At 39.3% G+C, this 72089-nt stretch overlaps 1 protein-coding gene across 1 annotated transcript; it reads left to right on the top strand.

Moving 5' to 3' along the window:
• The first annotated feature begins 30805 nt into the window (after positions 1-30805).
• Positions 30806-37329, top strand: LOC131679851 (uncharacterized). Its single transcript, XM_058960601.1, has 3 exons — positions 30806-31447; positions 31512-32171; positions 37177-37329. Exons 1-3 carry the CDS (start codon positions 30806-30808, stop codon positions 37327-37329), a joined length of 1455 nt encoding a protein of 484 aa, XP_058816584.1.
• The last annotated feature ends 34760 nt before the right edge of the window (positions 37330-72089 follow it).

Here is a 72089-nt window from a genome sequence, read left to right as displayed (position 1 = left end):
GGGGATCAGGGATCACCTTCCACCTGCAATCTAACTGTAGCGATGTCGAGCATAGCGATAAATCCAACGCGCTTGCGCGTGCTGGTGGTGTAGGAATCCGCGTCATTTCTCCCGTGTTTAAGATGGTCATGTTGAAATTATCGCAAAGATCTTGGATTAATGTTGATCTATTATCATCATGAAGACAGCCCCATACCGTACCGTGCGAGTTAGTCTCCCAGAACTAGCCGCGGTGCCGGTAAGGATTCCGTGATATTACAAAGCGTTCAGTGCCCTACCGAGGCTCTAGGAGGAATGTAGATGGAAGCAATGCAAAGGTCTTTACCTTTGATTAAAACTTGACAAGCGACAATTTCAATGCCTGGTGTCGAAGGGAGGTTAATTCGGTTGAAAGAATAGCACTTTTTGATTCCCAAAAGTACTCCTCCATAGGGGTTTTCTCGATCCAGACGAATTATATTAAAGTCGTGGAAGTTGAGATTTATATCGGAAGTTAACCAAGTTTCACATAATGCGAAATCATCACATTTTAAACTATTTAGTAAAAATTTAAAGGAATCGATTTTCGGGAGGATACTTCTGCTGTTCCACTGTAGAAAAGTGATCGAATCGGTGACCTCGTTCGATGACTTAGCCATCGAAGGATACGATCGCTGCAAGGAGGGGCCATTTAGTAGTCAACTGCTTCAAAAATGTTTGCACTATAGAGAGAAAACGTATCAGAAGGCTTTTGAGAGGATCAGTAACATTGAAAGCTGTGAAAATTAAGTCCACTATGTCAGAAAATTTCATTAGTCCGCTACTGGACTGAGTATCTTTTTGAAAAAAGTGGACACTTGGGGTTTTTGGTGTCCCTGGAAGTGGTGGGTACTCCTTGTTAGAATTAATATTTCCAAGTCCTGGAGCAAATTGCTTCGGCTTTTGTGCATCACTTCCGTTGGATTTATTGATTGTAGTTGGCGCACTCTGAATGGACGACACCTTGACACCCTTACGATTCAATCTAGGGGAGGCTAGATTTCTCCTCTTCCTGGATTCCCCTGGGTTAAGCAATGATGTTCCCTCTTGTGGGTCGTCAGATTCTTGCTCAACGTTAGCCAAACCAGCATAGGGATTTTCGGACAGGACAGATGGCGAAGCATTCTTTAGCATTTCTGCATAAGAACGCCTTGAGCGTTCCTTAAGGGAGCGCTTAATTTTATCCCCGCGCTGCTTGTACGCAGGGCATGATTTAAGAGCATGTGAAGGGCCCCCGCAGCAAATACACTTTTCAGTTTCCTTGTCGCAAGAGTCATCTTCATGCTCTCCTTCGCATTTGCCGCATCGTTTCTTATTTCCACAATATGTGGCTGTGTGGCCCAACTGCTTGCAATTGCTGCAGCTCATGACCCGCGGTACAAACAGGCGAACTGGTAGGCGAACCCTGTCAAGGAGGATGTAGTTGGGAAGAGAGGACCCGGCGAATGTCACCCGAAGCGAGCCTGATAGAGAGTAGGTAGTCTTACCTCCCTCGGTGTTTGCGGTATACAATTGTTTGCATTCCAAGATCTTAATCTGTTCAAGTGAGGGGTCCTTAAAGCAGCCAACCCCGTGCTCCAACAGTTCTTCGCATTTCAGGCCCGGTTCGGACACTACCCCATCGATTTCACAGGCCACACAAGGCACGTACGCTTTAAATTCCCGCGTAAAGCGCTCACAGCAAGCAATCGCGTTTGCCTGGCCGAGATCATTCACTAGAACACGTATCTTGTTTGCCCGAACACGTGTTATCTGAGTTACGGCCGGGTAATTAGCAGTCATATCTCGAGACAGTTTTAATATATTAACCGGTTTCTCTCTGGTCCGAAAATATACCACCCATGGCCCAGAGGAACCTTCTGGGTACTGCTTTATACGGGGAGCAATGTGAGTATTAGGGGGATCAGGAACTTCCATGATTACATCAGATGGTATTTCGCCCTCGGCCATTTAAGCACGAGGGCAGAGCGTTATATAAACGGGAACGTGTCTTATTATTTGATTACAAGGTAGAGTTAAAGTAGGGAAAAGGAAAGAAAGCAAACGAGGAAAAAAATAAAGCAAAACTTATCTGCAAACAACGTCGATTGTTCCGCACCAGCGAAAACAATGTACTGGATTTACTGCCGGCACCAGCAGAACGGCAGCTAACGAACGAACAAAGGATGACCTTCACTCACTGAAATTTACACACCGAACACCACTGTGAAATATAACGATCCGTTCCGTTCAAAGGTTGAGAGACGTATGATCAATGGATTATTACTATATTGAACAATAAATAGGCGACAAAGAGTAATCCACAAGCAACAAGCCATAACTTTTAAAGTATTTAAAATAGATATTTGAAGTCTTCAGTAAAGTTATTCGCAAAAGTAAGAGCTCCAAATTTGCTGAAGGCATCATTTCGATATAATCACTTCCAAGAAAATTTGTGAAAATATCTCACTCATAGGGGGATTAATCAGCAACAGCATAATACCAAAAGAAAGGGCATATTGCCTCCATTAAATTCTCCGAAGATACTATTGACCTAAAATAAGCCGTTTTGGCGTTAATAATAGATTACATGTTTTTGGTCATATTTCTGGCAATGGGAAATGATAAAAATCTTTCGTCCGCATTTAATGTTAAATCTCTTTTGGTAATTGTCCGATTTCAACAATCTATAGCTTGTTCGAAAGGTAAGGTAAAGCTGTCTAAAAACATATAAATTGTTAATCAAAAAAAAAACTGCAAAAAATGCCATTTTTACGCATTCAAACATTCATATCTTTGAAACTAAACATCAGAATCAAAAATAAATTAATAGCGTTCATACTGTTTTTTAGTTCTTTCATTTAAAATTGGTTTGGATAAGATCGGTTCAGCCATTGCTGAGAAACACGAATGAGAATTTGTCCGTTACATACACACACAGACATTGTTCCAAATCGTCGAGCTGAGTCGATTGGTATATAAGACTCGGCCCTCCGGGCCTCGGAAAAAATCTTGAAAGTTTGAGCGAATTCTATACATTTCTTTTATAAGAAATGTAAAAGATGCAAAATTGAAATCGACCTTAACGGAATTGAACCAAATTTGGAGGAATTGTTCATCTAGGACCAATATATAGAAACCCAAATTTTTGTGTTAATTGAACCACCCCTCGGGTCATGGGAGCACCCCCCGTTTTGGAAAATTGCAAAATCCTTGATTTTCTTTTGATCATATTTCCGGTTCTGTTTACTCTAGAATCAAACCGCAAGATGGTTTTTGAAGAAAATGGTTCAAGGAGTCTAGAAAAAATATTAAGTTTTTGGCGACAGTGATGCCAACCATGCGATTTTTTCAGTTAAATATTAAAAGTTAATTTTTCTCTCAATACATATATTTTAATTTTGAAAATTCTAAAGCCATCGCGTTTACATAAAAAACACCTATCATCTCAATATAATATGAGCGCATCCTGAGATATACCGTTTTGAAGGGAAAAACTCGCATTTTCTCATATAATCCATTTTTATTGGCCAAAATTGAGAAAATCTTCAAACGCTCATAAAAATCGACCCTGATATGCTAGAAGTAAACTAAAAACGTAGTTTTCCATTATTTCTCGTCTACTTCACGAAAAATTATGTTTGATCTCAGAATACTCAAGTTGGCTTTTTAGTGTTGTGCATTTGCGATTTTATATGGGAAATTGCGATTTTTTCTTTTCAAAACGGTGTATCTCAGGATCCGCTCAAATTATATTGAGATTATAAGTGTTTTTTATGTAAAAATGTCTGAGGAACACGATGGCATTAGATTTTTCAAAATTAAAATATATGTATTGAGAGAAAATTAACCTTTTAATATTTAACTGAAAAAATCGCATAGTTGGCAGCACTGCTGCCAAAAATTAATATTTTTTTTAAATTCCTTGAAATTGTCTCACAGCTTTAATACGTTACTATGATAATTTTGAGATGGTTTTCGCAATGTTGTTTTTAAACAACATTGCGCATTTAAGGGTTAATCGACAAAGATGCATACGGATCAGGCGCCCAGAAATGCGGGTGTACCAATTTGTCCACCAAATGGTATTTTTTTTCAAAGTCAATTACTTAAAGTTGATGAATGAAACTAATCCGACAGCACTGCAATAATTCAATTCTAGGATAATAAATCTTGCCAGCAAACGCATACAATTCCGTCCTGCCGTCGCTTAATCTGCATGTAGCGGTTCGTTGTATTGGTTAGCTATGACTCTTCTCAATGGGGACCGGTAGAATGGCTCCGAGGGTCACCGTATCAAAGTTGCCAGCTCACTAGCAGCATGTGTACATACCGTTCCCGTGAAATCCATCGCTAGTCTGTGCTAGTCATCATCGTCTAGCCAGCAGCACCAGGAGCTGAATGAGCGAGTGAGTGGTTTTATTATTTGAAACAAATTTGCATAAACAGCAGCAAACTAACGAGTTGCGGCGTGAATTGGTTTGAAGTTGTTGAAAATTTGGTAACTAGATCCCGAGAGGATCCAGCCTGCTTGTCAGCTGGTGCCAGTTTGTACCTCAGGATGCATATGCCTGTTCGGATGGCTCTAGGCGGAACATTCGTTTGTCGGTGGAATTTTATATGCTGCAATTTGTCAAGCTGGGCATTAGTTTTGCACTATTGTTTTCTGAAATTTATGTAGGTACGCTGGGTGGCTACTACCTACGGAGGCTTTTGCTTCGGAATGTTCTCGGTTATAATGGAGCTCATGATTAATTTCTGCAATGTTCTAGTAGATGGATTTAATTGCTTTTTCATTAAGTCAGTGTCGGTGACAGAGGAAGCTCAACAAGCATGTTGTTTTGCAGAACATTTAGGGAATCAAACCCCGTCGCTTCTGGACCTAACCTATGGGGCTCATCTCAAATTTCTACGTAAAGGAGTAGATATTGAGTGCTCATTAATAGTTCTGTTTTCGACTTTCTCGCTGAACTACTGGATGAACTATGCCTCTAGTTCTATAATCAAACTACTGCGACCAATCAGCTACATGCTGTGGATCCCACCATTATGAATCACACCATCTTCGGTCAGCTGCAACCTAACATTCCACAAACGAGGACATGTTTGACTAAAGAAACCCTGCGGCAGCCTAGACCGCCTAGACCCACATCAAATGCTTCGACAGTGGAAATAGCGTGTTATTCTGCCCATCCTTACATCCTAGCTATAGGATAGTTCACATAAATTACCATTGTATCGGTTGCCTTGGGTGAGATGAAAGCCAGCAAGCCAGCACTGTCAGATGTTGTGGTTGTATATTCTAATGAAAGATCACCCATCGGCGGCGGAACTACATAGGCAAGAAACAGCACGCAATTGGATCAGGAAAATGCAAAATTGAAAATCAAATTCCTAAATCAATGCCGCCCCATTTGGCATTATGCAGGAACACATCAGGGGCCGTTTCGGACAAGGAAGACAAATTATTTAACAAATGTTTTGAAATAAAGTGTTAGTGAACCTTTTAAATTTGTTCAATTAATAATTATTTTCAATAGTTCATTATTGTAATTCTACACTGTAGAAAAGTTATTTTTTATTCGAGGTGCTTAAAAGTGTTGTTTCAGGTAAGCGCGTATTGCCACCAGCCAGCGACTGGTTTGTGTGGAAAATTTACCTATAACTCATTTTCTTTCTGTTCTGGCCCATTGAACAGAAATCCTTCTCCGATCACAGGGCTTTTCACAATGCTGTGGATGTTTTAGACTTGGTAGAGCACGTAGACCATACAGAGAACAGGCCGCCTTCGTTCGATAAGTGTACTTACTGAACGTGATTGTAAACGAGAAGAGTGCAAGAGTCAACAGTCATACTTTCATAGAAAGCAATCAAACATCAATAAATTTTAGTTCGTGTATCTACTGGAAATGCTTGGTCGTGCTTTCCGAGATGTAGAGAGAAGTGCGAACGATGGCACTGTGCTTCAGAGTATCGTTCATACAAGCGAATGATGGTGTCATAATGTTTACGGATCTCCCTGAATGGTTACCCATGAGGTGGTAGTCTATTGAGGACTCACATGACAATGGTTGTCAACTGGTATTATTAATGAGCTGTGATTGATAAGTTTGCAAATAGAGATTTCATCCTGGGCTTTCTGAGTGGATAATTTGATATATTTTCCAGTACTTTTGAATTAGGTGGTGAATGGCTATAAATCGATAACAATGGTTTATTGTATTGCATAAACACTCATTGTATAGTTTAGTTTTTTTTTCTCATTTGTATCTCAATGTAGTGCGCAAGCAATTGCTTTTGATATCCGATCACAGCAGTGAGGAAATTTGTAATTCTCCCGCAGGTTGCGTTGCGTTGCGTTGTGACGATGATTTTGGCGGATTGCACACTGACTTCATCATGTTTGACTGCTGTTTATCTAATAAGAGTTGCTTAGGAAGTGGTAAGTAGGAATTTATAACAATCCGACCCATAGTAAAACTTCAACAGCATGATAGCCATCATTATCGGCCGCCCTCATCTCCATCGTTCACGTAGGAGGATAAAGGATAAGGTAGACGGAAAGTGTTGATGCTTCACCTACTTAACGAAAGGTAGACGACTCATCAGACTCTTCCATAGGTTTCGCGGAGTTGGTGGTTTGGAAGGGTATAAGGTCTGGGATTCGCTCCAAGCAAGCGATGCGACCTGTAAAGCATGGTTTATTAGGTAGTAGTTTAGTTGGTTTTCGAGTGCACGATCACTCTAAAAAGAAAATATATTGTTTAGTTTTTGGTTCTTTTTTAACCTTGGGTTGCCGGTTACAGAGAGTGTCCTATTTTTTTCTAAACAAAAACAATTTGAACTCAACACAGCCGACCGTGGGAGTATTGACTAGAAAAGCTAATCTTATCTGCATAATGATCCGGATCACTATTTATTGCGACAGCATTCAGACAAATTTCGCTTTTTCTTTTCTACGATATACTACAGAGTGATAATGTGTTGTACAGACAAAGAGTGTTACCTATCTTCCATACCGGATTATTTGTGAAATACACATATACGAACGATAATATCGAACATTGAAGGGAAATAAAAAGGATTGTTAACCTGATGCACGGGTTTATTAGCAAAAACGTAAATTGAAATTAGATTCATAAAAACAGACGCGGCGAATTTTCAGTATGATCATCGATACTAGTGAGAATAAGGTTTTTCGGGGATAATTTCTGAACAACTATTTATTGAGATAAATTTTTCATTGAGGCTTCTATACAAACCGAACCGAAAGATTCACTCTGCAAGACGCAAGCAGTTTCACGCGCGCGTCGTTTGTTCCCCTTCCCTGTCAGGATACAACCACAGATCCTAGCCGATCTTCACTAATGCCACTCCCGTTTGAAACGATACTGAGACAGACTCCAATCCGTCAACCTGTCGAAGTGAACGAACTTACAGCGGTTGGGGATAGAACCCGACCCAGTCCCGAGTTTGGCCTGTACCCCGGTTGGCACCGCGGGGAGGTAAGGGATAGGAGTTCTGTATCAGAGGTGAATGGCGACATCGATTGTCTTCATGTTGCACGATACCAACCTGTAATTCTCCCGTAGGTGTATAAAAACTGCAAAATCGCGTAACGATGATTTTAGATAACTAACTGATTTTAGTTAAGGGGCCCCAAACACTGACCAGGTGTAAATAGAGGTACAGTAGCAGGGTTCTCCCTATCACTCTAAGACTCTTCCACATTTGAGCCAACTAAGTTTGTATGAAAAAAAAACATCAAAATATTCGGAGAAAATACATGGTTATAAATTCCACCACCAGGTGATACATGCAAGATGATCTGAGGTGATCTGAAAATTTATTGGCAAGTATCTCTATCGTACGCAGTGTCGTGACTTGAGGGTTTTGGGAGACTACCGCATCACGATGCTGTCACGAGGCGCGCAGAACTCGCGAACAAGGGTGGAAATTGTTCATCAAGAATTTTGTTTTCTTTTCCACAAAGTCAAAGAGCATGTTTTTCTGAACTGCTCGTCCTGAAATTAGCCTAAAAACTGATATATTTCAACTTCCAAATTTGTTCAACGGTTACTAAGATTTGTTTTATCCTTGCTGTTTCATGTCTGTTTGCATATTTAGCGATTTGGCCTGATTATTTCTATATTATCTACATGCAGGATTTCCAAAAGAAGCAAAATTCTGGACACTCTAAGGTAGAGCAGCATATCACAGAAGCTCGTGTTTCAAACCAAGCTTTCCAAAAAGAGACATATTTTTATGGCTATTGGAAAGAAAACAAAACATTTGAGAGCGAGAAATACAAGATATTAAATATTCAACCCTAGAAAGTTGCACTGGGGTACAAAGATGAGAATTCGGCATTTACCGACCTGGGACCCTAACCATAATACAATAGAGTTCATAATAAGAGTAGGAAAAGGTGGTAAAGCCAGATTGATTGTGGCCTTCGTGGAAGCAGAAGTTCGTTCTCATTTACGCTGACTTTTACTTTCTTATTTTCCATTTTTATAGCTTATTAAAATAATGGCTTGCAAGTATAATTTGCGCACAGTAACTGCTATAACAGTCGCGTTGCGCAGTACCGTCTTTTAGGACTTTTAGGGGCCCCCAACTTAGGATGATTATAGAATCATTCTGAAGGCCATGTTCCAAAAATAGTAGCACTCAATTGTTTATAGCTCTTTAGCGTGTTGGTAGTAATAGATCAGTTGCTCGTATTCGCACATTGCACCTTAACCCATGTGACGTTTTAAGAGCATCAGACAATCAGGCGGAGTGATGGTAGCGGTAGGAAACGAGGCACAACATGACCAGGATGGTATTGGACCAATTCAAATGTCAATCCAACATTTTGTTTGAAGTTTCAATTCATTTTGAGCAAAAACAATGAAAATGTTCTCCAACAGGTATGGTGAGTTTGAAAGGCACCAAGCAGGAGCGATAACCACCAAGGTGGCAACATTTGCACATGGAAGCTGTACAGAAAGTGGAAGCGATCCGCGCATATTGCAAATTTTCATTTCTCCATCACATCAGAGATTGTGAATGCACAAAACCTACATGAAAACCTCTAAAACTAAACATGGACTACTTGAGGTTTCACGATACTTTCGCGGCCAGATTAGGCATTTTCCACAATGCCGTCGCACAGTGGCGGGTCTTCAAACAAAAGTCGGATAAAACCTCAAATGTTACCTAATTTGTCTGAAAATCACAATTTAAGCTAATTTTGAGGTGCTGAGCTCATTTTTGATGTCAAAAGTCGAAAAATATTAAATGCATTTTTTCCACACAGTGTCATTGAACCTTTCTTATAACTATGATCCCGTTTTCATGATAGATTTTCCGTTACTGTTCACCAATGTCAGCAATATCATAAAAAATAAAGAACACTACTTTAAATCCATTTTATAACGTGTTGGTTTACTATAGATTGTCTATTTTTCACAAAACACCATGCGTCTCCATATCAGCAACAAAGATTCAAAATCGCCTTAAACCTTTTCGCGCACCTAGGCACAGAACGAGACCATGATAATCGAAAAGTAGAGTTTATTTCCCATAGAATTTGTACTATGTGACCGTTCCGAAATGATTCCGAAATTTGTACAGACTACATTAGTGAAAAAAGTAATCTTGATCTGACCACCTCAAACATATTTGAACTAAAAAGTCATAGTCTCAAGCAAATTTACCAAATGTATTTTATTCACTAACCAAGTTCTTTTGTTCCTCTACACAATGAAATAGATTGTGCTAAAATCGGACCAAAATCAAAAGAGCAACATGTATTTGAAGTGAACAGAGCAGTGGTGGTTTCGGAAATGAAAATCATTAAAAAGTCCGGACTTTGATACGTTTAAACCCATGTTAAAAATCGTGTTCTTATCTAATGATCATAAAATTTTGAATATTTATCATTCAATACATGAGAAATTCAGGAAAAATATAAAATATTTCAAAAATAAATTTTTGAGGTTTTGGCCAGCCTCCAGCTACTGTCGTAGTCTGGTACAGTACCAATAATGTTATTTTTGCACGACACTCCGCCTTATCAAAAATATTTTAGGCCGTCAGAATCAGGAATCAGAATATACTGGCTCAAATGGCACATATCTCGTAGGTAGTCGAGGATTTATGCCTCACGGCAGCGTGCATTCGAAATGTTTCTTATTTCGACCGTTTTACATGATTGGTATTGCAATAAATTTTTTTTAACTTAAAGTTTTATTCATTTATGTTTGAGTTTGTATAATATGGCAGTCTAAGTGATATAGCATTTGCTTTTCGTCTTTGATGAGCTTCGTTGGTAGATGGTTGCATTTCTGTAAATTTATCTTTAAGGCTGATTATGAATGAACTCCTAAAAGTTGTGGTAGTGCATTATTGAAATGAATTGTGTTGCTTATATTATTAGGTTCGCGCAATTTCGATGTGTCGCTATGTTTATTTGTTTACGTAACAATGAAGGTATTGAACATTTGTACTTTCGAAAGGTGAAAAGGCTAAATATTATTATTAATTTTTTTCCTTCGGTTTCTTTCACCGACAACAGAAAGGCAACTCTACCATCAAAACTCTAGACTTGCCACTTAACTACCATCGCCGTCTTTGAGATACTAATTCGTTGAATATGAATATATTAATATGTATTACTTATAATTTACTTGTTTGCTATCTTCACCACTCAGAACCGTTCACTATCAAAGAAAGCACAACACTTCTGTCAGAATATATAACAAAAATCTACCTCACCAACAATTTGTGCATGAAGAGACACTATTTTAAAGAACCGTTCCATTCCTGCAACGAAAAATGCGAATATCTAAAATGAATGAACCTCGAATCGAACACTTAGATTATCGATCGATTTCATTGGCTGCAATATTCAATATTGTCATTTATAAATGTAGTTCAATATAGCTTTTATGTAAAACTGGTAATTGACTTTTTCCAGCTGCAGCATATTAGGAACACTAAGAAATTCAGAACCATATTGTGCGAATCAATGTAACTTTCGTAAATCACGTAGTCGTCATCTATTAACAAGTTGAATTTTATTGGTATATTAAATTATTGAATGAATCGTCGACATTGTAGTGTTGACTTTTAACCCGCCTTACTCCATCATTTCTCATTGTTGACGAAGGCAGTCTTTAGCCTCAAACAACGTCTTACAACTATGAAGGTCAGATTATAGCGTATGGGGAGGGAATAGCGCAGCTTGTAAGTCGTCCAATACATTGTACCCAGCTCACCTGAGTTCGAACTCCTACAACCGCATATAGTGTGTTACGCTCTTTGCCACTTTCGATTATATCTGTTTACGATCTATCAAAATCATCTCCCGTTTTTCGACGGTACCTGGACTTTCACAATGCCACCTATTGTGATGGGAATTTAAAGATCATCCTACTCTATAGCAGTTTATACCTGTTCAATTATAGGGGCCTCTCAGCACAGTTGTGCCCAGGGGCCCCGAGTGGTAATAAGATGGCTCTGGCGTTGCGTGTTACCAATGTATTACTGGCCAGAAAGAATTTTTTCATTTGAATTTTCACCATATTTCGTGGTATTTTCCAAAACCCGATTATTCAACTTTCACTCTTCCAAATAATTGTACTTTTTAAAAAATTTCGAAATTCCGTTTCTTACCGTTTCTAAATCATTATTTCAACTTTTAGAATCCTTTGTTTTTTTTTTTTTTCAAATTCGTTGAAAATTTGTAAAGGTATAGTATTTTTGTAAAAAAAAGTAAGAACCGCGATTTTTTTCACTTTTTTGTTCAATTTACTTATCATTGATTCAATATGTTTGGGTGTTGTAACGACTGGATACGGGAATTTCAACAGGTGTTTACGACTTTCTCAGTCGGTAATATTTAGGCAAACGATGGGTTTTATAAATTGCCCGACGTTGTGGCCGTTTTTGATGGCCTTTTTCAAGGGAAACTGGAATTTTTATTATGTCAGAGAGTTAAAAAATAAAATGCAAATACACAAGACAACAAAATACAAAAGAAGATATGAAAACATAAAACATGTAGCGCATTGGGAACTCACTTTAACTTAATCGTTTTTGTTTTAATCGTTGATTGCCAACGGTCGGATGTCGGGTGGTATTGCACGGATTTCTGTGGCTGAATGGTGATTTTGTGCGAGAAAAACCATTTAGTAGCACAACGGGTCATGGAGCTCTTCAATAACCAACTTGCTTAAAACGGATTATCCAAATGTAAAAATAACACCTAAGTCTTTCAATGCAATATCGGGGCTACTACAAAGCCTGAAGGATCCTATAGATCCTCTACTGCACTCGAACATTATCTACAGACTGCCTTGTGACTCCTGCCCGATGTGCTATATTGGTATGACCCGCAATCAGTTGAAAACACGGCTGTATGGCCACAAAACCAATATCAACCAATACCAACGACTGAAAGAGGATGGTGCGACAAACAGTGATGAGCGGATGATCAGCCTTGGAGAGAAAACTGCTCTCATCGAACACATGGTCAAACACAACCACACGTTCGATCTCACGAGAGCAAAAATCGTAGACAGAACCTATCGACCGATGGCTCTACCTATTCTTGAAATGTGCCACATCACAAACACAGCTAACACTGTGAACCATCGCACCGACGTAGACGGACTCAACACGATTTACGCAGGCATTCTACACACTCTCAAAACGACCAACACTCGCAGAAACAGAACCCAACACCTAGACTCAAAAATTGACACTTCTTTTGGCTCACGATGAATATCCAATACACACACCGCTACTGTTGGCTCATCATCAACAAACCAAACGCTAAATTCGAATCGTGTAGATCCAGAGCTCCATGACCCGTTGTGCTACTAAATGGTTTTTCTCGCACAAAATCACCATTCAGCCACAGAAATCCGTGCAATACCACCCGACATCCGACCGTTGGCAATCAACGATTACAACAAAAACGATTAAGTTAAAGTGAGTTCCCAATGCGCTACATGTTTTATGTTTTCATATCTTCTTTTGTATTTTGTTGTCTTGTGTATTTGCATTTTATTTTTTAACTCTCTGACATAATAAAAAATCCAGTTTCACTTGAAAAAGGCCATCAAAAACGGCCGAAACGTCGGGCAATTTATAAAACCAATCGTTTGCCTAAATATTACCGACTGAGAAAGCCGTAAACACCTGTTGAAATTGATTCAATAAATTCCGTACTTTCACCTGCATAGCTGATTTTCCATTTCAAAAACGAAGAAAATGACATACTATACATGTCTTTTGTTTGCAGTTTTACTTGCGAAAATTGCGATCAAAGCGTGGGGTACGTTTGTACTCCAGTGCAACGTTCTAAGGTTAGAAAAGTAAGTGTAACGTTCTAGGGTTAATAGTAATTGCATAAAGCCCTATTCCGACGACATATCAGCTTCCGTCAACGGAAAAATAACATCAACGGTATGCCCCCGTTCCGTCAGGATAAGTTAAATGCGTTTCTCGTGTGCCTGTTCACACGTGCCGTCCGTTCCGTGCCGTTTATGTTGTGTGCAAAAGTCTGCGTTTAATTATATGTAACTGATTTTTACGTTCCGATGACATTCTGTACCGGAAGCGTGACGTATCGTTTGAATGTAGCAGTAGCCTGACAGAATGAGCATTAGGGTGGGGTAAAATGAGCGTTTTTTAGCACAGCACGTTGATTGAACAGCATCGAAAAGAGCATCCTATCATTATGCGTATTAAATTGAAATGTAATCAATGCTATCCTCTGACATATCAAACCGACATCAACTGATTTAGTCTGCAACTTTATTTCTATTGATATAAGTCAATGCAGAGGGATACAGTATGTTTCGTTTCATCGTTACTATTATGCATAGGACATAGCGCAAATGTTTTAAAATAATTTATCTGAAGATTCCAACTTGACAATATTTCAGTTATTTCAGTTTGAATTTCTATATATTAAAGACCACCCCCACCCCTCACTACGCCCTATTGCTCAACTACCTACGCCGATGAAATTGAGCTAATGCTTTTGAATAATGCATCCAAACATACCAATGTGGTAAATCTAAAATACGACGATAGCCGAAAACAAGCCTAACTTCTTTTGCTTTTCAAGTAGAATTCCGTGGTCAACTCTATCGAAAGCAGACTTGCCAATTCCTGTACCCTATGGCAACTTGCAAACTTCGGGATGGTATATGCGATAGTGTTTAAAGCTGTAGATTTGCAATGAGCATTGTGAGATACTATGGACAATTTATCTATTTAGGATGAATAGGACTGTGGTCCACCAGGATGTTGATAACAGTCTATTGTCTTTCTCCGGATGACATCAGCTTTAAGATCGTGTGGCATTCGGTGGGTTACGACAGTTCAGCCAAGAATCGGTCTTGGCTGAACTGTCGCAACCCACCCCCTTCTATGTCGTAAGAGGCGACATAAACAAGAGTCCTTACGTTAAGTTGAATCTTCGTGTCGAGAACTGAATGGTTGGCGTGACTAAAAAGTCGTCCACGGAGTATCATTAGACTTACCCTCGCTATGTCGAGAGAATCTCTGACACAGTGGACTTTTATTTCTTCGCAGTTCGTAGGTTCAAATTATGGTCATGTCGCTAATAGCCATTTCTGGGCTATTAGTTTCTGTTGATGAAATGTGCAGTGTTCTGATCGGCAGCGATTAGAAAAGCACAAGTTAATTTGCAGCTTAAACGTATAGCAACTATGAATATATCCCGCCTTGGGTAGGAAGGAAAAGCTTCCACAATTTGGGTTCAAGAACCATATATCAATAAAGGAAACTTCTGCGTTGAAAAGCAACATAACCCCATCTTCATAATTTTCAACCAAAATGGCATGACGCATCCACGTGAAATGCCTCGCGCATGTGTATTTTTGAACAGCGCATGCAAAATATCCGACTTCACCACTCGCGGTATTTGTGATGTCACAGTTAATTTGACTGTTGATAACATAACTAGAAAACACGTCCATTATTCGGCATATTTGCCAAATCATCTTCAGATAATTGTATAAGAGCTGTATCATACTACGGTCGAAATGGGCATTACTCATAATCTACAGTGATGCAAAAGCCCATCACATAATTTGGGGCAGCTCGGATATCAAAAGGAAAGGGATTGAATTGATGAAATTTTTAGGCAGTCAAATCTGCGTGTACTCGAAAAGGGAAATCGTTCAACATTTGGCTGTCTGACGGGGAAAATTTGTTAGACGTAACTCTCTGCTCTGACTGTATTGCACATGAGTTGGTAAACTGGCTCGTTCGAACTGTCATACTTTCATTGATCATAAGTGATCATACTTGGTGGTGCAGTAATGTAATATTCAGATTTTTGCTTCTCCAAACATAGATAAACCTTTGTACGGGGAGCTAATACTCAAGGATATTGTTTCTAGCGCAGTATGGTAAGGAGCTATAGGCTTTGATTTGACAGTATGGTAAGGAGAATAGGTTTGATTCGTTGCTGCATGTTCGCTTCGTACACTAATCGGAGACGAATGAAAATCTGCATGGATGAACAGGCAGTTTGTTCGTTTGCTGTTTTCATTTGCGTCACTGAATATTGAAAATGAATGCGGATGAATATGATCAATATTCATTCAATGAATTTGAATATTTGAAACTCTACTTTTGTCACTGTGTTTCCTGTACACTAGGGCAATTTACAGAATTCGGGATGGTCTCTACTACAGTCAGTTGAGCGACATCTCAAACTCAGTTGTCTATTTCTGCTTGAATTTATCGGAACCAATATTCAGCTTCAACGCCTCCATGATTCATCCACTTCCAAACAGACTGAAGTTTCACACAGAATAGAAAATATAAACTCAATCTCCAACCAAAGCATAGATTTGTTATATGAGCTTGAGCTTGTGCGACCACCCTTGGCTGCTACTCCGTTATCGATTTGGACTAGTTGAAGTTGCACAGGAAATCAGTAGATAATTAAGCTTGGGAGTAGCAAAACATCTTTCAATTTGCAACTCCTTGTAATCCTAAAGTGTTTATTGATCAATACCGGCGCCAGCCAGGCCCGAACGTAGATCGCGGAAGGAAAGAGAAGGAATGTTAGTCCGATACTTGCTTTTGCTAGGGACCGCGCACTCCATAAGTATCACGGGAGGAGGATATTTGTTGGTAAGCCTATACCGCTACGAAACCAAAGACCGACATCAGAGAGGTGACTTCACTATCTGGACTAGATATCGACCCATCAACTCATGGACCAGGGACCAACGGCTTTACTCCCCTTTCGAAGGAAGACGTAACCCCAGAACCCAGACCAACTGGGATGGATGGCGGTCACGCCTACCACTCAATAACCGGTGAAAATTCTTTGATTCTTTTCATGCAGGTTAGGTTTTTTGCTTTTCATTCAAATGTTTTCCTTAGGATATATGCACAAATGTTTTCCAAAAGATAATGAAATGAACTAAACATGTAGCCAATTTGTTTATTTATTTGTGACACCCGTTAGTACTAAAGAAAAAGCGTCCGGAAAGCCGTCGACTATTAATTTCCGTCGAATTTTGTATTTTCAAGTTAATACAACACATGAATCATATCTAATTATGATAAATATTCGAATTTATAATTATTAAATCAAACACATAGGATTCGATGATTTTCTGAATTTTGTAATTGGTATTGGTTAGGTTTTCGAATTTTTTGATACTTTTACGAAATGAAAGAATTTGGGAATCAATAGTGTTTGGGAAATTTTAAACAATTGCAGAGCTATTTTTAGCTAACGCTTTGAATATTCAATGTCTCTTAGGTGAAACAAAACTCAATCTAAAACATTGAAAATTAGTTAATTAGAAGGCGTTTCTCAATATTAAATAACTCTTCTTCAATTTCAGTCAAATACTGCATTTCCACTTCGCTCAATATTAACGCAACCTTTCTTTTGTTGATACGCAAAGCAAAGCCTCACCGCATCACATTCTCACAAATTATCAGGACCGATATTATTCAAATTATGTGTACCAACAAGCAAAAAAATTTAATGTAAGCTGTTTCCTTGCAGCAACTGTGTGCACCCTTTTTTATTCGCAGAGACATTTCCTGTCACAGCTGGTCCCTGGTCCTCCATAATGGTCTAATATTACAGCTCAGCTTCACCGCATAAATTATGCTAATGATCTAATAAAATTCAATCGAACGTCCCGTACATCAAACATCACGTGAATTTTCTTCGGTTTTTCGCCATCGCATATTGGGTTCAACCGTTTGCTTAGAATGTGGCACCGGAAAAAAAAGTATCCACCGGTTTGCCGATCTGTTCGCATTTGGCTGAGCAGGGAGGCAGGCACGGTACCAACGTGTCATCGTTGCAAACTGATCCCTTTCGTGACGGGATTTCGGAAAATCCCCATGTCGCCGATATGGGGACGAACTCGAAGCGTTAAGATGGAAAAGGAATAAGTTATAGAATTGCTATGGTTTTTTCACGCCCGAACCATTCAGAACATGAAGAAGGGTATGCATTTTTTCGCAAACGATGGACGCAATTGGCCTACCAGCCTGTGAAGGATGAAATGCGATACTATCTCGATCAGAATGCAATACCACAATTATAACAGAATGCGATTTTCGAAGTAAGCAGTGTTTGGTCTCGTTAGTAGTTAAAATAACTGTAAATTATAACAAGTAACATCGCTAGATAAAGCTTTGAAATATTTTTGTAATGTTTTTCTGATCGGGTTTGCATACTATACGGGAGCTAAAATCGCAATCGCTATCCAGGCTTCGGAGAATTCGTCATGTGAAATTATTTTGCTCCGCTTTTTTAGCTTTTTTAGCCTAATCTCTGTGTGTCTCCTTGGTGGGTTTATACTCAGGCCACGCTTAGTACGTATGAAAAACAGTTTACAACGTGCCGAAGTAGGACGATATAAAAAAGCCGAATATTGATATTTGCGATGAAGCTATTGGGTATGGCACTTCGATGTCTCCGGAAAGGTTTCTTTATTTTTCGAGTACTCTAATATAATAGTGGCAAATTTTGATTTAGGGAGTATATATATATATATATATAGATAAAAAAATGTCTTTCTTATTTGTTGTTTAAATGGTTAGGCGTCTATTAAAAGTTTGTAGAGGAACTTTGTCTAAAAAATGTCCATCTCTTAATTAAAATAGTTATAAAGTTATAAAGTGAAACGCACATATCGAGATATCCCCTTGAAAAGAGTTACTGTATTTATATAGTACTATATATTTCAACTTGCTATCTCATCTATTTAAGGATTTGTGTCTGTTTTTTAGATTTTATTCTAAATCAGGTATGTGTAGCTAATTTTTACAAAGTTGTTGAAAAAAAACCAAACAAACATTTTGCAATCAAAAAATCAATCGGATCTAATAAGGATTTTACCTACGCCATTTTTCATTGTTTTTTTTTCAAACAATAAATTGTTGTAAGATTATTGTGCATGTTACTTGGAAAAAAGCTTAATGATGCATTATTAATGAACATACCCTCAATGTGAGGGTTCATTTTTCTTAATCTTCATACGCTAATTTATCGGAGACACTGAATTTAAAAAGAAAAACTATTTTTCTGACACAAACATTGGATTTGACGCTTCTGACAGCTATACAGTCGGTAATAATACAGCGGTTCACAGATCCGTCTGTGGTGAACTGACATCATTATATGGTGCAATGGAAAGGTAAATGATATAAAAAAATGGCCAGTTTTTCGGGCTTTTTACCACTGTGCGTGCTAATTCTTTATCCATTATGTATTTGCCGAAGGGCTTTAATCACTACGTATTTGCGAAGTATATAATATTGAGTCTGTCAGCAGAGATTGAACAGTTAGAATATGAGAAGAAATTTAAGGGTTTATATACACAGTAGTTTGCAAAGGAAAGCTAAGTTAGAGATATTTTCAGGGCAATAGAAAATTTGTTGGTAGCGCTTGGATATTCTAAACAAGTGTCCAAAACTGTCTAGCATACTAGTTTTAGGAAAACAGTATTCCACAACTTTTTTTGTTCAGAAGTTATTACTGTAACTACCTCAACCAGGAGCGGATCCAGAAAAAAATTTCGGAGGGGGTCCAAAATTTCGACTTTGAAATGTTCATTGTACTATACGTAATATGTAATAGGGTTCGTCGCGGTGCGGATGTGGGCGGTAAATGGATTGTCCGCACCGCAACCGCAAAAAAATAATAAAACCGCACCGCTTACCGCAACCGCACTTTATTTACCGCACCGCACCGCGCGGTAATGCGGTAAATGCGGTAAAATTTTTATATTTTTAAAAAATAGTGTTGGAAAATTGTTCATTTGTGTAACAGTATATTATAAAATGTTATTTTTATTCACACGAAATTTAACTTTAAGAGACTCCTCAGAATGTATTGTTCATGAAAAAATCAACTTTTTCATTTTCTATTAATAAAATTCCGTTCATTTTAAGGCAAACATTATACATTCAAAAACGTTCTACTGCAGTAATAGGAAAACTTTTATTTTAGCAACCCTTCAGTTAATTGAAAAAGGGGAATAAAAATGTAATAAGAAATGAAGTTGCATATTTTTTTCTTTAAATTTTCATATTTTCAATGTTTTTGACATATGAAAATAAAATGTATGATTTTCGCATTTACGTAGTAAAACCACCTTTCATTCTTAAAGTAATTTCACCAACAAAAATTTAAAGTCGAAATACCAGTACTTCTATATAGTAGCGCATATATTCCAATACAGTGAAATAAAAACATATTGTATTTCATCAATAAGAACGGCGCCATATTTGATGAAAAAATTGCTCTATACATTACATCTAATCAGGTGTCCGGTCTCAACCGGTACAGAATTATTGAACATTAGAAAAACTGCAAAAAATGTATGATTTGTAGCATACAGCAGAAATGATTTTTAAAAATAGGGGGTTTTACGGACAATATATCTCAAAACTCCAACTTCCGCATTCTTCAAGAAACAGATGTATTCTCATCCAACAACTAAGATTGCTCCCTTTGAAAATGTATGAAGTGTAATTTTCCTAAGGCTAGTTCGAAAGTTCTAGCATTTAATGTACTTTCCTCTAATATTTTGCCAATAAGCCAAAGGCAAAAACTTCAATTGCAGTGAACGGGAGTCAAACCATGTGGTATTTGGCAAAAAAAAGCTTCAAAAAAGCTACAAAATAGTCTTAACTGAAAAATTTTAGGACTTAATTTGGTAGAAAATTATAGTAAATTTGAATGGAAGTACGCGAAAAAAAGTTATGTAGCATACTTTTTCAGAAAGAGTCCATTAAAATTGACTGTAGAATTTTTTTTTTTTTTTTCGAGAGTTGTCCTACTGGAGCTGTAGAGCTAGGTTCTCGGAAGGGCTCCCCGTCAGAATCACATACTACAATTTGCAGACGAGACAGGCAATGTCGCCCAATAAAACACTGCAATAGGCCAATTGTAGCGGGCCGTGATTCTGAATGTGATATTCATTATAAGGTTCAGGCATGTGCGGGCGTAGGGAATCGCGTGTATCATCGCGAAGGGCTCGAACATTTGTACGTTAATGTGCTCGATCGCGTGTGCGTTTGTATGTCGCGTGTGCTAACGTGTAACTTCGCGTGCATAAATTCTATTTCATAACCGTGTGCCTTTCGCATATTCGCGTGTGTTCTAGAATAATCGCGCGCGGACCGTGAATCTGATACTTAATTTTTTGTGTACGGTTCAGATTCCAGAAGGAAGTGGGTTCTTCCATATCATTAGAGTTCCCAATCATGTCGTCGTAGAACGCGTGGTCTAGTGGATATGAGCTTTATTATTTATTTTTTTGATTGGTCCAACTGAATGTATAGACCTAAATTGCTAGAATGAAGGTTAAAGATTTCCGGACGTGACCGATTCATGATCGCGCATTTGCCGGTTGGCGTTTGAGATCGCGTTTGTAACTTCGTAAGTACTAAAACGTTCACACAATTGCCGCAGTGTTATCAAGTTTACGCGATCGCGGGCATAGGTGTGCGTAGATGATCGCGAAGGGCTTAAGCGTTCGTATGTTGACGTGTTTGTCGCGTGTATGTGACTTCGCATGTATAAATTCGATTTTGAAACCCTGCGGCGATTCATATATTCGCGGACCGTCATTCTGATCTTTAGTTTTCGGTGTACGGATCACATTCTGACAGGGAGAGAGTTACCCCATATCACTAGAGTTTCCGGTCATGTCGCCATGGAACGTTTTGTCTAGTGGATATGGTAGTTATTTTTCAATTTTATTATTTTTTTAATAATTAACAAGGACCTAGATTGTTTGTACCGAGGATAGATACTTCCGGACGATCCCGATTCATGATGGCGCGAGCGCGGGAGTTGGTAGGTTGACACTTGAGATCGTGTTGGTAAGTTTATGAGTGCTGAGATTTTCACCTTATCACCGGGGTGTAATCATGTTTGCGAGTTCGTATGTTGCTTGGAAAATCGCGAGGGGCTCTAACGTTTGTGCGCTGACGTGATTTTGTAACGTATGTTCTTGAATGGTTGCGCGAACCGTGAGTCTGATATTAAATTTTCAGTGCGCGGTTTGAATTCTGGCAGAGTGGGACCGTTTATATCGATAGGGTTCCCGGTCATGTCACCATGAGACGTGTTGTCTAATAGGTATGGGCGTATTTTCTTAAATGGTCCAGCTGAAGGCATGGACCTAGGCTTCTAGGATCAAGGATAGACTTTCGGACATGACCGATTCGTAATCGCGTGCACGATGGCATTTTTGTAGGTTCCCGCTGAGACCGCGTTTGAGAATGTGTGAGTGTTAAGACGTTCACTATCACCATCTTTGTTGACCCAGCTGAAGGCGGGTGTAGAATGGCAGTATAGGACTCGAAAAGAAGAAATAAAAGACAATATATGAGAGACGTAATAGATTAGATAGGTACAAGATACTCCTGAAGTTATGATCATCACATGAGACATACATTAGTACTTCAAACACTACTAATACTTGAATAGCCAATCACCACACATAGCACATCCTTTCTCAATTATCTATTTGTTACTGGTTGATTGTTGGTTATGAGCTGGTGAATAGAGGAAAGGTATAGAACAGACAAAAGGCTCATATCAGCCCTCCCGGCCTCCCCGACACACCACTATCGAGGCGTATTGTAATCAACATCTTGAAGCGGGCTTCTTATATAAATCAAATCCTCAGTAGTCATAATGTTTGGTGGAATATTAACATGAGAACTAATTAACCTCTAGTAGTAGAACTTGGTGCAAATAAAAACTAAAAAGAGCGAAGGTCCTTATATTTAGATAACTCTATTGAATATATTGTGGCTTGATGATGTTTACAATACCGTCAATCCCATCAACCTGCGAGAGGGCAAAATTGACTGTAGAAAAATTCACATTAAATTTACACAGCAATCAAAGAAGATAGAAATACGATGCTGATGAACGAATAATCATCCATATTTGGACCCCTCCTTATTTTGGACGCTTTCATACATTTGTATCCTTTACTGCCAATTATTGTAAATTCGTTTGGTTTGACGAAGATAGTTATATTCTTTGGGTTGTGTTTAAGTACCAGCATAATTAGTTCATCTCTAATTCCTTTAAATTAGTCAAAATTCGCAATTGAAAAATTGATATCGAAAACGATTCACAATTCCACGATTACCAACAGAAATCGGGAGAAGTGATGCACTTTTAAATTGGATTTAAGAGTACAAATTTATTGTTTTTAAATGATCGAATAATTTTGTCTCTATTTGGATCTTGCATTTTATGTATTTGAAATGGTTAGTTTGTGAATTTTTACTTAGAAGTGTCAAATAACTAGTCCAAAATATGTCGTAAAAATAATAGCGTCAAAATATTTCGGGCACAGCTAGATTTTCTTTTGTAATAGCAGTCTGTTTATCAATTTAGAATAATCAAAATTATCACTTTATCAATTTTTTTTTTTTGCGGTGCGGTTGCGGTAAAACCGCGCGGTAAAAGCTCTTTCCCGCACCGCATCTGCGGGAAAAAGTGTCTCACCGCACCGCAGATTTTGCGGTGCGGGTGCGGTAAATACCGCGCGGTTGCGGTAATTACCGCAACCGCGACGAACCCTAATATGTAATATCCTCATTCAATTAAAATCGGTGCTGGTTATCGAATCTGGTATGGAATGATTTTGAACTTAGAATGAATTTAAAATAGAAACTATTTCAAAATTTCTCAAGAAGTTAAAAAATTTCGGGGGGGGGGGGTTCCGGACCCCTAAGACCCTCCTCCCGGATCTGCCACTGACCTCAACGATTTACCATTAACTTCTTTCAGACAAATGTTAAGCCATTTTTAGCCTCAGGTTAAAAAGTTAGAAAATATCAGAGTTTGACCCGGGACTTCGGTTTTTGGGGACGATCTTCGAATCTCCGGGTTGTATAGCAGTTTCTCTGTGTTCGGCGAAACTACGAATAATGTGAATTTTTTAGTAGGGAATTATATCGTTTTTGGACTAATGACCATCTGGTTAAAGCCCCCCAATAAACAAATTACAATTATAATTATATAGTTTGTAAATTATATACGTAAAAACCTGTTTTAATCCACCTAGAGGTGCAATTGTGCCTTTCTCATTTCTCCAAACTATGATTTAATAGCTGGTTCGTACAATATACCTTTATGGAAATGTCTTTCATTCTTATTACACTTGCTAAGTATATATAAGAGCACCTTTTTGCATTCATCGCGGTATCGGTTTGAATCGGAGTTTTCTATGTGATCGACCTCCACAACCCGTAACTCCGGTGCTGGAAGTCGGATGGAGATGGAATTTAATATCAGTTTCTGGGGACGCAACACCTTTCATTTGAGACTAAGTTGAGCAAATCTAGCCATTTTCGAGAAACCAATATAACCGTTATTCTGACTTTGGATGCTTCCGGATCCGTCGATGGTGGCCAGTGTGGCCAAAGAGACTTTGAATGACTGTTGGGGACCTAGATCTACAAATTCAACAGTTGTGTTTACATTTTGGAAAAAAAATCACCTTTTTACATTCATCGCAGAATTCGTTAGAATCGGGATTTGCTGCGTGATCGTACGTATCACCCTGTAATTCAGGAACCAGAACTCGGATCCACACAAAATTCAACAGCAGTTGATGGACCTTTCATTTAAAATTAAGTTTGTCAAAATCGGTTCAGAAAATTCCGAGAAACCGATTTGGAAAAATCAACAAATTTTGTTTTGTAACCATACTCTTCAACTCGTAATTCGGAACAAGATGTCGGTTGAAAATGAAATTCAATAGCAACCTATGGGAATATTATACCTTTCATTTGAATCTTAGTTTGTAAAAATCGGTTCAGCCATCTCCGAGTAACCGATGTGGACATTTTGTTAACAAATCCGCACATACACACATACATACACACATACACATACACACATACATACATACACACATACATACACACAGATATTTTGCGATCTCGGCGAACTGAGTCGAATGTTATATGAGACTCGGCCCTCCGGGCCTCGGTTAGAAAGTCGGTTTTTGGAGCAATTGCATAACCTTTCTATATAAGAAAGGCAAAAGAATAATATTTAATTAGCTTAATAAGCATGAGTTCAATGTTATCTTCATGTGATTATAATTTGCAAAGGTTGGTGGAATGCGTTTGAACGTGTAGGGAATGGGGGTTTAGTAGAGTGGGTGTGGAGGATGCGTCAGAAATCCTTCATCTTATTTCGGTATACGGGGTGGATGAAGGAAATCTGGGCGTGAGGGTGATCCAAGAAGAGGGGAGTGATGAAGGAGGGAGGTGTAAGGGCAAGGTGGGGAGGGGGGGGGGAGGGGCGGCTACGCAATACTCAACTGCATATTTTGCCTTCCATTTGAGACTTGGTTTGAGAAAATCGGTTCAGTCATCATCGATGAACCGATGTGACTTTAATTGTGGAATATGCCCGCAATTCCGGACTTCCGGAATCGTCGATAGTGGACAATATATTCAAAGAATGTTTGATTGGCAATCAGTGATCTAGATCTACGATTAGAAGTAATTTGGTGACCATTTCAATAGTTTTTAGCCTCTGAGGTATTACGATTGTACCGATTTATATGGGAAATTCCAGTGTATCCTTACTAACACCCCTGTAACTCCGGAAGCAAGAGTCAGAACCGAATGAAATTCAGCAGCAGTCAATGGCATTACTGTATCTTTCATTTGAAATTAAGTTCGTAAAAATCGGTAGAGAATTCGTTGTGGAATGGGTGTGATATTAGCTTAGGAACTTGGCGGGTTCCCCGAGGGCGTCATGAACCGTCATAGGTGGCCAATGTGGTCAAAGCTGCTTTGATTGATCATTAGTGATCCAGACCCGAAAACTAGAGTAATGTTACATCAATTTTAATATGTTTTACATCATTTGAACATCATGGTGGTACCAGTTTATATGGGAATTTGCTGTGTGACCGCACTCTTCAACCCGTAACTCCGGAACCGGAAGTCGGATCAACTAAAAATTCAATAGCAGCTAATGGAGCGTTATACCTTTCAGATGAAACTAAGTTTGCGAAAATCGGTTCAGCCATCTCTGAGAAAATTGTGTGAGTTTAAATGACACACACACATACACACACACACATACATACAGACACACATACATTTGCCGATCTCGACGAACTGAATCGAATGGTGTATGATACTCGGCCCTCCGGGCCTCGGTTAAAAAGTCGATTTTTACAGTGGTTGCATAGCCTTTCTTTATATGAGAAAGGCAAAAATGTGAGATAACGAAAAACAAATTAAGTTTTGGGAAACATATTCCACTATGCTATATTTCACCCCCCATTCTGGAAACATTTTTTTCTCCACTAAACCTGTAAGATAAATAAATTTGTTATGGAATTTGTGTTTCGACTTTGTCTTTTAAGCTAACGTCAATCCTGCGCTAATTTAGTTCTGGCACTTAGTGTCGGATTCTGATGAGACAAAGTCGAAACGCGAATTCCATTAAGAATTTTAAAATATTTAGCTATTTACTGGAATTGAAATTTTTTATTCCACTAAGTCACTTAAAGTAGTTTTCAAAATAACTTCCTCACTCTTACTATTATTTATCTGCAGCTACAGCTTTGTGTGAAGGCGGGTGGTTTAATCCGACCGACATGCTCTTCCTAAGTTAACGTTGGCTATTTCTGCAGTGATGCTTAACACTTGACTAGGTAAGTTTTGCCTCTTTGTTTGAACCTTCATAGCGACTCTGGTGATGAATTATCAGATTCCTTGTTCTGGTAAAGGATCCGGATAAGACCGCAGTGCGCTTCCCAAGTTATGTCGCTATCCTGCCTGTTTCATTCTCTTCTCCTGTAAGCGGTGGAGCAGAGAAATGGTCATTAGATTAATCCCCACAGCGAGAATGGTTGTTGTTTGTATTCTTTGAGGTTAGCCGGGGAACCAAACCAAACCGCCAAAATTGTTCACAAATGCGAAAAATTGGCAGCTGCACAAAATAGAGATGATCATTATACTTTTCGAAAATATAGTGTGAGTGTCCGTATGGTGAATAGATTAGCTAATCTATTCCGACAATAAGCTAGGGGCCAAAGACTCACCTGAGGTGGTATCCCAAGCAACTATGTTATATGTTTTGACACTGAGAATGCGGATGATCACATCTGGCTAAATTCAACCCGATTTCGTACATCGCTAGAAAACAAACGATACAACTAAAGTAGTTCTTATTTAAATTAATTTAAATTTTATTTCGGCCCAAACTTGGTATCGTTAGGCCAAGAAAGCAATTCATTTTGATAGAGGAAGGTTCAGAGCGATAAAACATTTCCTGGAAAGCCACATTCTTTCAATTCTATCCAGAGACAAACGTAAACTAATTACTGAAGACAATACTGCGCCAAGCTACGGCAACGCGATTTACCCAATCATGTGCCGGCATAGCATCTTTTCGACCGAGGCAAGTTTCATCAAACACGTTTTGTCTGCACGGCAAATTTCCCATAATATTTTCCAGCAACTGCCTACAGCACATCTATTTGACACGAGAGCTCATCCACCTTCTTCGCCGTGCTCTTTCTTAGATTGAAATGTATCCGCCCAAATGCGGAGCGCCGTCTACAGGTATAACTGGGATTTATGGCCATCGTAAACTTTGTTACGCATTTGATATTATTGAGGCAATTTCTTGCGCGTGTGACAGTCACTCACACAAGCGGAGCGCTCACGCAGATTATGCAAGTACACTTTATGGTGTTACATTTATTTATATTAGTGTCTACAACGTAAGTGAAAATACGAAGCTGATGCTCGGAAATGGTATGGTAAATTGACGAAATAAGCTGTGCTTCGTTTTTTTGTGTCCGGGCTACCTTGGCGGTGAAATGTAGAATTTTCGGCTAAACTACTAAAATCTCTCTTTTTGCGATTTTTTTTAAATTTTAGAAGCATCATTAGAATAAAATTGATCTAAAGGATGGCTTGTAATAGTGGTACATAATACATCTTGCGTCCGCGGCGTAATCTGTGGGGGGGGGGGGGGGGTAATTAAACCCCCCTTAAATCAAAATTAATTGAATTGAAAAAAAAAAATATTTTGGATGTGACCTGTTTGATTTAAAAAAATGTTTAGTATTCAAATCATAATTTTTGAAGTTTATTATCTGATCATTACATTGAGAATTTAATGTTTTAAACACCATGGTGATCTTGTAACTGATATTTTAGTGAGGATCTTTTAGTTGACAAATCATGTCAATATCTAAGAAAACCCAGTATGAAAACATTCTCATAGAAACTGATGAAAAATTGCATTTTCCGTTGGCCTCTAGTAGGTCAAGATCAGTTTATATGAGAATTTGATTTTTTTGGGATTAATAATTATTTGAATAGCCACTAATTGGGATTGGAAATAAAGAAAATAAAAAAAATCAAGTTAGTGGCTATTTATGACGTACATTTGAGTACTGAATTAAATGAATACAATTTCGTATCCAAGAACTTCGTATACGTTCTTAAGTTATGATCTTTAATAGCTCAAAAACAGTTTTTACGGTAAATATCATATAGCTTCGAAACCGCCAGCTATGGAGATTTAGTATTTTCAAAGAATTTAGCAACGTAAAGCATCTTCTGATAAAATAATTTTGGTGAATAACCCTCCCAGATGGATGCATTAATTCTTAAAACAAATTTAGTTTCGAAAAACTTCTTCAGAAAAACAGTCTTCAGTAAAGTTTTCGAGAATTTTATACAAATAACGTGGCTAAAGATATGAATGCTCCATATATTCAGGGCATCGAGATATATTAGGCCTCTTCCGAAAGTGAACCTTCAAGACAAGTCAAGTTATTCTGATACTAATGTATATGATCAATCTTTTCTGCTGTAAATAAATAATAAAATCAACATTTTATCCAAGCCATTCGTCTCTGGAGCTTAGGGGCCGTTCATAAACCACGTAGACTCATTGGGGGGACGGGGGGGGGTCTAGCAAAAGTCTATGTTTGTCTACGAGGGGGGAGGGGGGGTCTTTGAAAAAATCTAAGTGGACTTTTATTTTTTGTTATTCTTGTATTACTAATTATAAATAGGATTTAAAGAGAGTTGTATTCAAAATATCGGTCTATTCAGCTAGGTGTATTTATGCAGACACTTCAAAGCTAGTTCACTGTTGAGGTAACTACTCGTTAAGCGACCGCTCAACCCAGAACCCACGATTTTTTTTGGACCACCACACACGTTGTTGTTTCTTGCGTATATTTTGACATAGTTTTGATCTAGGAATAATACAAAATGACAGTTCTAAAGGCGATCGCTCAAAATACCTCTCGACGGAAGATTTTGACTGTGAAATCATCTGAGACACCACTAGTTAGCAGACATGCATGGACCATTAAATGCATGAACCATAAAAAGTTCAAAAATGGTCAAAGTTAAGCATTAAAACCATCATTGTAACAACAAAACACCCGATTTTTAACAATAAGTGGATAATTTTTTTTACTTTTTATAAATTGATTTCGGTGGTTAAAGCAGTAGTGTAGTTAAACTTCTACAACAAAGTGTTTAGTCGAGTTAATCAGTTTCTCTTGCAATCATTTACACTGATTTCAAAATCTTTAAACACCCGTTAAATTTTATGTCTTGACCCTACGGAACTCCGTGCAAACCGGAGTTAAGCTTTGATATTCTGCAATAATACTTTCAGATGACATGGCTATTAATTACAAAAATAAATATTTTTGGGAAGATTTGAAAAGTTTCGTTCCCTTAATAAAATAAGACAATTTAGATTACCTTATTATCTTAGAAATATTGAAATTTGTTCACGAAAAGTGAAATTTGTGTACATGTTTGGTTTAATATTTTAGTCTAGATGATAGTACACATCGACAGTATTATTTTGTAATTGTTTCTTATATTTTAACAATTTTGAATGTACCCGTAAGGCCCAAAAAGTGTTTAGCAATTCTGCATTGCAGTTCGGTCTTGACCATCGTACGAGACAGTCTACTTCTATTGGTTCTGCTTATCGACACATCAAAGGTTATCTCTCTATTGTTTCGAAAGATCTATACATCCAAACAAAAGGTGTTGCGGCGGAGCGCACTATTTGTATATCCCCTAGCCAGTGATTTTCATTATCTGTAGACAAGTGAACAAAATAAAAATCTAAGGCAGTCCTGTCCAGCCACCGCCGCTGGCGGTCGGTTGTTCGTCTATATAATTTCAAATTGCTTTGTTCAATATCACAGTCCATCCTGGTGTCGTTGTTTTTGTGTGTTGTTTTTTGTGTGCTGATCGACGATCGAAAGATAGGAATGGATCCTACCGCTACGATCGATCATAATGGTGCCGTGACCAGGATAAAAGTATCTGGATTCGAGCCAATGTCTGTCGAGCGTTCCTGCCATCATTTCAAATTACAATTGTGTCGCCAGCCAGTTATTCGGTAATTGGTAAGTCGAACCGAAGCCTTCGTGAGTCACATAGTAGCGCAGCCGTCCTTCAGCCGGAACCTAGTTCTTCACCAGCCAGAGTCCAGTCCTCTATTCATCGAAGTGCTGTCTTCAACCTATCGGAGCCAAGTCCTCCAATCGCAGGATTCTAGTTGAAGCAAGATGAACCTTGCACCACAGTTCCCGTTTGTATCGTAACCGTTGTTTCGTTTCGGAATGGTTCCGAATTTCCGCAAGGTTCAGAAACAATTCCAGTTTCCAGCCAGTGTGTCATTTTCAGCGCTCAGAAAGGTTCCTACTTTCTGCGAGACTTGGAAACGACCCAGTTTCCAGTCAGTGTATTTAATATGTACTCGCAAAGGTCCCCACTTTCCGCGAGGTTCGGAAACGTCGCAATTTTCCAACCAGTGTCCCGTGAATGATCAATGGCAATGTCGTTCTGTGAAGAAGAACCTATGCTGACAAAGGATTGTTAAAAAACATTCGTTTTGGAGGGGGAGTATGTTGCGGCGGAGCGCACTATTTGTATATCCCCTAGCCAGTGATTTTCATTATCTGTAGACAAGTGAACAAAATAAAAATCTAAGGCAGTTCTGTCCAGCCACCGCCGCTGGCGGTCGGTTGTTCGTCTATATAATTTCAAATTGCTTTGTTCAATATCACAGTCCATCCTGGTGTCGTTGTTTTTGTGTGTTGTTTTTTGTGTGCTGATCGACGATCGAAAGATAGGAATGGATCCTACCGCTACGATCGATCAAAAGGTTATTGTTTGCTGCTGAAGTTTTTTTTTCACAACCGTGCTGACGGGTAAGTGCGAGAAAATGATCCACGATCCGGGAGGAGGAGGGCCATCTTCATCATTTGGCTCTCGATTCGAGTGGTTAAACAACGACGAAATCGATAATAACGACACACCTAAGGTCCAGAGACAAAAAACAAAAAAACGACTGGCAAATCGAGAAGCTACGAACGAGACGCAGTTCACCAAATATCTTAGGATAGATGGAAAAAATAATGGCCCCAGATATCTAATTCTTTCGCGGGTAGATCCAGACACAAGTATGAAAAACGTTTCCCCTTTTTTCATAAAGAAGGCGGTTGATGCAATTACTCCGAATGTGAGGATCACTAGAATACAAGACGGAACACTTCTGCTGCAAACGGTGGACAAACAACAGGCAGATAAATTATTAAAGCAAAGTTTATTAGGAAACCAGATAAAAATTAAAATTACCGATCACCCCACACTGAATACTACGAAAGGAACAATCAGCTGCTACGACCTTAAATTCCTAACGGACAAGGAAATTCTAGAAGGATTGAGTGACTCCCATGTCGTGGGGATCCAGCGAATAAAACGAAAGAACAGTAATAAAGAATTGGAAGATACTTCAGTATTTGTACTGACCTTCAATTTAAGCTATTTACCAGATTCAATCGATGTCGGTTTCTACCCATGCAGAGTAAGACAATATGTTCCAACACCGATTAGATGCATGAACTGCCTTAAGTTTGGACACAAAAAAGATCGTTGCCGTGGAAATAGGATCTGCGCCAACTGTGCTGAGCTCTACCACGATGAAACTAAGTGTAAACAAGAGTGTTAACTGTCGTGGCTCTCATTCCGCATTAAGCAGAGAGTGCCCTGTTTTCATGGATGAATTCGAAATCCAACGAATTCGAGTCACTGATCGCGTTAACATGAAAGATGCGAGAAGAAAACGAAGGCTCCAGGCCCCTGCCGTATTCGTTCCCCAGCTGAACCAAAGCTTCTCCGAGGTCGTGAGGCACCGCTCCAATGATATGAACGTTCAAAGCTTCAAGCAGCCCCAGTCACAAAATATCCCGGACCAAACACTCCATCATCATAAGAAACAATCACCTGGAACAACACCACCATCAGGATTACATGAAAATCAAGAGACGCAGATACGAAGTCCTACAGACAGAAACAACCAGCTACATCAGCCGATCACAAGTAACACGATCGACAACTACAGCGACCAGCCGATCCAACAAAATGAGAAGACCCCGAAGCAACAAATACAACCCCAACCCAACAAGCAATCAGACGGAACAACACTACGACCAGAGATAAGACAAGAGACGACAACAACAATAGCAATGAGGTGCGAAACGGACAGCGACGATCAGCTATACCAACCGATTTCGAATACAACTAATGGAGTAAACACACACGAACGAACGCAAGGTACGAACAATGAAAGCACATATGACAGAGATAGAAATATAACTGAAACCATTTATGATAGTACGATAACGATGAACCCCTTAACTACACCAGCAAACAGTTTTGACACAGTATACCAAGCAGTTAGAAACTCAATATTCCTCAATGACCCCCCCGATCAATGAACGCTACCGCTAGGGATACTAGCTCACCACTAATTTTTATCTTATGAACCCTACAATTATACAGTGGAATACGAACGGCTTCTATAACAAATTCAATGAAATTAAGTTATTGGTCAATGAACTCAATCCGTATGTGCTATGCATACAAGAAACACACTTCGATCACTCGAAAAAACCAACTTTGAAAAATTTCTGTATCTATTATTCAATTGATAATTTCCACCTCCGCGCTTCTGGAGGCGTAGCAATCTGTGTCCACGAGAACTATCATTCTATTGAGATACCTTTAAACACGAACCTTCAAGCAGTGGCAGTTAAAGTATTTTACCCGTTAGAGTTGACTATATGCAACCTGTATTTACCGCCTAACACAGACATAGCCAAATCAGACATTCAAAACCTTATCAATCAACTAAATCCTCCTATTTTATTCACTACGGATGCTAATGCACATAATATAATGTGGGGCTCTCAAAAAGATGATTGTCGCGGAAAACTCATTGAATCACACATTGAAGATAATGATCTAAATCTTTTAAATGACGGTTCAAATACACATTATTCCTTGGCGAATAACTCATATTCAGCAATCGATCTTTCCTTCGGGTCTCCTTGCTTACCAACACATTTTAGATGGACCATACATTCAGACTTATGCTCTAGTGATCATTTCCCAATTATTATCTCACCACTGAAGTGTTCCTTGCAAATAAGCAGACGCCCGAGATGGATCACGTCAGCCGCAGACTGGAAACTTTCCAAGATCAAATATCGGCAAATATTGCTCCAGAGAACGATGTGAAAATTAAAGTCAAAACGTTTTCTAAAACCATTGTTAACGCGGCTCAAAACTCTATCCCTAGAACCTCGTCAACTGTCAAAAGAATTAAACCCCCTTGGTGGAATCAAGAAATCGCACAGGCAATTAGAGAACGGAAAAAAGAGTTACGAAAATACAACAAATATATGACTACAGAAAATGAGATGTCATACAAATTAGCGAAGGCCAAAGCTCGTAGAACGATACGTGCAGCGCAAAAAGAATCCTGGCAGAAATTTGTTCCCTCAATTTCCCTGAATACGCCTTCTAAAGAAATTTGGTCTAAAATACAAAAAATATCCGGAAAATTCGCACCCCAATTCATAACTTCTTTGAAGATCGATAACTCAATAATAACAGACACCCAAAGTATAGCCGAGGAATTAGCTAAATCCTTTGCATTTACGTCCAGTTCTCAGAATTACACCGCACAGTTTCTTCAGTTCAAAGCACAATCGGAAGAAGTAGACCCTATTGGAATATTGCCAGATCGGTGCCCAGAACTCAACCATCCTTTCACCATGAATGAACTAGACAATGCTCTGCAAAGCTGTAGTGGATCTTCCCCAGGACCTGATAATATTCAGTATGACATGATTAAAAACCTTACTGTTGACGTAAAATACTACCTCCTAGAAATGTCTAATGAACTCTGGACACAGCAGAAATTCCCCAAAGAGTGGCAAGAGTCTTTGATTATCCCAATAAAAAAACCTTTTAAAAATGCATTAAATTCTTCCAACTACCGTCCAATCTCCCTAACATCATGTTTGTGTAAAGTCATGGAGAGAATGATAAACAAACGTCTTGTATGGCATCTTGAATCACAAAATTTTTTCGATCCCAACCAGTCCGGTTTTCGAAAATACAGAAGCACACTTGATAGTATAGTTTCCCTCGATTCCGCCATCCAAGAAGCATTTGCTGCAAGAGAGCATTCAGTCTGTATATTTTTTGACATAGAAAAAGCCTATGACATGACATGGAGGCATAACATAACCAAACACCTATCGGATCAAGGCGTCACTGGAAATATGTTGGCATTTGTTAAACATTTTCTGCAGAATAGAACCTTCAGAGTTTCATTGGGAAATACATATTCATCCGTTCACACGCAAGAGAACGGGATACCCCAAGGGTCAGTTTTGAGCGTTACTTTATTTTTGGTAGCAATCAACTCAATAAAATCATGCTTTGCTCCCCCTATCCTCCGCTTGATTTTCGCAGATGATTTGGTAGCATTTTTGAGAGGGAAGTCAATGATAGAAATCCAACAAACTTTACAGAACCTGTTCAACCAACTTAACACATGGTGCATGGAGACGGGCTTCAAATTTTCGGTTTCCAAGACCAAAATCATTCATTTTTGCAAATTGACCAGCTGCAATTCTGATCCAGCGCTATATTTAAATGGGCAAAAAGTTGAGGTCGTAAATACCAACAAGTGCCTTGGTATGATATTCGATAACAAATTGAACTGGGATCGCCATATACGACAGTTGAAGGCAAACGCGCTTGGCGCGTTAAAAATTTTGCATACACTGTCCAATACAAATTGGGGAAGTGACCGAAAAACACTGCTAATATTACACAGAACACTAGTGGTCTCTAAACTTGACTATGGATCCGTAATATATTGCACAGCTAGGAAGACGTTATTAAACCAACTCAACTCAGTCCACCAGCAAGGAATTCGTCTTGCAACGGGAGCTTTCCGGACAAGTCCCACAACAAGTCTGTTGGTAGATGCTGGAGTAATGTCGTTGAAATTACGAAGAGACTTTCAAACGTTGACATTTGGAATCAGGATCCTATCGTTAGAAAACCATCCCCTCCACCTAATACTAAAGAATCAGATCAATAATTTCAAACAGACGAAAAAACGTCACTTCGCTGCTCGCTTCGATACTACTTGACAACTATATAATTTGAACATATCGAATATTCAAAACAGAAATTTTCACGCTATTCCGCCATGGAGCGGTCAAAATATACGAATCGATTACTCGTTGACCACTCATCGCAAAGACACTACACCGTGTGCTGTATTTAGATCAGAGTTTAACAGAATACGTGAACGTTATAAAAATTATTATTTCATCTATAATGACGGTTCGAAAATTGGGGAATCAGTTGGATATGCGATATACAGCCAAAATTATGAATATAAAAGGAATCTACCAAAAGTTTGTTCAATCTTCACGGCTGAACTGATAGCAATTGAAGAGGCAGTGAAATCTGCATCTTGCTACGACTTGTCTTTATTCATTATAGTATCAGATTCCTTGAGTGCTCTCAGAGGATTGGAAAATTTGTTTTCCGAAAACCCAATTGTGCAAAGAATTCACGACTTGTTGAACTCCCCTTAATATAAACTCAAAAACCCAGTTTTTCTTTGGGTGCCTTCGCATAAGAAAATTGAAGGAAATGAGAAGGTTGATCGTTTGGCAAAAGAATCTCTAGATGAGCAGGAAAGGCAGGTTGCAACAACAACTTACGATGCCACTAAAACCGCGAAAGCTATAATCAAATTGAAACGTGATAACGAATGGTTAGATGTCACTAACAATAAACTTAGAAATATCAAAGCCATAACTCAAGAATGGATCTCCTCTAATCGGAAACATAGAAGAGAAGCCGTCGTTCTTTCACGATTAAGGATAGGGCATACCAGATTGACTCATAGTTACCTATTTAACCAAGACCCTCCTCCTCATTGTGAAGAGTGTGACGTACCACTAACAGTGAATCATTTAATGTTCCTTTGTAAAAAATATCAGCTACAGCGAAATACTTTCAAAATAACAGAACAGGCTTTAGGAGATAACTCACAAATGATTGATAGCGTCATGGAATATTTAAAAGAGATCCAATTATACTCAGAAATATAAAAGTATTTATTCGCACTGTAGGGAATAGCGAGAGTTTAATGATATTTAACATATTGTAAGCAGATTCCATTATATGTTGTATTTCTAGTAGTTTTTAATTAGTATTAGTTTCAACTTTGTATACAAAAGTAATCAGGCGCTGATAGCCTATGAAGTGCTGAGTGCCTTTAAATCATATAAATAAATAAATAATTCTGCATTGTTGGTGTAGGTCGCACTTCGGTCAAAATTTGAACTAGTTATAGCAATATATCTGTTTACATATACTTGAGTGCCTAACCTTGAAAAGAAATATTCCGCTACACAAACGTTGGAAAGTATCTTGAATTGGCGTCAATTAATTTGATCAGTCATAGACAAAAAACCTTTCTTTAATATTTAAAAAGCTTGAAATAAATCTGAATACTAATTTTTATTTGAACATTATAATGTGCTTTTTGCTAACTTCACATTTCCCGCGAATAAAAAAAAATTAAAAGTCTACGTATACTTTTGGGATGGGGGGGGGGGGGGGGGGGGGGTTAGTAAAAGTCTATTATGGTCTACTAGGGGGGAGGGGGGGGTTGAAAATTCTCAAATTTCGGTCTACGTGGTTTATGAACGGTCCCTTAAAAGGATAAGTTTCTTGATCGGTCAGGAGAATCAATTCGATCTTTCCCTTTTGGACTACCGAGTAGAAAAGTAGAATTGAAATTAAAATAAAATAAAATGCTTTACAACAAATCGTGAGTCAAGCAGTGAAATGTAATTTAAAAAAAAGAGCAGTAAGGGTAAAAAAGTGAGTCGTTAAAAAAGTAGACTGTGAAAGGAGTTGTGATACTAGCAGCCACACTCCGGTGGCGAATCCATCTTGGGTTTTATTGCTGCGGGATCGAAACCCGGAAAATCGTGGATTACGACCGAGTGCTATTTTGATCACTTTCCGTCCGTACAGGATCAAATCGCTAGTGGTATCTGGCTTAGATTACCCTGGGTGTACCTATCGCCCCGTGGTTGCGTACCACTATAGGTATATTCGGAGAGCGTTGGTCATCGGTTAAAGTTACTCGGCCCACGGGCATCACACGCTACACGTGATAGCCGGATTCGTGGCATGGTCTTCTAGGGGAAAGACTACCAACGCCAGAGTGATCAGCCCGACTCACGTCCCGAAATCGGAGGCCCTCTGTACGATACCACCCCGTTAGCGCAGCTCGGCAAGGAAATCACGCCGATAGGCAACGAGCGTTCGATCACAACCCAGAAAACCCCACCGTAAGTGAATTTCCCCCATCATTGTCCCTCACCACCGTTTGCTACCTGTGGGCGAGCATTGTCGACGCATCATTAGCAGCAAACATCAGTCTCGCAGAGATCGGTTTTCTTGTCGGTCAGCATCGTGGTAGCGAAACCACCTAGAAAGGGGTGGTCGGCAGGTACCTAATCGTCGTCTTCAAAACCTGTAAGTACGCGCACCTTTGACACACCATCACACCAGCTACGAGTAGGGAAATCTTGTTTGTTAACAAGTAGGGGAAGAGAAAAGGATTTAGGGAAGTAGGAAGACTCGCGTAGAACAAACACAAAAGGGGAGTGACGTCACGAGCAGGGACTGGGTAACAGTTAGCTCTTGCAGGAGGCAGAGCAGGGGATTGTAAATAACCTTTTTGAAAAAAACAACGAAGTCACGCCAATTTTTAAACTTTTTCTTTTATTTATTTGCCTTAAATAAACTATTATTTTTCTCTAAGTAACTTCTTTTAATTAAAATCAATTGGATGAACATTTAGATAGGTAGAATCAGGTAAAGTTTGGGAGCATTTGGGGAATTATTGGAATTGGACTTGGAAACATTGTTTGGGTTGTTGGGAAAGAAGTTGAGGTGGTTTTACGTTGGTGGGTCAAGACATCGCTAGCTGGGCACTATTGACCGGAGTTCTTGGCAGACGACTCCGTCGCTGCTCATTGAATGAGCCAGTTTTGTTTGTTCCCTCACCAATTGCCTGCCTGAGTGATTTTATTTTATCGACTATTGTGACTGTCTCAGCGTCTGTGATATATGGTCACATGTGTTGCTGATTTGCACGGTGTCGGCAGCTTTCACCCAAAGCTGCGACGATGGATCCCCATCACGGTAAGTTCTATTTTTACCATTTTTTTGTTAACCAATAAAATCACTCAGGCAGGCAATTGGTGAGGGAACAAACAAAACTGGCTCATTCAATGAGTTTCAACGTCGCAAATGCTTAGTGTGGAAGTTTACCGTGACTTAACTTTTTGTCGGTTCCGACAGCATGAAGTAACAAGTTACTTTATGCTTGTCCGGACATGCCGTAGACTCAGGTGATTCGCTTTTCTAATGCCAAAAGACCCTGACTCCTACGGTAGCAGACAAAAGGTTAAGTCGCCGGTGAGCTCTAAGCCTGCATATATGATCATTCCACGCATTTCTAAACTTTCTCCCTTCAACACCTTGCTCTCCCTTGAGTACTATGGCTCTAAATATTGAAAAATATACTTCACCTTCCAGTCCCTTGCTAATTAAATGCCGTAAAAACTGTTAACTTATTGCTAAACTTTCACTTAAATACTTTACTTACCAATCAGTCTAAGACCATGTTGTCCTTTGCTGTATCAAGAAGTCGCCTCCAGTTCACTCTGTCCATGGATGTTTGTCGCCTCGCAGGGCACGAAGACTCCCCAGGTCTCCGTCATCTTGCTCGATCTCTCCTCCTTGTAGCTGCCAGATTAGTTTCTAGAACAATTTTTATCGAGTTGTTCACCATTCTGATGACATGCACAGCCCACCGTAGCCGCCCAAATTTTGCTGAGCGAACAATGGGTGGTTCTCCAAGCTACTCTTGCAATTCGTTGTTCATACGCCGTCCCCACATTCCGTCTTTCATATGCATCCCATCGTAGATCGTTATAAAGACGTTCTATTCGAAAATACTAAGTGCGCGTTGGTCGCCCGCCAACATACTCTAGGTTTCTTGACCGTAGAGGACAACCGGTCTAATGAGCGATTTGTAGAAGGTTAACTTCATTTTTTACATTCTTCAATCGAAGGTTTTATCGAAGCCCAAAGTAATAACGTTCACCTGCTAGAATACGTTTCCAAATTTCCCTGTGGTGTCATTTTTAGCGGTCATTATCATCGCCTTCAATCGACATACTCGGTGGGAGGCGTAACCTCTTACTCTCATGAACTATGTCTGACGCATTTGTGACCAGTTCAATTCGCTTTGTGTCAACCGTCAGTCGGATGTAAGTCCTCACCATCGTTTTAAGATTGAGTGCCACATTATTGACATTACCGGCGAAGCTAAAATGCTGAACAAAAGAAAGAACTCCGTATTTGAGCATTATATGACAATTTTCTCAACGAACTCGCTTGCTAATGATGATGGGCGGCGACAAAGAATTTGGGAGAACACCTTCAGCAATATGATTACTCGGTAACTAATTACAACATTCCCGCTTAACACCCTTTTTATAGATGGGACATACTACTTCCTCCATCCAAACCTTCGGTAAAATCTGTATCTCCCGAATATTCAAAACCAACCAGTGGAGTGCTCGGCCGCGAGTAGGTCTCCATTAGTATCTCTTCATATGTCGGCCTGTGGCACACAGCCTTTTGCTCAAGCGATTTATATACTCCTGAATTTTCGCATCTCTGTATAGATGCTCCATCGCCTCGGTAACTCGATCTTTCTGTAGGCGTTTCTGAATCTATATTCGCACTGTGGAAGGTTCGAACATTTATGATGTCGGAGAAGAAATTTCATTCATTAAAACGTGGTCGATTTGGTTCTCAGTGTGTTAATCAGGTGATCTCAAGGGTGGCGTTCATGTCACTAATGAGGAGCTTCACATTCTGCCGCAGGCCTCAAATGTGCGTGAAATGCATCTTTCTCGTTCTCGGGTCTCGCTTCGTGAGGGCAGTGCATGTTGACGATGCTGTAGTTGTAGAAATGGCCTTTAATCCACACACACACACACATCCTTTAGCTGAACGTCTGCTTCTTGATTACGCGTTGGCGCATATTGTCCAGCACTACAAAGCTGATTTCCAACTCGTTTGTTGTGCTGTCGCTCTAGTAGAATGTAATCGCTCGATGCCCGCTTTTCCACACATTCAGTCCCGCCAAGAAAAATTCATACAATGCTACGGCTTTGCAGTTGTGAGTTTTCGGCTCATCGTGTAGGATTCGTTCAAACCCAGGGAAGCAAAGTGACCTGCAGTTAGAGGTGTGCCCCGCGCCGCCGATTTCAGGTAAAGGTCGGCAGCGCGCCGGCGTCACGCCGATGTGCTTACTATTTTTACATGCAATCGCCGGCGCGGCGCGGCGGCAGCGGTGTGGCGCACACCTCTACCTGCAATTCGATGTGCCAAGTTTTCAAATCGTAGTCTTTTTTTCGTTACGTGGGCTTTGACCGATAAGCCTTTTCTTCCTGATTCTGAATGTAATGTGGTGTTTTCTGGTCGGCTAGTTGGGTTTAACCCAACCTCCTATCCCGTCAAAGGACAGCCGTGCGGGGTTTCTTTGCCACCACACGTACTCAGTTCAGTCTACGATAGGGTTATACAGCCCATGCCCACTCGCACCTTCTCATTTCGCTTCTACTGCAGAAGACGGTAGTACCCAGTCGATACCGGCCTACAGATTAAATTTATTTATTTATTTATTTATTTTTTTTTATTTTTTTTATTTATTTATTTATTTATTTATTTATTTATTTATTTATTTATTTATTTATTTATTTATTAATTAATTAATTAATTAATTAATTAATTAATTTATTTATTTATTTATTTATTTATTTATTTATTTATTTATTTATTTATTTATTTATTCGTTTTATTTTGAACGGACCTCAGCGGTCTTATTGAAATTCTAAAGCTACTTAGTATAATACAAATAAAACAACATAGCAACATAATGAACATATTTTACAAATATTCCACTAATTAATCAACACAATAAAACAAAATAAAAATGCTTCACAAATGTAACAGTAATTCAGTGCGGTTGTGGTGTCCATGGATCGCCTGCATAATTCCTACGGAATTCTCGGAATACCGTATTCCTTGTGGTCACTATATTATCAAAATTACATTATAATGAAGCATTTTCGAAAAATCTACGATTTTCGTCAAATTCGACCATCAAAAGAGGATTTTAATTAAATGAGGTTATTACATATTATTTTGTAGAATGAACATTTCAAAATCGAAGTTTCGGACCTCCTCTGAAATTTTTTTCTGGATCCCCCCCTGTAATGAAACATGTCTCATATGATCAAAGATATCCCATATTATGGTACGCCAAATGCAATGTTAATTTTTTCTAAGTAGGCTGGGAACTTACATTCCAGAATGATGGTATAGCTTAATTCAACTAGTTCAGCTCTGGTTTGATTTTCCACATAAACAGTCTTTGATAAATACAAAATAATCCCTTTTAGCAGACTTTGTAACATTAATTTACACAACACATCGAACAACATTGATACCCCTGTCGGCATTGGTTAAACACAAACCGTACGGAACTGTATCACCTTTAACGCATCACCTATCTCAACCAATGCTACATCAAACAATTCACCGGAGGCTGGTAGCCTGCCCGAAAGCCACAACAGGAACTCAAAATTACAGTTCATTACTCACGAATCCGGCGGCATGACACACAATGTATCACGGTAGGATCAAAGAATCTCCCTTCAGGGGTATCATTAATCAAAGCTTGTTCGTGGCGTGTATGAACGTGTGTGTGTGTGTGATAATCGGATATGTTTTTATTCGCTATCGTCCTTTGCATGCATAATCCAAATATTTACACAGCTGGTCAGTATGATTATGATGCAATATGCCCGGTTACAACTATTGCAGCTGAGAGTAGATGGTATTTGCGAGAGATTATGGTTAGGAAGATGACAGATTTCCCGTCCTCTCCACAATTCCCTGCAGCCGGGTGCTACTCTGTCTTGAATCCGGGTCACCTGTCCGGGCGATTTATACACTTGTCTGATTGCGTTTCTGTTCGGGGGAAGGGAAGCAGCAAGGAAACATCTCGGATTAAACGGTGCTTTCGATATGAATTATTACTCTTCGCAATGAGTTGGATAAAGCAGTACCCTTTCACACTATTCACTGCCAGAGAATGCACCCTATTTCAATGGCAACAGCTGCAGCTGGTTTGTATTCTCGCTACGAGCGACTTCCAGGTCACACATCGCCTAATTCAATTCACTTTTCATTTAAGCGCATAGCTCTTAGCTATGGATCAATTGAAACCATTGTCCTCTTGCAACATAGATAATTTGAAGATGGTGATGCACAGTGGTCGGAAACGCCAAAAACGTGAACTTAATTCACTAGAGGCGAAACCATCGAGTATATTCACAGGGTGTCTTTGGAGGAATTGTTCGTATGAATATTCCCCACAATCTGATAACAATTGAAATTATGCAGGGCTTACTATGATCGAACTAAAAAAATTAAGTTTTTATATTGACGAGATAGAAAGTTGGTGTCTTCGACAAAGTTTGAGAACCCTGTGAATAGGGTAAGTTTACTTTATTATATTTTTTGAATTTTTCCATGCAAAAATCAGCAAAATAATTTTTTTTAATTTTTTTTCGTAAAATTTAGTAATTAATGGTATCCTTTTGTAAGCATTAAATTCGTTACGATATGTCTATTTGAGTATATATTAGTTTGTGATCTTCAATGATATTAAAAACTTCACATTTTCGCTCCCACTTTTATAAAACCTGACATATTCAGGTATAAGCGAAAAAATACTTGTAATTGAATATCAAACCAAGAATTTCAAAAATCGGGGCAAAAAAAATTCAAAATTTTTTTCTGCTGATTTTTGTATGGAAATGGTAAAAAACATGATAAAGTAAGCTTACCCTATTCATAGGGTTCTAGAGTGCCACGCACGAAACCTCCTTAGTTTTATTCTGCATAGTTTACACAGTTAAAAAAGTGCCTGTTCGTGCATTTTGGTTTGGTTTGGTTTCTTTTTTATACGTAGTTAAAGTTGGTGTAAAAAAAGTAAAAATCTTCAATAACTTTGAAGCGAATAAGTCTTCGATTATGTAGTTTTGATACCTACACATTTGTCTTGAACATAGTTTGCACGAAAAATCACAATGAAAAAAGTTATATTAAAAAAACTAGAAATCGCCTTATAAATCTGTAACCTTTAGTCCTACAAGCTCAAGTTCTTCAACAAAATTCTTCACTATGAGCATTTCTTAAACTTTAGTTCAATCATAGTAGGCCATATCTCATTTTAATTGTTATCAGATTGTGGGGAATATTCATACGAACAATTTCTCCAAAGACACCCTGTGAATATACTCGATGGTTTGGACTCTAGTGAATTAAGTACACGTTTTTGGCGTTTCCGACCACTGTGTGTTGGAGGCATTGCGTAATTTATGACAAATAGGTAAAACAATTCAACATCAAACATACCTTAACTGTGAAATTAAATTGCATTATAATGTAGTAAATTACCAAACCATGTAAATAATAAAGATGAAAAGTATACACTTGCTGCTGAGCGCACAATACATATATCGAACTAGAAATTATATGTCATCTACAAATTTTTATAAAGGGTGCGTTTAGCATTGTTTTAATCACGGCCGTCGTAGGATCAGAGCAGGCCCGTAGCCAGGATTTTGTTTCGGGAGGGGCTTAAAACTTGTTGCATAAATGTGTTAATTCTGGTGAATTGAGATAGTCGCATGAAACTGAATGTAATTTTGAAATTTTCTTAGTGAAAACAGTTCCAAAACTAAGGCAATAGACAATATGTTGTCTGATACAAGAAATGGTATAGTACATCGACGAATTCTTGCTTTTGAATTTGGTTTTTATTATTAATTTAAAAGCTACCATTTTCACCGTTGGAATTTGCAAACGTGGTCTGGTAGGTGCTCCCATCATATGTACAACTTGAAGCCAACGAAGTGAGGCTGTCCAGCACAGATTCATACGATATTCGTTACGTCAATTGCCTTGGAACGATCCGCTGAGCCTGAACCATACGAAGATTGTTGTCGATTATTAGGACTACACACTTTAGAAGATCGTAGACCCGCGTCGTAAACTACCTTCGTGTCTAAGCTTCTTATGGCTGAATGTGATGTTCCCGATCTTCTATCACAAATTAACCTCTACACACCAACCCGTGTCCTTTGTTCTCGAACACTGCTGCACTCTGAAATGCAAAGACACTAACTACGCTGCCAACAACCGATATTAGAAATGACCCGTCGCTTCAACGATTATAACGACATCTTCGACTTCGTCATTAGTTCCGCGCATGCCACTTTAGGATATTTCTTTTTAGCATAGTTGATTAGGACTCAATTATTTAAATACAAATACAAATACAAGAGAATCTCGAAATTCGCTCCAAATCTTCTGATTAGGCAGGCGATTTGTAGATGCGCAGAAACGGTTCAACTCCTATTCAACTCAAATTTATAATAATTTTCAATTTAAATGATGATACATTAAAGACTATTGTAAGACAAGTGAGAACAACTAATTATTTATCTATTTAAGTATTCATATTTTTCATAGATACTATACTTTTATGAAATTGATACTTTTTATATCAATAGACAGGCTTATTTTTCTAGGCAATTCTTCTACTAGATCCTTGAAACTATGGCAAAAGACAGACCAGTAATTTTGTTTGTTGACATGTGACGAGTGTACAAAAAATACTACTGATTTCTCTACAAAGCATAAATAAGAACTATAGCTGTATTTACCTAGATTAAGCAAATATTGTATTTGAGCACACGAAGCTTACAGGTTTCATTTCGAAATTCATGGATTTTTGGACAATACAAAAGAGATGTTTCAATGAATTAATTTACTAAACTAGCCGGAATTTTATCTACCATAGGAATGTTCACTAATCGAAAGGAAATCCCCTGATTACTGTTATCTTGCAATTTACGTAAATTTTGTTAAATGTAACCAAAGCTTAAAAAAATTGACATGCCTGCGTGAACTTGAAAGAGAACCGAAATTCAATTCCTGCCCGCCGCGCCCGCGATGAATGAAATGTTTGGTTCGTTTCTCTCGTCATTCATTCTCCCGACATAGCGCATTCGGGTTCGCATATGTTTGGTTTCAGAAGCAAACTGAATTTTGTTTATAGAATTAGGCATAGGCTAGCTCTGAGAGGGATTATTGAGCGAAAATGCACTAGACATAGATTACACAGCTCACTAATGCTCGAACTGTCCACATAATAACAAATGAATGCTTTGGTTGGAGAAGGAATTTATATTTCCTCTGCACTCAAACATTCGATTCTGCATGAAATTTCAGTCAGTTGGAAAGTTGAATGACCGAGGCATTGAATCTGAATGTCAGTTTCGATAAGCAGAAATAGTTAACTGATTTCGAAATTTCGAAGCACTGAACATAACATTGATGACACCACTAGAATTACTCGAAACTATAAATATGGGTGAGCTAAATAATTTTAGCATCACACTTGCTTCCGACAAATCAAAGAAAACGCATCGCACTTGCTTCTCTTGTGCCGAAGAGACTTTCTATGTTTTTAAATTATTGTAATTTATCCAATTTCTGTGAATCTTTTGCAAAATTGCTTATCAGCGGCAGTTTTCGTGATACGAAGATGCTTGCAGTTACTCTTTCTAAGTCAATTCAAACAATCTACTCAGTAATTGGTTCGTTTTTAATTAGCTCAAATTTTTTTACAATCATCATCAAGATTGTAAAAGATGCATGACTTCTTGAAGAAAGCTGTAATGCTTTTTGATTACAGGTTTGTTTTACCAACATTTAGGAAACAATTTCAATCAACGTTGTTCCACCTACCGTTGAATGTTGTGCGGATAACGAAGACGTAATGTGTTTTCGAAAATGCGGTTTTTTTCAAACCGAATTGAGAGGATCAGAGCAAAATTCCGAAAGCACTCGTTCTGACGCGAAACAGTGGTTCTGTTATCTAGTTATATCTATTTCCAACAATAAAAATGATAAAATGAGTTTTACTGGTTGTCCATCAGATCTCACGCAAGCTCTTAACCTTTGCACGTAGATACCTGTTTACGAAGCAGGGAAATATTTTTCCTCACCAACTGCGTATAGGGGGTTGTTCATAACTTTCTCGCTATTGAACACTTCCGTGTCATAATCGTGGTTGCTGCCTTTATGTTCGCAAACATGCTTGCTTGTTACCTTTATGATTGTGAATTTCCTCAATGATTGTGCTGGCTGTATATTTTGAGATATTTACGCAGCTTTTGCCGTTGCCAATATTACCTGAACATATGCCACATATTTGGTAATTGTTTGTGTTCAGCGGTAAATAAATCGCATTGTGACGTTTTTTCACAGAACTGGAACGTACTAGTTTGCATTTGATATGTGCAAAGAATACTATGTGTAATTGTACTATCGCATTATGTTTTGTACTGCATTTTTCCCGGATACAGCTTACTTGCAGATACATATCACGTATCTGCAAGTAAGCGGTATCCGATCTTGTAACCGAACATTGATTCTCTCACCGTCCATTTATATGAAGATCTTAATTACAGCATTGTCACACACAACCTTTAAAATTTAATGGCTTTAAATCATTCAAAATCAATGATTTCGCCTGATCCAATTTGTTAAACGCTATGAGCGCAGAATACCTGAGGTGGTAGAACTCAATAAAGGTGGCTATCGTAAGTATAGCTTCCATTTTTACTTTCAGAAAATGTTCCTTATCACAAATACTCGGTCTTATGCGAATCATAACTAACCACAGTAGTTGGCCGGCGCACCACCTCTTGCTTCTGCGACTCACTCATCTCGACAGCTTACTAGGGAATAGTATAGTAGAAGTTTCCTTTGTTCTTCAGACAAGGAACACAATATAAAAGTAACTTTATTTGTCGTTCGCTTCCCACCGGCTGGGACAGAAGCATAAACCACACTGAATTTCATGACCATTGATTTTGGTTGTTGGAAACAGCAATCTTCGCTGATAATAATGTTTTTGAAATTTATTTTCAAAACATTTCGGGAGGGGCTTTAGCCCCCTAGCCCCCCCTCTAGCTACGTGCCTGGATCAGAGCTGATAATCTTCAATTGGTTTGTTTGAACTTAACCCTAGAATGGTATTGTGGGATACATTTGTACCCCAGAGCTATTTGCAATCCCTGCTATTCCGCAACGGTTTATTTTAACTGAAAGCAATCTTGATCATAAATCTATTTGATTATTAAACTTCCATTAAAGCAGGTGCAACCTATTTGTTTTAATAGATCAACTTAACAGTGCCCGCTTAAAGTTTGTTTACCCCACAAAACCGTTTACGTTAGTGTTTTCTCATGTGTTCATAATTCGGAAAATTTATTATATCATTTTTTGAAAGCAAAATATCGATACATAATAAGCGAGAAACTTGTGTAAAAATGAATAAGCTTCAACATTGCTGAACAATAGAATCTGTTATTTGATGCAATAAAGCTACTATGGCAAAATAACTAGAAAATGAGCTTGAATCGTTTTCGTAATTTTTGCTTTTGCGGATAAAAGAGGCAAAACATATTCGTGAATATGATTTGCATGCAATATACACCACGCACACTCGATTCGTCATCTTCTGTAGCCCAGGCTCTGGATGTACAATGCACCGACTCTACCTGCCCCTTCGACGCCTTCCTGGTTTACTGCATACGTATTCTTACGGACCATTCATAAATTACGAAACGCATTTGGGGTGGGGGAGGTGTACGACAAATTGTGACACGTTGTGACATATGGGGGAGGGGGAGTTAGCTAGATCGTTACGTAACATGTTATTACTGAAGAAAAAAATGTTTTCCAGGAATTTGTACGTAATAAGGGAGAGGGGTATAGGGAAATTTGTGACATTTTGTTACATGGGGGGAGGTGGGAGTCAATTTTGGGCAATTTTTGCGTTACATAATTTATGAATGGACTCTTACTGTTTGTATTGGCGTTTGGTGTTCAAAAAAGCATCGGAATATTGCGCACTTTCCACCAACATGGACTCCGCATTTCTAAGTGCGAGTGATCAAACTGCTACTGAAAAAACTGCGAGCTGTCAAAACACATGTATTTCGAGTGATAAAGATGGTACTTTCGTAGAGAGACCAGTCGAACTAACCAGTCTATGAGAAGAATTTAATAGAAGAATAGTAAGTGCGCAGTGCGGTTAGAATCCAGTTTTTTTGTGTCACAAGCAATAAATACACTTTCTGATTTTTTTTTTTTTAAATTTGCTACCTCCTTAACCCTCCGGAAGTCTTGCAAATGGCCCACTGAACGAACAGCCGCTGGTGCGCTAAGACGATTTCGCTAGATTTTCAGAGCAGCGTGCACTCAGTGCACTAGCGCGACTTCCGGAAGGTTAAAAGGTAATTTAATAATCTTCACAGCGCCAGATAGATGGTCATACTCGGTTAGAAACCAGTAGCAGCGCTAAGGGGGCGGGCGAAGGGGGCAACCGCATCGAGCGGCACAATCAGGGGATGGCATTTCCAACTTAACAAATTTCTTTTTGATTTTTTAGTAATTGTTCAAATTTCATTAATCACGATAAAAATCAAGTGCGGGCTTGAATTTATATTATTTTGGCGTCTGTTGACGATTAAAAAATTAAAGGGTTGTGTGCAGGACACGACCACGGCGACATTGAAAATATATTGTGCAACATAATTCGCGGTGTAGGCGGTAATACATGATGATGAGTTATGTTCTATCAACGACCATGCGGTAAACTTGGGTGGAAAGCCCAACTCCTACCAGCAGAAGGCAATGGATTCTTCACATTTCCTTTCGGTAATAGCCATATGATCCTGCCTAGTCCTAGTTTTCCGTGTTATGCTTATAACTGATTCGCTCTTGAATACCTATCTTTCAATTTCATTGCTTTCGTTTCTCTTAGTCTAAAATTTGCCGAAAACAGCCCACAAAATCGATACAATAATCTTAATATCGCACGTTTAATTTCTTCACGGATATGGTCGGAAAAAGTATTCATTTTGTCGAGTAATCGTTGACAACCGGATTGTCAAACATTGATTGAGTTATTTGATGCCAACGAAACGTGCACATATTTTATGTGTTTGGATATATACAATCATACGTGGATTAATCTATATGAAATGGAAAAAACAGCGTTGTATTTTACGAATACTTCAAACATTTTACATCGTTTGTTGTCATATTGAAAGTATGTACAGTTTGTCCGCACATATATGAAAGCTAAAAAGAACAACTTAGACAGTGCGAAACCATGATATGCATTTATTTAAAAATTTATTTATTGCGTATTTAAGCAATTGCTTTGAAACCCACTTTTGTTGAGTCGATAAGGTTCAACTTCAAGTTAAATTACAAAATATTTCTTTCGTTTTGTTTAAATGATTTAAAATTAGCGAATATTTTAATCACGCTTCGATTTTCGCTTTACCATTTCGATCAATGCATACCGTTTTAAACAACAGCTAGTACGGTGCCAGAGGTCATGTATAAATGACGTAGCACTTTAGGGGGTAGAGGGGTGTAGCAAATTTGTGACGATGTGTGACGAGGGGGAATATTGTGACAAAATGCTACGAGGGAGAGAGAGGGGTCGAAATTCGCCGAAAAAAGTTACGTCATTTGTGTACGGCCCCAATGGGTAGAGTTACGATATGGGTCGAGCTAACTAGGGCTCAACTAGGGCAACAACATCAATCTTTTATGCGGAACGAGTATCTAAATATGAGCAAGCAAATGTGCCGGTGTAAATACACCGAGTGATCCACGAAGCTCAAAACAATCGGCTTTCCAAATTAGAGAACCGTCGATTTGTTTTATGTTAGTTTAAAAACTCTAGTGTCGCAAAAAGCAACGCGGTACTAGAATCATCGCAACGGCATTAGGGTGTCCCAAAATGACATCATGTTAAAAAAGTCATCGGGCTCACTTCTTAAATGAAAGGTTAGGGTATTGGGAACACTTTCTTTTTCGGAGTGAGGTTGCTAAAACGCTTCCTACTGGTGGCGACTTTTGATTTTTTGAAAAATGGGCCGATTTTGGATAAAATTTCAAATTTATGTCTGTTGAAGTTGTCCTGAACTGTCTTAGATTTTTTTTCAGCATTTTTAATTTTTCTGGAGATCCAAACGGAGAAGTTTGGTTAGTTAGTTTGTACAAATTTGGAATTATAAGAGTGGCAGGGCCATTAAAACTTAGTAAAAAGTGAAATTTTTAATGTTTTTCAGTATTTTTTCTTCAAAACTGGGTATCTACAAAATTTTCAAAGTACAGAAAACACTTTATATAGTTGAGCCGAATTCAGGGGCGTAATTTTGCTGAAGAAAGTTAATTTTAACATGATGTCATTTTGGGACACCCTAAACGGCATGCTCTCAACTAGCACTGACACTGAGTGCCGTAACTCTCCAGTTGTGGTGTGCAAAGCAGTACACAGCGCACAGCATACTTTAAATATATCTGTCGGCTTATGCTATCGTCTCCGCTTCGATGTTCGACCAGAGAATGAGCTCGCCCGAGCAATGCTGAAAGTTATATATCCGTCATCGGCAAAATCAATACAACCAATCGGCGCCATGGAAAGGAGATATCACGAGCACTTGGCCGCTGGATGCCTAGACCTGTCGTCGTCCCTACCCGCAGCGGTAGCAGTGATCAACAGTGTTGCAAATCGAGCGAGAAGCACATCAAGCCCGTTCGTTCGCGGGCGTGTACGAATAGCATGCCTAGCGTTCTTCATCGTTCACAATCGAGTGAAGCAAAACCGCGAGCGGGAATGCTCACGAGAAACCCAAGCTTTCTTGCAAGCTTTCATCTAGTAGGTAGCGCATTTCTAGGAAGCTTTGCTCGCGAATGCTCGTCTGCTGTGTTACCTCGCAAACAAGAAATACATTGGAGAGTACAGGCGAGTGTGAATGCTCGACGAGCATGGACTACTAAGAGTGTTCTCGTTATTTCGCGTGAAAGAGAACGGCTTTTAACGCGCGAACGAACGAGAATAGCATCACTGGTGATCAAAATCAACTGATCGCAGCGCATTGTCAACATGCCTGATTGCTACTGTTGTTCTTTAAGGCCCGAGGTTTGACGGGAGAATAAACTCGCTCGAGGAATGATATTCTTTAAATAGGTGAGGATGACGTCATTCATAGAAGCGTAGTGTGCTGGGCAGGGTTGCCACTATTTTCCAAAGAAAATCTGGCAGTTCAAATAAAAATGTCTAAAAAAATCTGTCTCTTGACAGCGACCTCAAAGTCATCGAAATTTGGCATACAGATGTCTATAATTTAAAAATCTGGTTGAATGAGATGTTTATCTTTTTGCTAGAAGTTTAAAAAAACAGATAAATCTTGCATAATGGCATTCACTCTGGGATGTAACGTAGGATTCAGAATAACTGAAAAAATCCGACAAAATTAAAAAAAATCAATGTCTGGCTTGAACAAATGTCTTTTCAGTTGGGAAAATTCTGGAAGACTCCAGTTAAATCTGGAACATTGGCAACATTGGTGCTGGGTGCTCAAATCTGTCGTACGAGACGCTATAGACACGATGCTACTTGTCCGGCAAAAGAGCAACAACTGATTCAAACAGGCACGCGGTACATTTCATCAAAACTTTGGGGATTAAGGAGCATACAAAACTGTAAGCTGCTCAAAATTTACCATCCGATACTAAACACAATTCCCCTACAATAATTACGATAATAAAATTGTATGAAAAAGGTAGTCGAAGACAGTCTAAATTGATATTTTTTGTGTTCGTTTGAGTTACTAAGGTGCTCCCTATTGACGGCTCTGCCGGGAATAGATTGACTGATGTATGGGAGTTTTCACGTTTTCCGAGATCTATTCATTTTTGCTTGTTTTTCAATAGTGTGCCATTGAAATACAAAAATAGTATAGCAATAAAACATAATTTCAGTTTATTCCGAATTGTTTGGTGATAAACAGACTGAAATCCGTCCATAAATAACAAAGTTATTAGCGTTAAAAACCGTGACGCTAAAAAGTTTAGATTTTAGAATGACATCTTGCCCCAGATAGTGCAGTAACACATTTTCAATGTCAAAAAATTGAAGAACTTTTTTCCTCAAATAAACGAAGCGACCGCTTAGAATGGAGAAACTTAAATAAATACACTAGAGATGTATGAGTTCGAATTTGAGTTACTGTAGATATTTAATTTGATTTGTGCACAGTTCGCAGAACTGTCGTATTGGAAGTATCGTAAGAATCCTCGAGTGCCCGCCTGTATCTTAAAGCCTTGGAATTGAATAAATATAATTTAAAGGCTATGGTTGAATCCAATAAATGAAATATGTGTCAAAATACGGATAAAAACTATTGGATATGTGATGCGCTTGAATGATTCGAATAATAATATTATAAGTTTTTCGACGGACACGGTTGGATCGTTGACGTGGTTGAGAAGTCGCTGCACTGGATCAACCAATTTGACAGAACTTTGCTAATCCAATTATACCACACTTAAATTGATAACTTTGCATATAATCAATAAATACCTACTAACAATCAATCAGAATAGAATGTCCTGGATTAGATTTAATTGCAACCTGACCCACGCCTTTGTTGCATTGTAAACAACGTCCCGGATGGGGAAGTCTAGTTTGCAAAGATCGGTTCATAATTCAATTACCACCCGATTATTCCATCAAATTTGTGGACCAATGCTCTTCCTTCCCGTGCTAACCAAACTCTTCGTCAAGGACAGAGAAGCAGGCAAATAAAATAAACACTCCTCTCTGGCGTATAATCCAATTTAAAACAGATTAATTTATCGGGTTACTCAAACACACTGTGGTGTCGGTGGGGTGTCATCTCTGGTCCGGATTAGTTACGGCGAATGGAAGGGTGTCTGGTTTCCTTTCAGCTGTGCTGCCGAGGGAATCAAAGGCGACCGTGCGGACTGAACGGAAAATACTTTGTCCATTTAGAGAATTACCTTAGAGCGAAATCCCTTCTTAGTTCTATTATAAAACCGAGCTCGAGAAAATATCTCCGGAATAGAGCAACCACCTTTCCATTCCTTATTGTAATTGAATCTATTTCTGTCGACCCTTGCCGTCCCAATTTAAAAGGAAATTTGGTCCATTAAGAATTTTATACTGCAGTGGTAAGGAAATTGTGGTACAGTTTCTCGTTGATATGCTCAGCTTCCCTGAAGGTTACAGATTTTTGTGGTCACCAACCATCGCATCGTCGTTGCAACTCACACCTTTGTATGTGGGATGGAATTACCGCCATTCACTGGAGGAACTGAAAATCTTCGCACATGCACAAGAATTTGCGCACAGAGGTAGAGGAAGCGGAAACCAAAATGTCAGTTAGAAGCCACAAATTCCGATTCTTTGGGAGTATCTGAGGAAGTATATGCATGACTTATAATCTAATTATGTGGGTTTGGTACGGAAATAAGAAAGAAAAATATTGAATTTTCAGTGAATCAGAGCACGTCCCCGAGACAATCGTGACCGTGACTGTTTGGTTTGGTGTGAACCAGACGTACACAGCAGGAAAAACTTATTCATCCGGAAAGTCGTAAAATTGATTCTATATGAGGAGTTGCGTTTGACGGAATAGAATTGTAATTGTGTTAGAAACGGTTTGTGTTTTTGAATAGCGCTCATACCGCTTTCGGCTATATTGTGTTTCTGCATTTGGATATTTTCAGTTGTTATGATAAATGGCCTGAAACAACTTAGTAGATCCAGTAAGTATTTTTGTTATCATTTAATTTAAATTCAAAATCATTGCTGAATAAGTCAGAATCCTTCCTGATTGGAACTCGAGCATATGACGATATGATATGATATGAATAAATAACGTTGCGTGTCCCAGTTCAGTGCGTACATAAAATCGCAGCCTCTTTTTCGAAGGCACCTTTCAGTTAGGCCGAAAGTTTTTCCTATGGATTCAATTCATATAATTTGAATAGTGATTATCTACTAAATTGTCTGAGATTCTTATAGAGTTTAAAATGCTTTTAATCCACCTAATACATTTCTTATAACTCTTATTGCTTTCTTCGGGTATTATATCGGTTGAGAACATATAGAGCTGGATGCTTCGCGATGTTTTTGATAACACATACTACATGGGATAGTGGCAGGACTCAGAGAACCGCTCAAATTAGCATAGGACAATATCAGTGCAAGAAATTTCAAAGGATAAACCAATTTAATGGAAAAGCGGAAAAATGGCCCATAAAATAGAAATACAAACGAATTTTTGCTAATGCCCCGTAATAACATATATAAATTCTTCAATCAATGCATTGTTTAGGGAAAACTGAATTTTCCTAAAGGGGTTATGTTGTGCTGACACATCGTTCGCTTGGGTTCGGTGTTCGATGCGAACTTGTACACAAAGGCAAGGCATGTTTAAGGTTGAACGCGTGCACGAAATTTTGTGCACGGGTGCAAACTTGTCGATGTTCATGGGGAGACTGGTGCTGAGTCAAAACATTTGAAAAACAAACTTTCGAATGGATTTGAAATTCATACTCAATAGCGTTTACTCTAATTCCCTACGCGGCTGAGAACTAAGCACTGAAATTTCAGCTCCTGATATCTCGCTATCTCTGAAGTGCAAGCGTGCATAGTTCAAACTTTACTTCGAAATCGACGTTTTCTAAAAATGACTTCACAGTAGTATCTGTGATCTGAATTATTATCCCTAATCCTAATGCCAAAGAACAAATGAAAAACTCTCGCAACCCGTTAGGGAAAATCATTATCATTACTGGAATTTTCTTTTTCACGAAACTATTCGATAACCTTCCGCCACCTCTATTAAAAAATTTCAAAATACTTTATAATTTACATAATCTTATTAGGAGCAGTTGTTTAAGAAGCTTTTGTAATACTGTGTAGGAAAAGCTAAAAATTTATGAATTTTCTCTATTTGCAACATATAAACCCTTAATTTAGGATACCTTGTTGTGGCACAGCATCTTCTCTGGCCGTACCCCGAATTTGTCAGTGAGCTTAGGATAATATATGGAGATACAATCGTAGTTGAATAGGTAGCGTAATCGAATCTGTATAGTAGTAAAGTTGCACAGACTCAGCGGTTGTTGACCGTGATGCCAGACGGACAGATGTGTTTTAAAATTATAAATTTAGCATGAAAAATAATTGTTAGATTATTGGCAGTCGCTATCCGACCACCGCACAGAGGAGTAACTAGAACAAATTCTTGGCCAATAACCAAAAAATTTTTTTTTCGATTTTTTATTTATTTATATTTTTTTACCTAAAAGCATACTGCATATTGTGGCAAAATAAAGATTTTGCTAAAAATTGCAAAAAGATTTTTTGCATGGATGCAAAATGGTGATATTTTAAGGGTTTTTTAAACATCATCATCATTATTATATATTCAGAAAAATCACTTTCTAATGATGATGACTGTATTAAATAAGACAATATTATAACAAACGTAATTGATCACAACTATTTGTGTAATCTCAGCTTAAAAATAACCGAAAATAGTAGTGTTTCTGTGAGTTGGACCAGCTTTAGACATACCCTTTTTAATCTTTTTATTCCAAATTTGAATGATCAAAAAGTTACATTATACGGCAAGATCCGGCAAAGTTGCTGAAACAACATTTCAAAACAAGATTCCAGCTATCCAAAAAACATTCAATCTCTTCCGATCTTTTCCGATCCACAAATTCCAAGCGATTTGAAAATATGGATATTTTCACTAATTTGAGGTACACCAAAATGCTGTAGGGCCAAATACTATGTTTGACAAAATGTATATCTATGAAGATGTGAACAGGTATCCCTTTTTTCTCCTTTTTCCACTGATCAATTGTTCATGCATCGGGAAAAACAAATGTATTCACAAAGATGACCTCGAAAATACTAGTATTCGGGAGGATCTAGAAAAATGACCTCTGCACTGGTAGGTGTGTAGATGCCAAATTGTCCCAAAAACCACTATTTTTATAAGGCATAATAACAGTAATAGCCGCAATAAATAGTTTTGGCCTGGATTCGACCCCAGTTACTCCTCTGTGCACCGCCAAGAGCGGTTGGTTTTCAACATAGAAATTTAAATAAAGTTATTAAATATATTAAACCGTATAACTTACCTGATGTGCCAAGGAGAGAAAAGTACCTGATTGCCTGGATACCATACGAAGAGTGACCTGTAACGAAAATAACCCTGAACCCACGTTCCTCAATTTGGATTCTCGAGCCCTGACCAATCCCGGTAAGAACGCCATCCTCCTGCACACCACCGAGGATCGTTCTCAGCACCCTTCTTTCGATGACTTCGAGTACTTGCAGATCCTTCTCGAGCATTGTCCGCGTTTCGTGCCCGTAGAGAACTACCGGTCTAATTAGTGTGTTGTACATGGCGCATTTCGTGCGGCGGTGAAGCTTCCTGGCTCTCAAAGTTTTGTGGAGCCCATAGTAAGTACGACTTCCAGAGATAATACGCCTTCTGATTGCCCGGCTGGTTTTATTGTCCGCAGTCACCAATGAGCCTAGATAGATGAACTCGTCAACCACCTCGAACTCGTCGCCGTCGATCGTAATACTACTGCCCAAGCGTTCCCTATCGCGATCGCTTCTGCCAACCAGCATGTACTTCGTCTTAGACACATTTATCTTCAGTCCTACTCGTGCTGCTTCGCGCTTCAGTCGGTTTTACAGATCTGCTATCGTCTCCTTGTTTCTGCCGATTATGTCCACGTCGTCAGCGAAGCACACGAACCGTCCGGACCTCGTGAAAATCGTGCCCCGCATGTTGAATCCCGCTCTTCGCATTACACCTTCCAGCGCTATATTGAACAGCAGGCAGGACAATCCATCGCCTTGTCTTAGTCCCCTGTGTGTTTCAAACGGACCCGAGAGTCCGCCCGAAATTTTGACACAACACCTTACACCATCCATCGTAGCCATAATCAGTCTTGTCAGCTTCCCCGGGAAGCCGTTCTCATCCATCATTTTCCATAGCCCAACACGGTCCACCGTGTCATATGCGGCTTTAAAGTCGATGAACAGGTGATGTGTCGGGACCTGGTATTCATAGCATTTTTGGAGGATTTGCCGTATAGTAAAGTAGTCGTTTGTTGATCTGCCGTTGATGAAACCGGACTGATAACTCGCGACAAATCCATTTACCAGCAGTGATAGGCGCCGGAACAGAATCCAGGATAGTACATTGTAAGCGGCATTTGTCACTGTGATCGCTCTGTAGTTTTTACAGTCCAATTTTTTGCCTTTCTTGTAAATCGGGGTGATGACCCCTTCCTTCTACTCCTCCGGTAGCTATTCTCTGTCCCAAATTCTTTCGATTATTCGGTGCATGCTTTCTGTCAGTTTCTCCGGACCCACCGTGAAGAGTTCCGCTCCTAGACCATCCTTACAAGCTGCCTTATTGTTCTTGAGCTGTTGAATAGCCTCGTTAACCTCATTCATAGTTGGCGCCAGTACATCCCCGTCGGCTGCGACACTGACATAATCGTCCTCCTCGATCGCCAGATTGTCCGCCTGCGCACCATTCAGATTTTCATTGTAGTACTGCCTCCACCTTTCGCCCACCTCACGTTCGTCCGTCAAGATGCCACCTTCCTTGTCTCTACACATTTCGGCCCACGGCACAAAACCATTGCGAGAGTCATTCAGCTTCTTGAAGAACACCCGCGTTTCCTGAGAGCGATACAGCAGCTCCATCTCCTCTCTCTCAGACTCTTCCAAGCGGCGCTTTTTGTCCTGAAAAAAAAACGAGTCTGCTGTTTTCACTTCCGTCGATATGACTCCACGTTCTGACGAGTGGCTTGAAGCAACATCGCTGCGCGTGCTGCATTCTTCTCGTCCAATATCTCTTGGCACTCGCCATCGAACCAATCGTTCCGTCGACTCCTCTGTACATAGCCCAGGACGCTCTCCGCAGTGCTGCTTATGGCTGCTTTAGTCCTGGTCCAGCAGTCCTCAAGGAGAGCATCGATGAGCTCCTCCTCCGGTGGCAGCGCTGCTTCAAGATGCTGCGCGTACGTTGTCGCGAGTTTGGTTTCCCTGAGTCGGTCCAGGTTATACCGCGGCGGGCGTCGGTTTCTTACACTGTTCACTATGGATAGTTTTGGACGCAGTTTAACCATCACCAGAATCAACCATCATCAATCAGAACATGATCAATTTGTGTCTCTGTTTGTTGCGGTGATCTCCAGGTGTATCGGTGCAGGAGGCGGTGCTGGAAGAAGGTGCTCCTTATGGCCATGTTCTTGGAGGTAGCGAAACCGATTAGTCTTAGGCCGTTCTCGTTCGTCAGCTGGTGGGCGCTGAACCTTCCAATTACCGGTCTGTATTCCACCTCCTGGCCAACCTGAGCATTAAGGTCGCCGATGACGATCTTGACATCATGTCTTGGGCAGCGATCGTATTCACGTTCCAGCTGCGCGTAGAATTCGTCCTTGTCGTCATCGCTACTTCCGAGGTGGGGACTATGCACGTTAATTATGCTGATGTTGAAGAACCGGCCCTTGATCCTCAACCTGCACATTCTGTCGCTGACCGGACACCATCCGATCACACGCTTTTGTATCTCCCCCACCACCATAAAAGCTGTTCCCAGCTCGTGTGTATTGCCGCAGCTCTGGTAGATGGTGTGGTTCCCGCGAAAGACCCGCACCGTAGACCCCTTCCAACACACCTCCTGCAGCGCCACAATATCGAACTTGCGGTCTTTCACTATATCGGCAAGTATGCGAGTGCTCCCGATAAAGTTAAGCGACCTGCATTTCCACGTCCCAAGTTTCCAGTCTCTTGTCCGTTTCCGTTGCGTACGTCTGTTTTAATCCGAAATTTCTTGTTGAACTTCCTGAGCATGCTATTTTTATGGGCGGCTAGCTAGGCCCGCGCCAACCTTGCAGTAACGCTGAAGGATCACGGGAGGGGAGAGATTTGGACTAAGCGCTGCTGGCTCGCCTTGACTAACATCCTGAAATCATAAACATAAATGAATATACATCTCTACTCGTGACTAAAATAACACGACAACAAAATCAAGACAAAGCTCCTAGCTCATGAACATAAATATCATTTATCGTGATTGAAATATCAAACAATCGTGACTAAGATCCTGAAATCATGAACATGAACCACTTAACTCATGAATAAAATATCAAGATAACGCGATCATCATAACTCTCCGAGCTCTCGATCGAAGCAGTTCGTTTTCTGGTGCTGGGCATAAAGTGAACAAGAATATATATTGTCAGTGAAGGTCAACCATTGTTTGAGGCAGTCTTTGTTCGCCGGTGCCCAGACTGGTGAAGTGAATACCAGAATTGCCGGACACGCCGCTATATAAGCTAAGTATTATTTTTCTTTCTTTCATTTCCCTTTCCCCGATCGGTCTCTACTTTTCCCTTTCCCCTGAATACAAGTTTCATCTCTTGTTTACACCACGTGATATCCTCGTGCCTTAATGGCCGAGGGCGAAGGAACATTGGATGGGAATGATATTCCCATGGATTTACCGGATAAACCCGATATTACTCCCTCCCCTGATTCCCCCAGTCCTCCCCGTATTAAAACATACCCAGCCAGTTCAAATGGACCCTGGGTGGTGTATTTCCGGCCCAACACGAAATCGCCCAATATTCTAGAAATATCACGGGAGCTGACTGCTAACTACCCGGCCGTAGCTCAGATAACACGTGTTCGAGCTAATAAGATACGCGTTATGGTAAATGACCTCGATCAGGCAAACCAGATTGCTCGCAGCGAGCGTTTTACGAAACAATGCAGAGTGTATGTGCCTTGTAGGGCAGTGGAGATCGATGGAATAGTCGCCGAACCGGGTCTAAAGTGCGAAGACCTGTTGAAGTACGGGGTTGGCTGCTTTAAGGACCCTTCACTTCAAAAGGTGAAGATTCTGGAATGCAAGCAATTGTATTCCGCAAAAACAGAAAATGATAAGACAACTTATTCTCCGTCAGACTCGATTCGGGTGACTTTCTCCGGGTCTGCTCTTCCCAACTATGTCCTCCTGGATAGGGTTCGCTTACCCGTTCGCCTGTTTGTACCGCGGGTAATGAACTGCAGCAATTGCAAGCAACTGGGCCACACAGCCACTTATTGTGGCAATAAAAAACGGTGCGGCAAATGCGAGGGAGAGCATGAGGATGACGCTTGCGGTGGAGAAACTGAGAAGTGTATTTACTGCGGGGGCCCTCCGCATGCTCTTAAGTCATGCTCGGCGTACAAGCAGCGCGGGGATAAAATTAAGCGCTCCCTTAAGGATCGCTCGAGGCACTCTTATGCAGAAATGCTAAAGAATGCTTCGCCATCTGTCCCTTCCGAAAATTCCTTTGCTCTTTTGGCTGGCGTTGAGCAAGAATCTGACGACCCACAAGAGGGAGCATCATTGGTTAACCCAGGGGAATCCAGGAAGAGGAGAAATCTAGCCTCCCCTACATTGCCTCGTAAGGGTGCCAAGGTGTCGTCCACTCAGAGTGCGCCATCTACAACCAATAAATCCAACGGAAGTGATGCACAAAAGCCGAAGCAATTTGCTCCAGGACTTGGAAATATTAATTCTAACAAGGAGTACCCACCACTTCCAGGGACACCAAAAACCCCAAGTGTCCCCGTTTTTCAAACAGATACTCAGTCCAGTAACGGACTAATGAAATTTTCTGACATAGTGGACTTAATTTTCACAGCTTTCAATGTTACTGATCCTCTTAAAAGCCTTCTGATACGTTTTCTCCCTATAGTGCAAACATTTTTGAAGCAGTTGACTACTAAATGGCCCCTCCTTGCAGCGATCGTATCCTTCGATGGCTAAGTCATCGAACGAGGTCACCGATTCGATCACTGTTCTACAGTGGAACAGCAGAAGTATCCTCCCGAAAATCGATTCCTTTAAATTTTTACTAAATAGTTTAAAATGTGATGCTTTCGCATTATGTGAAACTTGGTTAACTTCCGATATAAATCTCAACTTCCACGACTTTAATATAATTCGTCTGGATCGAGAAAACCCCTATGGAGGAGTACTTTTGGGGATCAAAAAGTGCTATTCTTTCAACCGAATTAACCTCCCTTCAACACCAGGCATTGAAATTGTCGCTTGTCAAGTTTTAATCAAAGGTAAAGACCTTTGCATTGCTTCCATCTACATTCCTCCTAGAGCCTTGGTAGGGCACCGAGCGCTTTGTAATATCACGGAATCCTTACCGGCACCGCGGCTAGTTCTGGGAGACTTTAACTCGCACGGTACGGTATGGGGTTGTCTTCATGATGATAATAGATCAACATTAATCCAAGATCTTTGCGACAATTTCAACATGACCATCTTAAACACGGGAGAAATGACGCGGATTCCTACACCACCAGCACGCGCGAGCGCGTTGGATTTATCGCTTTGCTCGACATCGCTACAGTTAGATTGCATGTGGAAGGTGATCCCTGATCCCCACGGTAGCGATCATTTGCCTATCGTGATTTCAAATGCTAACGGTTCAAGACCATCGAAAACAATCAATGCCTCGTATGACCTCACACGGAACATTGATTGGAAGAGTTACGCGACCGCGATATCCGTTAAAATCGAATCCACTCAAGAACTTCCTCCGGAGGAAGAGTACAGGTTTTTGGCTGGCTTGATTCTCGACAGTGCGAATCAAGCTCAGACTAAACCAGTACCCAGCGCGAATACCCATGGACGGTCTCCCACACTGTGGTGGGATAAAGAGTGCTCAGAGCTGTACGCGTAGAAGTCCACTGCATATAAGGCCTTCCGGGAAGACGGGTTACCCGCTAGCTATCAACAGTACGCGTCGTTAGAAAGGCGAATGAAGAGTCTAATGAAAGCCAAAAAACGCAGTTATTGGCGCTGGTTCGTCGACGGGTTAACGAGAGAAACAGCGATGAGCACTCTTTGGGGTACGGCTCGACGAATGCGTAACCGTAATAGCACCAACGAGAACGTGGAATATTCAAACCGTCTTTCGCCAAGAAGATCTGTCCGGACTCTGTCCCGGTACAGAAAACGTGCCGCGCCACGTCTCCTCCCGATACCGCGAACGAAACACCGTTTTCGATGGTGGAGTTTTCACTTGCTCTCTTATCATGCAACAATAACGCCCCAGGGTTAGACAGAATCAAATTCAACTTGCTGAAGAATCTACCTGACACTGCAAAAAGGCGCTTGTTGAATTTATTTAACAAGTTTCTTGAGGGTAACATTGTCCCTCATGACTGGAGGCAAGTGAAGGTCATCGCCATTCAAAAACCAGGAAAACCAGCCTCCGACCACAACTCGTATCGGCCGATTGCAATGCTGTCCTGTATCCGGAAGTTGTTCGAGAAAATGATCCTGTTTTGGCTCGACAATTGGGTCGAAACAAATGGCTTACTGTCAGATACACAATTTGGCTTCCGCAAAGGCAAAGGGACGAACGATTGCCTTGCGTTGCTTTCTACAGAAATCCAAATGGCCTATGCTAACAAAGAGCAGATGGCATCAGTCTTCTTGGATATTAAAGGGGCTTTTGACTCAGTTTCTATCAACATTCTGTCAGAGAAGCTGCACCAGCATGGTCTTTCACCAATTTTAAATAACTTTTTGCTAAACCTGTTGTCTGAAAAGCACATGCACTTTTCGCATGGCGATTTAAAAACATCGCGATTTAGCTACATGGGTCTTCCCCAGGGCTCATGTCTAAGTCCCCTGCTCTACAATTTTTACGTGAATGACATTGACGATTGTCTTGCCAATTCATGCACGCTAAGGCAACTTGCAGACGACGGGGTGGTCTCTGTTACAGGGCCCAAAGCTGCCGACTTGCAAGGACCATTACAAAATACCTTGGACAATTTGTCTGCTTGGGCTCTTCAGCTGGGTATTGAGTTCTCCACGGAGAAAACTGAGTTGGTTGTTTTTTCTAGGAAGCGTGAGCCGGCGCAACTCCAGCTTCTATTAATGGGTGCAACGATCAACCAGGTTTTCACATTTAAATATCTCGGGGTCTGGTTCGACTCTAAAGGTACCTGGGGATGTCACATTAGGTATCTGAAACAGAAATGCCAACAAAGGATCAATTTTCTCCGAACAATAACTGGAACATGGTGGGGTGCTCACCCAGGAGACCTGATCAGGTTGTACAAAACAACGATATTGTCGGTGATGGAGTACGGGTGTTTCTGTTTCCGCTCCGCTGCGAACATACACTTCATCAAACTGGAGAGAATCCAGTATCGTTGCTTGCGCATTGCCTTGGGTTGCATGCACTCGACCCATACGATGAGTCTCGAAGTGCTGACGGGCGTTCTTCCGCTAAAAAATCGATTTTGGGAACTCTCATATCGATTGCTCATCCGATGCGACATTCTGAACCCGTTGGTGATTGAAAACTTCGAGAGGCTCGTCGGGCTTAATTCTCAAACCCGATTTATGTCCTTGTACTTCGACTACATGGCACAGAGCATCAATCCTTCTACGTATACTCCCAACCGTGTTCGTTTCCTAGATACTTCTGATTCTACTGTATTCTTCGACACATCTATGAAGGAAGAGATTCGTGGAATTCCGGACCATATACGCCCTTAAGTGATCCCCAATATATTTTATAATAAATTCCGAGAAGTCGACTGCGACAAAATGTTTTACACTGACGGATCAAATCTCGATGGGTCCACTGGCTTCGGTATCTTCAACAATACTATCACCGCTTCATTCAAGCTCAATGATCCCGCTTCAGTTTACGTCGCAGAGTTAGCTGCAATTCAGTACACCCTTGGGATCATCGACACTCTGCCCACAGATCACTACTTCGTCATTTTGGACAGCCTCAGCTCTATCGAGGCTCTTCGTGCGGTGAAGCCTAAAAAGCAATTCCCGTATTTTCTGGGGAAGATACAGGAGTCCTTGTGTACGTTATCTGAAAAATCTTATCAGATTACCTTTGTTTGGGTCCCCTCTCATTGTTCTATCCCGGGCAATGAAAAGGCCGACTCATTAGCAAAGGTGGGCGCATTAAAAGGTGACATATACGAAAGACCAATCTGCTTCAACGAATTTTTTAGTATTTGTCGTCAGAGGACACTCAACAGTTAGCAAACCTCGTGGAGCAATGGTGAACTTGGACGATGGCTACATTCGATTATCCCAAAGGTATCAACGAAGCCTTGGTTCAGGGGGATGGATGTGGGTCGGGATTTTATTCGTATAATGTCCCGACTTATGTCCAACCACCTTAGATGCACATTTGCGGCGTATTGGGCTAGTCTGTGCGCTTGTGACGAGGGCTATCATGACATCGAGCACGTTGTCTGGGTATGCGCCGGGTGTTTGGACACCAGGTCTCAGTTAAAGGATTCCCTTCGGGCCCGAGGTAGACCACCCAATGTCCCAGTCCGAGATATGCTGGCAAATCGTGATTTTCCCTATATGTCCCTTATTTATACTTTCATAAAAACGATAAATATCCCAATTTAGCCCCTCTCTTTTTATTTCTCGTTTTTAGAAGTTTCCTCTTGCCGTGTGAAACCGATAAGCTTCAGACTGCCACTATGTAACCGCCGTCGCACTTATCACTACGGAATCTGAAGCGAGAGCGAACGGAGGTCCGAAGGATTCCCTTTGAAGGATTCCCCGCGGGTCCGAAGAATACCATCCGCCAATCCGACCTACTAGACTGAGGCGCAAATTTGTTTCGCTGATCTCCCGTTTGCCCGAAAGTTGCAAGTTTTGCTCTTCTCTACCGGTCACCATCTACGCCTTCTCTCCCCTGTCCTTAATACAACTACTTCTACACCGATTTTGGAAATGACCAAGCATAAGTATCCGATAAAAAATCAAATTTGTATTCCGTATTCCTAGTTTTAAGATAGTTGTAATTTCTACTCTTTGTTAAAACTATTGTCCCCCATCTTGTAAATAGAATTGTATCCCTAGTTTTAAAACGTCTGTGAAATTTTTCATAAATATTTGTTCCCTCTTTTGTGTACCAAACTATATTGTTAGTTTTAAGATAACTGTAAATATTTCCTAAAAAACTATTACTATTGAATTCCTTGTTTTAAAAATTTTCATAAAAAAAAATCTTTTGCCCCCTCATATATAGAATTTTTTTTCTAGTCTTAAGATAGCTGTAAATTTTTTCTCTTTTATAAAAAAAATATTTCAACATTGTAACCTCCTAGTTCTAAGATATTCAAAATGTAAAAACAAAAGTATTCGGCACCGCCAAGCTAACGCATTTGTGCCTATCAAATAAACGAAATGAATAAAAAAAAAAGATAACGCGAATACAAATTATGATCATGAATAAAATAGCACCATAGCGTAGCGAGAAACCACTAAAATCGCGAAAAAGCTCCTGCCATCATGAACATCGATTGACTGTCGGTTGTGTATTCCCAAATTATGAACAAGAATCATAAAATCAATAACCCAACCAAAAATTCGAATGTAACGCCATGTATATATTCGGGGCTAACTAATTTATTGGGAACACAAATAGTTTCATGAATAAGAGGTTTATTATTCATAATCTTCGGTACATGGTCACGGTTTTCGTAAATCGTTTAGTTCATGAAATCGTGATCTTGTGTTCATGAATTTATGAACGGATTTTTTTCCTCTCACGCTTTTTTGCGTTTGTCTCTCGCAGTGACTCTGTTAACACATTCAGCAGTCTACTGTAAGTCAAACTTGCCTTATATAACCATGTGTCTGTCTTACAAGGCCCCCCTCAACCCAAACTGTCTTACCCATAATCCTTATAGTAGTTATTTGGATAATTATTATTAGTCATTATTTTAATACTATGTTGTGCGGGTTCAATAAGTAGCAAGTGTTTGTATGTTATTTTTCAAATACGTAAACCAGTTCACTTCATTAATATCAAGAGCAGTCCTTGACGCTTTGTCAAACTGAATCCAATATAACACCACACATTCCTTCCGGGTATTTCTAATTGAATACTTCTGTCGTCGTTCATCTGGAAATAACAACTTTTTTTTGTGTATCCAGCCACTTACAATAACGAGCTTTTCTTTTCGACAGATATCAAAACATCATTATGCGACAGTCGTGTTTATCGGCTAGGCTTGTTCTTACACCCGGCAAGGAATGACGCACAACTGTGGATGTCTCTCCACCTAGGAATTCATCTTAATTCATCTATACTAAACACAACTTTTAGTCCCAAGTTATACCATGAGTACGTGTTAAGTTATTAAACAGGAGTGAAAATATTTGTTCCCCATGCGTGTAGCAATCTGTTATCGTGCAAAGACATTCGACAATTTTGAAGGCTGACTAATTATTTATCAACGATTCAATGCCAGTAATTTGAAAGATAGGTGGTCTTATTGCTAATTTGACTCGAATAAAGAATGCTTACAAGGAATAAATCTCAACAACAGCAGAAGCTCGTAAAGCTTTAAGGGGTTATATACAAGTTGAAACTCAAAAAATCAAATCGTTTTATTGAATATTTTGAAATACATGCTTTTTAAATATCTGCGAAATTCCATCCAGATCGGAGAGCTAAATTTTAAATTACAGTCGCTTGCAGTGTGCTGGTTCTTCCACGAATGAAGTTTACACCTAACTATAAACGCAATTATCTCGGAGTGGAGTTTTTTTTTGAAAAGTACCGTTGCGGTGAACGTGATATCTCAAAAACTAGTCATCCGATTTCCAAAAACTTTTTTTATTGTTTGTATTTATTTTCTCGTGTACTGGAACGCCAGTACACCAGAAAAATTCGATTCTTTGCAATGAATTAATTGCAATTTTTTTAAATTTTGTGCACCACAAAACTAATTTTTTTGATTAACATTTTTTTTATGCAAGATTTTTTTTTATTCGGAAACCGATCTATTCAGGTACACTACAATACATTTATCTTCAATAATCTTTTTAATTTTTGGATTTCAATCAAGCGGTTTGACTTGGAGAGCGCCTCTGCAAAAAACACGCTTCGGGAGAAGGACTCCGACAACCTTGAATATTTTTTAAATTCAACTTGTTTTTTCTATCTGCGATAGTGCTACCAACGAACTGTCTTTCGCTTTTCAAATAAAATTTGCATAAAACATTTTAAAAAAAATAACGAACATATCTCACTTTTTCGCCACAACTTTGTGTATAACCCCTTAATTACAAAAAATCACATTTATGTTGTATTGGGATTGAATATGCGAAATGCATTTCTTGAAACAAATTCACTGATGAAAAAAGTTTTTTTCTTAACTTGTTAAATCTCTAATGAGCTAAAAATGCGAGAACATGTAGATAGTAATCTTCATACTTGAACATTTTTGCCTTGTCAATGGATTGCGAATCAGAAGTGTTGGCTTTCTTTTGTTTGAACTGAATGAAAGGTTTGCTTATAAAATTTAAAGCAACCCATTTCCGGCTGGTTATGCCATTGGATAATTCAAATATAACATCCATGCGCTGTCGTTGGTCGTTTAGTTCAACTGTCAAGCCATGTCAAAAGCTAAATCCTAACTGAAGCGTAAAAATGTCAGCCATTCAGCGTGATGTGCTACCCGAACACAGGGTTTGATTATCGAGAACCGTGCGTTGGTGTAAAGCTCAATGATTCCACGTTTCGCGTGGCTCAGCCAACAATTCGAACGTTCTGAAACTGGTTTAGGTACGATTCATATGGCACATCAACTTCCGTCAACAAAGAAGAACGTCAACGTCACGTATCGTCCCATCAGGATAAGTTGAATTCATTTTTCCTGTGCACATTCCCACGTTCCACGTGCTGAAACTTGACGTGCCGTTCATGTGATGTGTGAACGTCTCCCTAGAAAGTGTATGCAACTTATTTTAACCTTCCGTCGACGCGTTATACGGGGTATGGAGAACTGACGTATCGTGTACATCACGTTTTAGGACGCAATGAACCCCGAAAAGTACACCACTCATCCTAACGGTAGCACTATCTGTAACAGAATGATGTTGCGACTGAAATTAAAAGCCCCACGACGAAGTCGTCAAACGCAAAACTCGTTTTCGAACTCATTTCATTCGCCTCCTATTCTACGCTCCGCCAATGGCAGTTGGTTCGTTCTATATCATGGCACTCTACCGCACCGGAAGGATGAATCGGATACCAGAAATAAATAATAACAAATGTCGCTCGCTTTCGCAACGACAAGACACATATTACCGACTGGAGCAGAGAGTCGGGCATGTGAAAAAAAAAATCGCGACTAGCTACTCGCTGCCTGTCGGTTGTCCGTGCCCTCGTTGCAACACGTAATAGCCATCCAGGCAGGCTGGTTCAGAGCGAGGATTCTGCTGGTAATAGTGATATTGAAAGTTCCCAGTCACAGGCCGTTTGACATTATAGATACGATCCGATGTCGTATTTTACGCGGCAAACGGAGCTTGTCTGTGGGTTGGCCTGTTTCAGATTTGGACGACAAGCAATTGCAGTATAATCCAAAAACCATACATTGCCTGGCGACTGGCGAGACTTCTGTAATACTAGTTGATCAGTTCTTTTTGAAGTTTTATTGTTAGAGCAAACAACTCAATTATATTTAGAATTCATAATAACAGAAAATTTCAGCAACTTATGTATTAAGTAATATACGGTTCCATCCTCCGCAGTACAGGATTAGATTCGATCACGGCTTTGAACGGAGCTATGTCCTGAGCGTTGACGGACACTCAGAAACAAATTCGCCACGCGCTCTAAAATAAGTTACTATACCGACCGAAGGATACTCTGGGAGTCCACATTAATTCTATAGGTGGCAGTGTTGCCGGTATGGCTTAACCAAAAAATTTTGTGATCTCGTGAAACAGAGTAGGGGTTTAGAAGAAAAATGGGAGGTCGTGTGGCGTCATATATGGCCTGCCATATTGGATCCACCAATTTGAATATGTCAAATCTAACCTCAAATTCGTGTTTATTGACCTTAGAAACCTATAAATTGACTTATTTTAAGACAAATAGATAAAGTAATTTAAATTGTACACGAAAAACTGTTTTCATCTGCGGGCATTCTCGTTTATGAAACAATCAACTTCGTGTTTTGCTCGTCTAAAAGAAGTCAACATTTTTCGGTGCTGAAACCTACACAAAATCGTAATATTTTGATCATAACCGATTTTTTACAGCCTGCCAAAGTGGAAAAATCATGCGAAAAAACCAATACTTTTTTTCAAGTGGCCGCCATTTTGTTTCTATAACGAATTTTTCATGTTTATTAGTTTTAGCCTCTATAAAATGTAATGTGCCAGCAGATAAGGTCGGTTTGCGAAACTCCTTATGCTGGACCCCTTATTTTGGGCGCCATTTTTGACAAATTACAGTCGAAAATTTTGATTTTATAGTTGAAACCTTAATAAACATATTGCAGAATAGCACACATGACTCAGTCATTTCACTTCTTCGGAAAAAATATCGAACATTTGGTACTTTTCGCACAATTATATAAGACGGACCCCTTATGGGTACAGAGTGGACAAACATATCGATTTTAGGTTTGCCTACTGTCTTCCAGACGACCGGGATAATAACCAAGTCCAAATAACAATTGAAATGCTTGAAGGGTTTATCTTTGTTTTATCTTGGTTTTAAGAGGGTACTGTTGAAGTTGATGATTTTATTTTAGTTTTATGTAGCTGTCATTAGATTTGTTACGTATTTACTCTATAAAACTTGACTTCAATAATATAACTTGAGCTTCTATGTTAAAAGGTTCTGTGCACTTTTTAAAAATAAAACAAGCAATCAAGTCTTAAAATAGCTTTGTTGTAGACTAATGCCAGCATTGAACTTATTCGATTTCTTTAATAAAACCTTTAATAAGGTATAAGATGCACTGTGGAGTTACAATTATGGTCAAGATAAAATAAATAAATGGTGGGAGCTTTTATACTGATTCGGTTGTCAAACTAGAGGAGCAAAAAAGAATGGAATTTATTGAATAAATTTTGCGATTTGATGGACTTTCTTAAGATTTTTAGGTTTCATATAGCGTCAGAAAATTAAACAGACGAATGTCTGATAACGGGACTAGCTATCTTAACTAATAATGTAATTTTACTTGGATAATTCTGCCACCAAGTTTATTTTTACCAATTTAGTAGTCTAATCCACGTATTGTATTAGTGCGATGGATGAGGAGAAATGCTGCGCCTTTGAAGATTGCGGTTGTATTTACACGGAAAAAAATTGTTCACAAAATCGTGAATAAAGTGTCATGAATTCCGAAACAACCACGTTTTCACGTTACGAAAACAAGACCATGAACACAAATCATGTGTCTTATACTTATGTCCAATTGAACGACCTAAAATAAAAGTCGCAAGGACAGATCATGTTTTATAAAACCCGGTTCAAAAATGTTAGAATATAAGGGAGTGGGCGTAGCGTATTGGTAAATCGATTGCCTTGTACGCAGCGCACCTGGGTTCGAGTCCCGACCCCGCACATAGGGTTAGAAATTTTTCCTAAGAGATTTTTCTAACCCGAAGAGGCGAATGACCTTAAGGTTAAAACCTCTATAATTGAAATAAAAAAATAAAAAAAATGTTAGAATATAAAAATCGGAAATAAACTTAAAATTAAAATTGCATTATAATGAAAAATATTAATTGTTCTATTAATAGAGATAAATTACTTTGTAAATATATTTGAAACGGGTTTTACGAGGTTTGTCATTGGCAGGCATTGCGACTATTATAGCCACTCAATTACCCTTCAGTAACGCCAAAATAACGCTTTTATTAGTGGAAATACAAGACCATGAACAAAAATCATGTGTCTTATACTTATGTCCAATTGAACGACCTAAAATAAAAGTCGCAAGGACAGATCATGTTTTATAAAACCCGGTTCAAAAATGTTAGAATATAAGGGAGTGGGCGTAGCGTATTGGTAAATCGATTGCCTTGTACGCAGCGCACCTGGGTTCGAGTCCCGACCCCGCACATAGGGTTAGAAATTTTTCCTAAGAGATTTTTCTAACCCGAAGAGGCGAATGACCTTAAGGTTAAAACCTCTATAATTGAAATAAAAAAATAAAAAAAAATGTTAGAATATAAAAATCGGAAATAAACTTAAAATTAAAATTGCATTATAATGAAAAATATTAATTGTTCTATTAATAGAGATAAATTACTTTGTAAATATATTTGAAACGGGTTTTACGAGGTTTGTCATTGGCAGGCATTGCGACTATTATAGCCACTCAATTACCCTTCAGTAACGCCAAAATAACGCTTTTATTAGTGGAAATATTGGTGTTTGTTTTGTGAACTTCAGTCACTGTCTCCGCCCTGTCACTAACAAATCGATTTTCTGAACGCGAACTAGCTCTCACCTTCATGACCATTATTCATAAAACCAAAGGTTGACACATGATGTTATTCATATATTTAGGAATATTAGTTCGCAAAATCAAAACATTCTGAATATTTTCTCGTGAACTATTTCATGAAACAGAATTTTATTCATGAATCCTCGTGAATTAATACATGATTCCTAATATATTGATCACGATCCGATATCCGTGCTTGTGAAATAGTTCATGAAATATTATTCATGAATTCGTGAACTGGTTCATTATTCTTAGTACAATAGTCACGCCCATGCTTACCCGTGAAATAAATCATAAAATTATAAAATAATATTCATGTATACGTGAACTAGTATAGTGAAATAGTTCACAAAATCATCAAATAATATTCAAGTATTCGTGAACTGGCTCATAATTTCTAATATATTATTCAGAATCCAATATCCGTGCTCGTGAAATAGTTCACAAAATCATGAAATGTCATTTATTCGTGAAATAGTTCATGATACCTAGTATAATAGTTACGATTTACTATTCATGATTGTATAATAGATCACGAAATCATAAAATTTTATTCATGTATTCGTGAACTGGTTCATTATTCCTACTACATTAGACACGCCTG

This window comes from Topomyia yanbarensis, chromosome 2 (assembly GCF_030247195.1).
Source record: "Topomyia yanbarensis strain Yona2022 chromosome 2, ASM3024719v1, whole genome shotgun sequence".
Classification (NCBI taxonomy): Eukaryota; Metazoa; Arthropoda; class Insecta; order Diptera; family Culicidae; genus Topomyia; species Topomyia yanbarensis.
This window is presented reverse-complemented; position numbering and strand designations above follow the sequence as displayed.

Bases quoted from the DNA above. Each gene is read 5' to 3' on its own strand.
- LOC131679851 (XM_058960601.1), top strand. From the start codon at position 30,806: ATGATCCACGATCCGGGAGGAGGAGGGCCATCTTCATCATTTGGCTCT. The intron at 31,448-31,511 runs GTAAGACAATAT...GACACAAAAAAG, and splicing joins TCGGTTTCTACCCATGCAGA to ATCGTTGCCGTGGAAATAGG. The intron at 32,172-37,176 runs GTAAACACACAC...ATGGTCTTCTAG, and splicing joins TTTCGAATACAACTAATGGA to GGGAAAGACTACCAACGCCA.